Source organism: Belonocnema kinseyi, chromosome 10, assembly GCF_010883055.1.
Source record: "Belonocnema kinseyi isolate 2016_QV_RU_SX_M_011 chromosome 10, B_treatae_v1, whole genome shotgun sequence".
In the NCBI taxonomy this organism is placed as follows: domain Eukaryota; kingdom Metazoa; phylum Arthropoda; class Insecta; order Hymenoptera; family Cynipidae; genus Belonocnema; species Belonocnema kinseyi.
The window spans coordinates 13,431,167-13,500,436 of record NC_046666.1 but is presented as its reverse complement, the minus strand read 5'-3'; the positions used below and the strand labels follow the sequence as shown (position 1 = coordinate 13,500,436).

At 28.6% G+C, this 69,270-nt stretch overlaps 2 protein-coding genes across 2 annotated transcripts in view; both read left to right on the top strand.

Annotated features, from left to right (window-relative positions):
* Window positions 1-680, top strand: part of LOC117181033 (alkaline phosphatase-like) — a 501,469-nt gene extending 500,789 nt beyond the window's left edge. Inside the window, exon 9 of the mRNA XM_033373602.1 lies at window positions 306-680. Within this exon, the coding sequence (XP_033229493.1) occupies window positions 306-680 (375 nt within the window). The remainder of the gene's footprint in view (window positions 1-305) is intronic.
* A 15,261-nt stretch (window positions 681-15,941) lies between these two features.
* Window positions 15,942-63,231, top strand: LOC117181743 (interaptin-like). The gene is made up of 7 exons (XM_033374707.1): window positions 15,942-16,171; window positions 26,406-26,580; window positions 31,629-31,822; window positions 38,705-38,952; window positions 41,581-41,688; window positions 56,098-56,270; window positions 62,476-63,231. Exons 1-7 carry the CDS (start codon window positions 15,948-15,950, stop codon window positions 62,782-62,784), a joined length of 1,431 nt encoding a protein of 476 aa, XP_033230598.1. The 5' UTR covers window positions 15,942-15,947; the 3' UTR covers window positions 62,785-63,231.
* Window positions 63,232-69,270: the final 6,039 nt, after the last annotated feature.

The window sequence follows — 69,270 nt, the reverse complement described above, 5'->3', positions numbered from 1 at the left end:
GAGAAAAGAGAGCACAGTAGGAGAGGAGAATTAGAAGAAGTATAGAAAGTGTAGGAAGGGAGAAAAAATAAGTGGTAGCTGCAGGTGGGCAGAAGGTTTTGAAAGTGAATGAAGTAGAAGAGGGAGTACTTAGAAGAAGTAGATGAGTAAGAGAAAGTTAAAGTAAGGTAGGGGTGGGAAAGTGAGAAAAGTGAAAGATTCTACACAATACATTTTTTTCTATTTTTTATGAGGAATTTCTAATTAAGATTGAGATCCACATTAAAATAAAAGGACAATAGAAAAATTTGTTTTGCAAATTTCAGACGTCCGGTGTCCCGAGGACTTGGGCAACCCACGGTGGAGAGGACGTACCAATTTTCGCAATTGGTCCACTGGCGACCGTCTTATTTTCCGGTAGTGTGGATCAGAGTTACATTCCACACGCTATTTCCTACGCTGCATGCCTGGACCAGCACGCCAGTCGCTGTTCCAGAGAATCCGCTTTGAACGACACGATTGCCCCAATCAGCTGTCCCTCTGCGGAACCTAATAGTGCCGCTATATCTAGTGACGTGATGAACGACCAAGCTCGCAATCTACCAACAAAATCGATTGCTGCTGCTAATCGCGATCAATCGATCGCCAACACGCTTCTCATGGAAGCTTTCTTATTACTACTTCTCCTAAGGGAAAGTTAATGTTTATTGAGGACCAAAGTGATCACTCAGTGATAACAAATCTTGTAAAAATTTCTTACTACGATAAAAAAAAGATACCGCTGACGCAGAGGCGCCCTTTCTAAAAGATTGTTATATCGCAAAAAAATTTTATCCTAGGGTAGGTCTCTTTTCATTTGTATATCTATTCTTTTATTTCTTGGAAAGCGTTTTAGAATTGTTTGCAAAGAGGTGGTCAGTATATTACCTAACGCTTTTAGAAAAGAGCTTTCGAGAAAAGTTACAAAATCTTTTTTTTTTAATTTATTATAAAAAATTCTTTGACGCGAAGTTGTTTTCCTTGAAGAAATGCTGTCTCATCGATTCTTGAATTTTACCCCCTACTTTATGGCGCATGCGTCGCCATGACAGACTAATTGGACGTAAATGGCGCGCTTATTTAAATTAATCAATGTGTAAATCAATTTATTATAATAAATCATCATTATAGAATTAATTAAATTAATTTTCAGATTATAATATAGTCTTTTATTACAAAAGGTGAATTAAATATTTGATTTTAGTCTTCACAAATAAATAATTTATTTTAAGTTCAAAGGAAGGAATACCTTTTTTCTTCAAGGTAAATTTTAAATAATTTATCTCTTTTTTTGACGTAATAATAATTACAAATTTTTAAACAATTTATTTGAAAATTTATTCATTTCTAAAAAGCACGCGATCAATGGTGCGAACAACAAAAATGTTTTTATTTATTTTTATTTGAGTTTCCTTACAACTCTTGTTTGATACAAAATGCTATTTTTGAAAGAAAAAAAAATGCATTTTTAACTTAAAAAAATTAAAATACCTGGTTTTGTATGACAAGACAAGATACAAAAAAAAGTTAAAAGAGCAGAATTGTCTATTTTTTCAATTTAAACATGTATTTTTCACTAATAATTATATCAAGAAGAAGAAATAAGAAAAAAAATTTTAACAGTATCGACAAATCAAGTTTTTAAAGCAAACGAAATGACATTTCGTACACTTGAATTTTTTTAAGCAAAAATTTATTTAAATTAAAGTTATTGAATTTTTAAATTCATGACACACAATTTGAAAATTAATTATTATGAATAGTTTAAAATTTTCAAATATAATTGAAATGATAGTATTTCTGAACAATCTAAAATGAAGTTTGGATTCGTTATTTTTTAAAGTTCAGTAGTAGATTTTTTTATTTTGAATGGTGAAATCAATGGTGCATTAATTTTCAGAAAAATTTGTCTATTTCATTTTAATGTTAATTTTTTTGTATATAATAACAATTAAAGTTTCTAAAACTTTAGAACATTTTATTTGGTTTTCAATTTTAAATTTTCGAATTTCCATCCTTCCAAATTAAATGTTATTAAAAATTAAAAGTTACAAATTTTTAATCATTCGATTAAAAAATTTTATGTCAGAAATAAGATTTTAATTCCTTTGAATTTTGCATTATCAAAACTGTAAAATCTTAATCTCAAAATATTGAATTTCGAGATTCTCAATTTGAATTTATTCCATTTTATATGCTTTTATCCAGAAATTATACAAGTTCAATTCCTTTTTATTCCATTCCAAATATAGTCCTTTTCTCAAAATTGTATTTGATTTAAAAAACTATAGTTTTTTTAAATAGTTAAATTGTTGAAGTATTGAAAGTTTTTGTAATTTTTCATTTGAAAAAAGTTAAAATGAGTTTCTCGAAACGAATCGAGGAAAAATTAAACAAAAAGGCATTTTCTTAAATTTTGAAATAGTTGTTTCATTAAACAAATTCAAAAATCGTTATTTTGTTGTAGCTATTTTAAGGAATTCTAACATTATCCAGAATAATTTAGTCCAAAATATAATTTTATTTTTTATCTTATTTGGTATTATTATAGTCTCTTGTTACGACATCGTAAAAGGTGGTGGGGAGGGGTGGGGTAAAAATCGTACAAAAAAGCTTTAGGTATTATACTGACGACCCAAAATTGTCTGTTATTGAAAATGACGAAAATTTATTATTGTCGAATTTATAAAATCACTCATTACAAGTTCTATAAATGAAAAAATAGGTGACTTCCTCAAAGCGAGGATTTTTTAGTTACATTTTTTGATTGAATCAGTTGAGAAATTAATTTGAATAATTCAAAATTGAATTTAAATTTTTCTATGTGAATTCAAAAGAATTAAATAAATAGAGCATATTTAATTTATAGTTACTAAATAATATGTATAGGGTAAATGTTTTTAAAAGTGTCTGATATAGTTTCCTAAGATATAATCAAAGTTTCAGAAATTGTCAGATTTTTCAAAAGTTTCTAAATGTTTGTTAATTCATAAATTTTCCATAATTTCGAATTTTTTGGTAATTTATCAATTCACCATAAATTACCGAGGATTTCCGATACTTGCGAATATTTTCGTATATTCTCAATTTCGGAATTTTCTAAAATTTTTTAAAATGTGATAATGTGCAAAATTTTGGATACTCAAAAATTTATAATAAATTTCCAGCATTTGAGAATTTTGTTAATTGATTGATCATTTATAAACTCAACACAAATTACCAGAAATTTACGAAAATATACAGTTTCAAAAATTATCAAAATATAGAATATTATCAGTTACGAAAATCATCAAAATTTTCAAAAAATTTGTCAAAATGTTTGCTAATTCATAAATTTACCGTAAATTTACAAGATATAAATTACCGATAATTTTCGTAAATTATGAATGCTTTTTATATTTTTAATTTCCTTAATTTTCCAAAAATTTCAAACATTGTCCAACAGTTGTGTATTTATAAATTTAAAAGTTTCCGGATTTTCATACATTTTTTCATTTATTTTTAATTTATAAACTAAGCACGAGTTGCCATAAATGACTGAAAATTTTAAGTTTTATCAAAATTTCAAAAAAATTTGGAAAAGTCTAAATATTTTTATATTTTATGAATTTCCGTAATTCTTCAAAATTTTGCGAATTTTTCAAAAAATAATTCATAATGTTTGTTAAATCCTAAATTTATCATAAATTTACAACATTTTAAATTTGTTGATGGTTTTAAATTCACCATAAATTGCCAACAATTTCCGGAAATTTATGAAATATTTGGATACTTTGAGATTCCGCGAATTTTCAAAACTTTATTAATTCTAAACATGATTGGTAATATATAAATTTACCATGAGTTTCCAGAAATGTATGAATTTTCAAATGGTTTGTTGATATATAAATTTACTAAAAATTTTTATTGTTTTGTTCGTTCGGAAATGTAACATAAATTCCTATAAATTACTGACAATTTCCGGAAATTTTTGATAGACTATATTTCCGAAAATTTCCGGATTTTTGTTAACATTTTTAAATTATTGGTCATTCATAAATTAACCCTTAGTTTTTAGAATTTCATCAAGTTAAACATTTTTTGGTCATTTCTAAATTTCCGTCAATTTTCAAAAATTTTAAATAAATTAAAAAAAATATAGATTCTTTATGAATTTAATATAAATTTCAAAAATTTTGAAAAATTAAAAATTTGTTGATAAAATATACAATTATCATCTTTCCAGAATTTCATGAATTTTCTAGTTCTTTACTAATTTGTAAAATAACTATTGTTAACTGATAATTTTCCGCAATTCTGGAAATTTTTTAATGCTCTGAATTTCCAAAAATTTAAAAAATTTCATACATTTTAAAATTGTTTGAAAATTTATAAAGGCACTATAAGTTTCCAGAATTTCATGAATTTTAGAATTTTTGGTGATTTATAAATTACCGTAAAAATTATAACAAATTTTATTTTTTGATGCTCTGAATTTTCCGAAAATTTCCAAAATTTCATACATTCTTTAAATGTTTTGAAAATTTATAAAGGCACTATAAGTTTCCAGAATTTTATGAATTTTCGAATTTTTTGTGATTTATAAATTATCATAAAAATTATGAAAATATTCAAAGTTTCAAAATATTTGTCCATTCATAAATTTACAAGAAAATACAGAAATCTTGAATTTTTCGAATTTTTTGTTAATTTAAAAATTCAACATTAATTTCCGACAATTTTGCAGATTTTTGAATATTTTTGGATACTTTCAATTTCTGTAATTTTTCGAAATTTCTTAAAAATTCGTAAAATTACAGAATTTTTCTATTAAAAAATGTTTCATAAATTTTCAAAATATGAAAAAAAAATTGATTAATTTTTAATTCATAAACTCACAAAAAATCATGAGAAATTACCGGAAAGTTCCGGAAATTTACAGTTTTAAAAGTTATCCAAATTTAAACAATTATGAGTGTAAATAATGATCACATTTTGAAAAAAACATTTAAAATGTTTGTTATTTCACAAATTTACCAAAAATTTTGAAATTTTCAAAATTTTAGTAATTTTTTTAATTGATCATTTTATAGACAATTTTCGAAAATTATGAATATTTTTGTATATTCACAATTTCCATAATTTTCCAAAATTTCTGACAAATGCAAAATTTTTGGTATTTACGATTTTGTTACAAGTTTCCAGAATTCCATACGTTTTTTAATTTATTAGTATTTTATAAATTCACCACAAATTACCATAAATGATCAAAAATGTTCAGAAATTTACAATATTAAAAATTCAGAAATTGATTATACATTTACAAAATTTCTAAAATTGCATGCATTTTTTCAAACTAAATTTCCACCAGTTTTCACCGAAATTAAAAAAAAATCAGGATCTCGAAGATTTCTACAGGTTTGAAAAATTATCAAAATTTTCAGTTTTAAAAAATTTCAACAAATTTTTTAACTTTTTGGTAATTTATAAATTTGCGATAAATTTAAAACATTTCATAAATTGCCAAATTTTTTGTTCATTTTTCATTCATTTCCAAAATTATCAAAATGGATGTAATTTTCACAAATTTCGTGAATCATTATTAATATAAAAATAAAGTTTCTAAAATAACTCTGTATAAGCAGAAACCGTGCCTGTGTTCCAATGGTGTCTGAAATCATGTATTTGTTATAAAAAATATCGTATGCGCCAAAAAAGCGGGAATTCTGAGGGTTTCATTTTTTCAGTATGAGTCGTAGGCGAGCATTTTCGCACTCGCCTTCGACTGATGCCACCAAGCCTACAACTCGTACTAAATTGGTACGCTTGTTAAAAAAGTTTCACTTTTCCCCCTTGGTGCATAATATATTATTAAACTTTTTTGGATTAACCCTCAAAATCAACTTTAAAATGATCTATTATTGATTTATTTTAAATTCCATAATTAATTTTATTTATGTGAATATTATTTTTCCTTACTTTATTTTAATTACATACATTCTACAAAATTTATTTTAACCTCTCCTCAGTTTCAACAGTTTCCGTGTCTGAATCTAAAGTCTGTAAAGGGACTGTAGACCATAAAAAAGTACTGATAAAGACTCAGAGACTTTTTTTCATTGGGCACCCTGAGAGTGATTAAATCCCACAAAGGGAAGAAAGTAAGATAGAGATGAAGATACTTTGTATAAAAGAAGAATTTGTAAAAGACCTCCATAGAATTGAGGACTTTACTCGTGAGTGCATTAAACGGTAGAAAGGGAGCGATAACGAGCGTATCGAAAAAACGAGAAAGCCCAATTTTTTGTCTTTCAAGTGATTGAAAAGAAATACCATTTGTGAAAATGTATTTAATTTTTTATTTTGTAAATAAAGTTTTTGTAGGTACATTAATTTCAAAAAGGCCAGCGAAACTTGACTGACTTGACTACTTAATTTAATAAATTAAATAAAAATTTAACGGAACCATTTCCTTTCTCCACTTCAGTAAGAAAATAGTGAAAATGTTTAAGTTAGAGAGCAGAATTATTTATTTTACTTATTTTAACTACAAACGTTCCATACATTCAAAACATTCAAACTGCTTTTAAATAATTTATTTCCTTTTAAGGGTTTCGTAGCCTCGGATGGGAAGAAGGGGAAGTGAGGGTGGGAAAGTAAAGGGAAAATAGAGTAGGAGGAATGAGGGGCAGGAAAGTAGGAGAAGTGAGGGGAATAAGGGTAACCATGTAACTATGAAAGTGTAGTTCAGTTTGGAGAAGTAGGAGAAGTCATGCTTGAGAAGTTAAGGGAAGTTAGAGTAAAAGGAACAGGGGATAGGAAAATAGAAGAAGTGAGAGTAACTAAGTAACTATGGAAGTGTAGTTCAGTGAGGCCAAGAATAGTCGAAAAATAGGATGAGGGAAGTGGGGCAGTGAGTAAAGGGGAATTAGTGGAGAGAAAAGTAGAGGAAGCGAGGAATAGTAGGAAAGGGTGAAAAAGTGTAGGAAAGTCTGTGTACGAGACGTGAGGCGTGGGAAAGTAGGACAAATAAAAGGAAGAGATGGTGACTAGGTATCTGTGGAAGTATGGGTAAGGTAGGGGAGGTGTAGTTATAAACTGGAGAAGAGTAGGGAAAAAGAAGTTAGGGGTGAGAATTGGGGGGAGTGAGAATAGGGTTAATAGAAGAGCGTGGGGGGAAGTGAGAGTAGAGAATCTTCAGGAGAGATAAGTAGAGGAAGGAAAGAACAGTAGGGAAAGAGTAAAGAAGTGTAGTGAAGTTATGTGTGGAGCATTGAGAGATGGAAACTCGGATAAATTAGAGAAACTGGGTAACTGTGAGAGTGTTGGTAAGGGAAAGATGAGGCTTTCGGCAAGTCGGAATGAGTTGAAGCAAAAGTGAGGGGTGGGAAGCAGTGGAAGTAAGAATAGGGGAAGCAGAGAAGAGGTGTATAAAAGAAGGAAGATATAGTAAAGAATGAGTAGGGAATGAAGGGTAGGATAAACAAGGATTGGAAAAATAGAAGAAGTGTGGAGAAGTGAGGGGAACTAAGCAACTGCATAAGTGTCGGCAGGGACTGACAGGGGCAGTCGAGAAGTGAGGAAAAGTAAGAAGACTAAGTAACTGTGAAAGTGTAAGATAAGAGAAATTTAGTCGGAAGTGAGGGTGATTTGGGGCGAAAGTGAGGCGTATTAAGTAGTGGAAGTGGGAATAAGGGAACTAGAAAAGAGCTAAGTAGGAGAAGCAAGGGACGGTAGAGGGATACTTTGGTATCCCTCTACCGCGCAGTCGAGAACTGAGGGAGAGTATTGGCGAAGGAATTATGGATGGGAAGTAGGTGAGTGGAAATAAGGATAGTAGAATAGTGATACGTAATAGTAGGCAAAGGGTGGGAAAGCTTAGAAAATTAAGGGTAAAAGAAGTCAAGGATGAGAAAGTAGGAGGATTAAGCGGATGTAGGGGAAGTGAGAGTACAAAAAATATAGGAGATATAATTAAAGCAAGAAAGAAATAGTATAAAAGGGTGGGGAAGTGCGGTCATATTATTTATGGAGGAGTGAGGGATAGGAAAGTAGGACACAAGAAGAAAACTAGGTAACTGTGCAGAAGTGATATGAAGTAGATGACATGAGGGAGAGTAGAGGCAGAGGAATTAGGGGTAAGAAGTAGGAAAGCGAAAGTGGGAACAGTAGTCAGAAAAGGATGTGTAAGGGAAAGTAGGAGCTATCAGGAAATAACGATGATTTGAGGCGAAAGTGAGGTCTTAGAAGTAGTGGAAGTGAGGATACGGGAAGCTTAGCAAAAATAAGTCGGTAAAGGAACGTATAGTAGAGAAAGATTGGAGAAATTTGAGTAATAGAAGTAAGGGATGGGAAAGTAGAAGATGTGTGAAGAAGTGAGGGAAACTAGATAACTGTAGAAGTGTGGGTAAGGAAGGAGGGGGGTAGTCAAGAAGTGTAGAAGAATAGGGCGAGAATTTAAGGGGCGGGGAATGCGGGAAGTGAGTAGAGGAAAAGTAGAGGAGAGATGATTAGGGAATGAAATTGGCGGAAGTGAGGAGAAAGCTAGGGTATTGTGAAAGTATGTGTTAGTAGGAGTGGGGATGTGAGAGGTGGGAAGTAGAGAATTTATAAGAAAGAGTAGGAAGTGGAAGTGAAGTGCAGAGGACAGTAATGGGAAGGATTGTATGGAAAGGAATGTGAAGTAGAAAAAGTAGACGGAAGTTTGGCGTGAAGAAGGGAGGTAAAGGATGGAAGTAGTCATAAGAAAGTGAGGAAATAGAGAAAATAAGAAATAGAGAAAATAGGAAATAGAGAAAACATAAGTAGAAGAAGGGGGAATGGATAGAAAGTAGATAATGGAAATGAAATATTTGAACAACTTAATCAAATATGTGGGAAAAGAAGGGGAGTAGGGGTGAGAAAGTGAGAAGATAGGAAATAAAGAAGGAATTAGTAGGGTAAGGAGGGAATAGAGGGGAATTAGGGAATCGAAACAGAAAATTTTAACGAATAAGTAACATAATAATAGGCTATGAAACCCTTTATTTATTTTTAATATTTAACGCGACTATAATTGTTCCTGTTTATTAGTCTAATTATATGAATTTAACTCAAACGAACGTGATATGAACAAAGGGAAGATTTTGCTTTCCCAATGTAGTAATAATTCAAATCGCATGATAATTGAAATTGTACACGAATTTTAGTATCCGCATAAAGTTATTTTGAACCGCCTATCCATTTCCCAATTATGTTGTATTCAACTAAATGAAATGAAAATTTTTGCTTTATTTGTTTAACAATACATTTTTTCTTCTATCTCCACCTTTTTAAAATAGAATCTTAAAATACTGGAAAAATTGCAGCTAAAGTTTTGTAAATACTACAATAATTGTCGAAAAATATTTGAATAATAAACAAAATTTGTAAAGAAATTAATTTAAAGATCGTTGAAAGTTAATGTTGGCGATGCGAGATTAAAATGTTAGATTTCAAATATTTCTATAATGGATGTTTTATCACTTTTTTATGTTTTCTTTCTAATTGTTATTAAGCTCTTTCATGCTTACTTAACATTAATTTCATATCTTAAATTAAAGTATAAGGCATTTTTAATCTTTTTTTGTAAGAAAATACTATAATTAAATAGATATCTATACCTTCAAAATTGTCAACGAAAAAATTTAAAAATAAATGTGACTGGTTTTTTTACTTCTAATTGCAATATTCAAATCCCTGCACAAATATCTATTCCCAATGTAACAAACAAATTAATATTAGACTCTTCTTTGGAAAAATCATTTCATTTTATACAAATCAAAAATTCCGTAAAAATTTTTTTATACTCTATAAATATAAGAAAATTTTGTTAATTGTATTGAGACAAAAAATCTTTTTGATATGGATATTTTATTTTTGACTTTTGAGGTACGATGGTATTATGTATTAATGTTATAAATAATTAGGTAAGTAGCAAAAATGAAAAAAATTTCAGTTTATTTATCCTTTAATGAAAATTCCTGTGAATCGATATAATAATAATAATCAATTTTTTTACATTTTTAAGTAATCTTCTATAATTATTTCCGTAGACTATAATTAAGATCCGTAATTAAGGTCAGTGATTAGAATAAATTTGCTTTTTTGACTGATTGTTGAATTTGAAATTAATGTTTTAAATTTTGATTTAGGGCGATAGCATTTTTAAAAAATATTTATCACTTTGCGTAATTTATTCAATTTATGATACAAATTGAAATTCTATTAATAATATTTTATTTTACATTTTATTTCGACTTTAATCAAATAACAATCAGTTTATAGAAGGCTAAATCAAAAATATGTAAAAGACGCAAAAAGAGCTCACGATACACTTATGTACACATATTATAATACTACTGTAAATAATGTATTCACTAATTTTATTATACACAGTTATATGTACCATATATTGTTTCCTAAAAAGAGCGATATTTAAGAACCTAATCTTTTCTATTTATTTCGAGCCCTTCCCTTTAAATTTATTCAATTTAAATTAATTTAAATTGATAAATTCAATAATTATTATTATTAAATTATTAATTATAATTAATTGAAATTTAACTTTAAATTAAATTTAAAAACTTTGCTTCATAATTGAACAAAACTATTTTTTATTAATTATAATAATTAATAAAACTTTATTGTTTTCAAATATATAGTTTCAAAATTCTAATTTAAGAATGCTTCACTTTTTAATCATTTGAAGTTGTTTAATTTTTGAGGCTTGAAGTTTGAATAATTTAATTTTGTAAGTTTTTAATTCGGAAACAAATAGTTTTTAAAGTTTTTAGAATAAGTAGGCAATTTTTAGCGCTACGCACAATAATTTTCTTTAAAAAAAAAAACTCGAATTTTGTCTAACATTTTCTTATTGATTTTACAGAAAATCGTATATACTATGAGAAATATTTGATTAAATTTTCTTCAATTATTTTAATTTAATTTAATTGAATTTACATTTTTTCGTTCCAAACTTGAACTACTTAATTAATTAATTAATTAATTTTTAATGCATGATTCATCATTTTAGTAAAAAAAAGATTCTTTTTATTCAAAATTAATTTAATTTGTCAACACTTTTTAAAAATATTCTTTATTTTTTAAACTGAAAATTAAACCATTACAGATTCGGTTGAACATTAATCTTCCTCAGTTGAAAATTCAAGTAATTTTTTGAAAGATTCTTAATTTTTTTGAAATTTTATTTTATGCGGCAAGAAATTAACCTCCTTGGCGAATAACTCCCCTTTTTGGTGAAAATTTAATGAATTTTGTTCAAGATTAATGTTTTTTTGTTATTGTTTTCAATTCAAAATTCTTGGTTCAAAATTCATGTCTTTAACTTGAACTTTAGTTTTTTTCGGGAAAATTATTTTTTTAGACAAAAAATTGTTCTATTTCCTGTTTAAACTTTGTAATTTGTGGTGAAATTATCTTTTTTTTTTGAGTAACTGATTCACCTTTTTGTTTCAAATTGCACTATTTAAAAATCACGTGTTTAGTAAAAAAATATTCTTTTTCAGAAGGAAATTAATCTTCTGGTTGAAATTTTATTTATTTGTTTAAAATAATTTTTTTATCGAAAATAATTTTTTGTTAATCAAATTTAATTATTCCATTTTTGGTCGATTTTTTTGTTGACAAAACATTGTGTTAATATTTTTGTATAAAAAAAATGTTTGTTTGAACAAATTATTTTAGTTTTTTAATGAAAATTTAACTATTCTATTTGTTTGAATTTTCCTGTATTTTGTTGAAGGTAATTTTTAAAACAAGAAGATTCATTTTTTATTAAGGATGAGGATATTGAAAAAAAAATGCGAGAATTTTCAACTAAAAAAGACAAACCACCAACCAAATAATTGAAGTTTTAACAAAAAATTATCAATATATAACTGAAAATGGAATAATTAAGTTTACAGTTTACAAAATTAATTTATCATTTAAAAAAAAGATGAATTTTTAACAAAATATAAGATTTTTTTACCAAAATAAGATTAATTTTTATTCGAAAAGTGAATGGTTAAATTTTTAATTCAGAAAATTAATCTTTAATCATAGAGATAAATTTACAACTAAAATAATGGAATACATTAGAAGTGAAATTTTTATGGATTAATTAAAAAATTTATTAAGAGGAATCAGCATGAGTTTCAAGGAGATCGCATAATAAGAGATTTTATAGAGTGTGGCAGTAGTGGGGATTCCAAAGAGTAATCTTTAGAGCAATTGCGAATCGCCGAACAAAAGGGAGACGCGATTACTGAGAGTGTATAGACAGTATGTAAGAGAAAGATGAATTTGTAATGAAAAATATGCATTATCAACAAAAAAGTTTAATTTTAAACCAAGTAGTTTTATTTTTAACAAAAAAATGGATTTTAACCAAAATTATGAATATTTAACTGGAATACTTGAATTTTTAATCAAAAAGACGAGTTTTTAAACAAGAAACTTAATTTCCAAACAAAAAGATTAATTTTTTACCAACAATGAAATAATTAAATTATCAGTGACATCATTAATTTTCAATCAAATTAATTAATTTTGTAATCAAATTATAAATGTCCTCCTGGAACAGTTAAATTTTACAAAAAAGATTAATTTTTAAGAAAAATGATTTAAAATAACTTTTTTTACATTTGGAAGCTCTAAATTAGAAATGTTACAATTTCAACTACTTTGTAACGAAATTATTAAATTTAAAAAATAAAAATCTGAAAATACTTAATTTTTAACGGTTTGAAATTATCCTATTTTTGATAAATAAATCTGCACTAGTCACATTTCGAGACTCTTGAATTCGAGATTCATCAATTAAAAATGAAATATTTCAATTTTTTACGTTCTTAATTAGAAATAATAATATGAAAATTAAATTTGTTTAAATTGTCCTCTCTTCGAAATATTAATATTAAAATAATCCAATGTCCATAATCTTTAATCAAAAATAAAATTTTTTATTTTTGTACTATCTAAATTATAAATAATATAATTTCAACTGTTTTCTAATGAAGTTGTAGCATTTAAAAATTCTTATCTGAAAATATTTAATTTCGCACTTTTTTATATTCTATTTTTCAAAGTTTTAATCTTAAATCTTCCAATTTCAATATTCTTTATTTTAAAATAATATTTGTTAATTTTTTACGCTCTGAAAATGTCCTATTTTCGAAATTTGCATATATAATCATAAATTTTCGAGATTCTTCTGATAAAAAAAATTTAATTTTGTACGCTCTGCATTAAACATAATACAATTTTAACTGATTTCTAATGAAATCTTCCACCTTAAAAATTTTAATCTATAAACGTTTAATTTTAACGGCTTGAAATTGTACTATTTTCGAACCTTAATTCCGAAATTATCCATTTTCGAGATTATTGAATTAAAAATTTAATTTTTGAAGGCTCTGATATTCTCCTTTTTCGGAATTTTAATCTGAAATCATCAAATTTGAGATTCTTAAATGAAAAATAAACAAAGTTTAATTTTTAAGCACTAAATTAGAAATAATATAATTTCAACTTCTTTCCTATACACTTGAAAAATTTTGATAATTTAAGTATGGAATTTTTTGAGGGCTTTTGACTTAAGAATAAAAAATTGTTTAATTTGAAACGCTTGAGTGTACAGAATCGGAATTTTTATTTTCAATCATTTTTATTAAAAATGGATCTTTTTATTTTAAAATTCAAATATTCCAGGTGACAATTTATCATTTTAATTAAAAATTCATCAGTGTGAGTAAAAATTAATTTTTCAATAGGAGATTTAATTATTTTATTTTTGGTAAATAATTACTCTTTTTGTTTGGAAATTTATTTTCCTGTTTAAAATATCATCTTTTCGATTGAAAATTCGAGCATTCCAGTTCAATATTCTATTCTAATATTCTTACACTCGTGATAATTCCTCGAGAAAAATGTTTAAGTTAATCCAGCAAAGCTTCACTTCCGCCATGTGGCCCCACTGTCACACACTGACTTTTTTTGTGAAAAATTAATTTTTTTATATTGAGCAATGATACAGACTTAATACCTTTTCATTAGAGACGCCTAAAAAATCCCGAAAAAGAAAAATTCCGACAATGTAAAATTCCCGAAATTCCAGAATAATAAAGTTGCCGAAAAATGAAAATTTCGAATTGGAAAATTCTCGAGTATTAAAATTCGCAAATAATAAAATTGCCGAAAAATACCGAATTTGAAAATTCTCGAATGATAAAATTCTCGAATAATAAAATTCCCGAATTATAAACTTCCAGAAATGGAAAACTCCCGAATTAGAAGATTCCAGAATAATAAAGTTGCCGAAAAATGAAAATTCCGAATTGGAAAATTCTCGAGTATTAAAATTCGCAAATAATAAAATTGCCGAAAAATAAAAATACCAAATTGGAAAATTCTCGAATGATAAAATTCTCGAATAATAAAATTCCCGAATTATAAACTTCTAGAAATGGAAAGTTCCCGAATTAGAAGATTCCAGAATAATAAAGTTGCCGAAAAGTGAAAATTCCGATTTGGAAAATTCTCGAGTATTAAAATTCGCAAATAATAAAATTGCCGAAACATAAAAATACCGAATTGGAAAATTCTCGAATAATAAAATTCACGACAGTTTATAAAAATATCGAATTAGAAAATTACGGAATAAAAAAATTCTCGAATAATAAAACTCCCCAATAATAAAATTCACGACAGTTTATAATATTACCGAATTCGAAAATTAGCCTATAAAAAAATTCTCGGCAGTTAATAATATTACAGAATTGTAAAATTCCTGAATAATAAAATTGTCGAAAAATAAAAATACTGAATTTGAAAATTCGGCAATATTGAAATTCGCGAATAATAAATTTGCCAAAAAATAAAAATACCGAATCGGGAATTTTCCGAATAATAAAATACTCGAATAATAAAATTCCTGAATTATAATCTTCCCGAAAATGAAAATTCTCTAATAGTAAAATTCACGACAGTTTATAAAAATACCAAATTGGAAAGTTCCTGATTAATAAAATTCTCGAATAATAAAATTCGCGATTTAGAAACTTGCTAAAATGGAAAATTCCCGAATAATAAAATTCACGACAGTTTATAAAAATACCGAATTGGAAAATTCCCGAATTATGAACTTCCCGAAATGGAAAATTCCCGAAAAGAAAAATTCACAAGAGTTTATAATATTAACGAATTAAGAAGTTTCCAAATAATAAAATTCCTGGCAGTTAATAATATTCCCGAATAATAAAATTGCCAAAAAATAAAAATACCGAATTGGAAAATCCCCTAATATTAAAATTCGCAAATAATAAAATTTTAAAAAACACTGAATTGAAAAATTCCCGAATATTAAAGTTCACAACAGTTTATAATATTACCGAATTAAAAAATTCCCGAATAATAAAAATCCCGGTAGCTAATAATATTACTGAATTGGAAAACTTATAAAATTTCTAAATGGAAAAATTCCCGAGATTAAACAATTGCAATTTTTTATAAATATATTTTATTGACTAAAAATACAATAATTAAATATTATTTTTACAAATTATTTTTTATTTTTAATTTCCGGAATTTTAATTTTAATTTTACAATTCGGGAATTTTATTATTCGCGAATTTTCCAAATCCACTAAAAATATTATTCATTTTTCCCCATTTTACCTGATCCAAATTTTTTTTATTTTAAACTTTTTCAATTCCAAATCATTCACTATAGTTTTTTTTTAATCCAAACGCTTTCAGTTCCAAATTATTACCTTCAAAAACTCAACATTCCAAAAATTTTCGAAATTATTTACGTTTTTATTATTAGAAAATAAAAATCGATATCGATTATCAAAAGGATTCTGAAGTTATCTCTGAAATCAGTCAATCAACCTAAAAGTGAATAAAACAACTTATTGAAAAAAATCAATTATGCCAAGATTAAATACTCCCATCGTGTTATCTATAATTAATGATATTAAAGAATTAGTATTTGTAAGCAATGAATTGTATTCTTGGATTGGCGATATAGAACACCAGTCGTGGAAATTTCCAACAAAAAGTGGCAGAAACATTAATGTCCTGGAAATTGTAGAACTTCACAGAGGATCTGCAGGAGAAATGTACATTCTGCTTCTTGAGCTTGCTTACGACAGGTGCTTTACACCTCTATTTTATGGCTTCTTTCATTCCATATTTTTTATTTTCTCATCCACTTAACTTGAATCCCGCATAAAGTTTTCAATTTTTAGAGCTAAAAAATTTAAAAATTAAAATACAAAATTTACTGCGAGGGTTTAATTACTCCTGCAATCTAACAAGACGAATTAAATTTTTCCAAAGATTTTTAAGAATTTAAGAATATTTTAAAAGATTCTAAAGTATTTTTAATATATTTCAATAATTAGGAGGGATTTTAAAATAATTTTTCCAGATTTTTTAATCTTTTAGGGTCCTTAAAAATATTACAAGGAATTTCTAGTAAATTTTAATAATTTTAAGAGATGTCAAGGGATTTTTATCAATTGAAAATATTTTAGGGCATTTTAAAAGATACTAAGTAATTTGTAATATATTTCAATCATTTGAAGGGATTTATAAGAATTTTAATTTTTTTAATGTTTTAGTGTATTTTAAAAGATTCTAAGACATTTTTAATAAATTACAACAATTTGAAGGAATTTCCAAACGCTTGAAAAACTTTTAAATATTTAAGGATATTTTAAAAAATTCCATGGAATTTAAAATATATTTTAGAATTGGACGGTATTTGAAAGGATTTTAAATATTTGAGGGTAATTCCAAATATTTCAAGACCTTAACAAATTTTAAAAACTTCAAGGGATTTCAAAGAATTTTAAAAATTTTCAAATATTGTAGGGTTTTTTAAAATATTCCAAGGAATTTTTAATACGTTTCAATAATGTGAAAGAATTTTAAAGTATTTCAAAGGTTTTTATAAATTTGAAGTATTTCAAAAGATTCCTAGACATTTTTAATAAATTCCAACAATTTGAAGGAATTTCCAAGGACTTTTAAAACTTTCGAATATTTAAGGATATTTTAAAAGATTCTAATGAGTTTTTAATTCATTTTTAAATTTGAGGTTATTTGAAAGGATTTTAAATATTTGGAAGCTGATCAAAATATTTCGAGACTATTTTTAAAAGTTTTAATCATATGAAAGGATTTTAAAAAATGTTAAAGGTTTTCATAAATTTAAGGTATTTTAAGAGAATAAAAAATATTTTTAATATATTTAAATAATTTGAAGGTATTCTGAAAGAATTTTAAATATTTTGAAATATCTTAGGGTTATTTAAAAGATTTCAAGAAATTTTGAATAGATTTTAAAATTCGAAAGAATTCGAAAGAATTTCAAAGATTGGCGGTATATTTAAAAGTTTTTCAGAAATTGTTTATAAATTTCAATTATTTGAAGGGATTTTAAAAATTCCAATAATTTGAAGGAATTTCCAAAGGCTTTGAAAACTTTCAAATATTTAAGAATATTTTAAAAGATTTCAAGAAATTTATAATATATATTGTTAAATTTGAGGGTATTTGAAAGGATTTAAAATATTTGACGGTTATACCAAATATTTCAAGACGATTTTCATAAAATTCAATAATTTGAAGGGATTTAAATTTTTTTTTCAAATATTGTAGGGTGTTAAAAATATTTCAAGGAATTTTGAATAAATTTGAATAATTTTAAGGGATTTCAAAGAGTTTTAAAGATTGTTGTAAATTAAGGTATTTTGAAAGGTTAAAAGATATTTTTAACATATTTAAATAATTTAAAGGAATTTTGAAAGAATTCTAAATGTTTTTAAATATTTTTGGGTTATTTAAAAGATCTTAAGAAATTTTTAATAGATTTTAAGATTCGAAAGAATTTCAAAGATTTGCAGTATATTTAAAAGTTTTTTAGAAATTGTTTATAAATTTCAATTATTTGAAGGAATTCCGAATGATTTTATAGATTAAAAGAGTATTTTTAAAACTTTAAAGGAATCTTAAAGAGCTTTAAAAAAATTTTAACGGAATTTAAAATATTGCAATGTGTTTGAAATATTTCAGGTTGATTTTAAAAATTCCAAGAAATTTTTAATAAATTCCAACAATTTAAAGGAATTTCCAAAGGCTTCGAAAACTTTTAAATACTCAAGGATATTAAAAAAAATTCCAAGGAATTTATAATATATTTTTAAATTTGAGGGTATTTAAAAGGATTTAAAATATTTGACGGTTATACCAAATATTTGAAGACGATTTTAATAAAATTCAATAATTTAAAGGGATTTTTAGGGATTTAAAAATTTTTCAAATATTGTAGGGTTATTTAAAAGATCTCAAGAAATTTTTAATAGATTCTAAAATTGAAAGGTATTCAAAAGGATTTCAAAGATTTATGGAACATTAGAAAGATTTTCATTTTTTTATAAATTCCAAGAATTTGAAGAAATTTCCAAGGACTTCGAAAACTATCAAACATTTAAGGATATTTTAAAAGATTTATTTAAAAAATTTTATTTTTTATAAATTTGAAAAAGTCATTTTAAAAGATTCTTACCTTTAAAATTAGAGGGCATTTAAAATGATCTTAAATATTTGAAGATAATTTAAAATACTTCTAAACTTGAATAAATTTCAATAATTTTAAAGGATTAAAATTTTTTTTTAATATTTGAGGGTATTTTAAAAGATTCCAAGGAATTTTTTATAGTTTTCAATAATTTAAAAGAATTTCAAAGTATTTCAAAGGTTTTGATAAATTTCAATAATTTTAAAACATTCCAAAACATTTCTAATAAATTCGAACAATTTAAAAGAATTTCCAAGAACTTTGAAGACTTTCAATAATTTGAAGGGATTACAAAGTATTTTAAAGATTTTTATGAATTTAAGGTATTTCAAAAGATTCAAAAATATTTTTTATTATATTTATATTATTTGAAGGTATCTTAAAAGAATTTTTAAAAATTTTAGGATTATTTAGAAGATCTCCAGAAATTTGGAATAGATTTTAACATTGAAAGGTATTCGAAAGAATTTCAAAGATTTGCGGTATATTTAAAAGTTTTCCTGTAATTGTTTATAAATTTTAATTATTTTAAGGGATTCCAAAGGATTTCAAAGATTAAAAAATTTTTTTTTAAACTTTGAAGGACTCTTAAAGAGCTTTATAAAAAGTCCAAGGGAATTAAAAATATTGCAAAGTGTTAGAAACATTTCAGGTTGATTTTAAAAATTCCAAGAAATTTTTAATAAATTCCAACAATTTAAAGGAATTTCTTATAGATTTATTATTCTTTATTAATTAAGGATTTATTATTCTTTAATAATTCTTAAGGAGTTATTTAAGGATATTTTGAAAGATTCGAAGGAATTTATAATATATTTGGAAATTTGAGGGTATTTGAAAGGACTTGAAATATTTGACGGTTATTCAAAACATTTTAAGACGATTTTTATAAATTTCAATAAGTTAAAAGGATTTTAAAGGATTTGAAATTTTTTTAAATATTGTAGTGTGTTAAAAATATTTGAAGGAATTTTTAATATATTTGAATAATTTCAAGGGATTTCAAAGGGTTTTGAAGATTGTTGTAAATTAAGGTATTTCGAATGGTTAAAAGATATTTTTAATATATTTAAATAATTTTGAAAACATTTGAAAAAATTCTAAATGTTTTTAAATATTTTAGAGTTATTTAAAAGATCTCTAGAAATTTTTAATAGATTTTAAAATTCATAGATATTCGAAAGGATTTCAAAGATTTGCGGAATATTTAAAAGTTTTCCAGAAAGTGTTTATAAATTTGAATTATTTGAAGGGATTCCAAAGGATGTTAAAAATTAATAAATTATTTTTTAAACTTTAAAGGAATCTTAAACAGTCTTTAAAAATTTCAAGAGACTTCAAAGTATTACAAGGAATTTTAAGTATTTCAGGATCATTTGAAAGATTCCCAGACATTTTTAACAAATTCCAACAATTTAGAGGAATTTTCAAGGACTTCGAGAAATTTCAAATTCTCAAGGATATTTTAAAAGATTCCAAGGAATTTTTAATATATTTTTAAATTAGAGGCTATTTGAAAGAATTTTAAATATTTAAGGGTAATTCCAAATATTTCAATACTTTAATACATTTCAATAACTTCAAGGGATTTCAGAAGATGTTTAAATTTTTTTAATATTTCAGGGTTTTTAAAAGATTCCAAGGGATTTTTAATAGGTTTCAATAATGTGAAATAATTTAAAAGTATTTAAAAGATTTCAAGAACTTTTTAATAAATTTCAATTATTTGAAGGGATTCCAAAAAAAATTTTAATTTTTAAGGATATTTTAAAAGATTTTAAAGAATTTTTAATATATTTTTTAATTGGAGGGTATTTAAAAGAATTTCAAATATTTGCGGGTATTTCAAAGATTGATATATTTAAGGTATTTTAAAATATTTTAAAAAATTGTAAATATTTTCGAGTCATCAAAAGATTTCAAAGAATTTTGAATATATTTCAATAATTTGAAGGTATTTGAAGGGATTTAAAAAATTTGAGGGTATAATTGAAACCGCCAAAGAATCTTCAAAAGCCTTTAAAAGTGCGAAAGTATTTCAAAATTTTTAATAGATTTTAATATATTTTAATCAATTAAAGAATTTGAAAGGAGTTTCATGATTTTTAAACATTTAAGGACATTCTAAATGATACCAAGAAATTTATTATGAATTTCAATAATCTGATAAGAATTTAAAAGATGTTAAATTTTTTTTAATATTCTAAGGTATTTTAAAAGATTCTAAGGAATTTTTACACGATTTTAATAATTGTAAGGGATTTTAAGTGAGATTTTAAAAGATGTTGAAAATGTTTAAATATTTTATCGTATTTCAAAAAATCCCAAAGAATGTTGAATAAATTTCAATAATTTGGAGGAATTTTAAAGTATGTCAAAGATTTTAGTCTTTAGAGTATTTTTAAAACTCCCAAGTAATTTTTAAGAGCCTTAACAATTTTCGAGGGATTTGAAAAGATCGCAAAGGATTTTAAATATTTGAGAGTTATTTATAAGATTCCATGATATTAATAATAATTAATTAATAATAACTTTAAGGGATTTCATAGCATGCTCATGATTTTGAAATATTTTAGAACATTTTAAATGATACCAAGAAATTCTTTAAAAAATTTCATAATTTGATATGATATTAAAATATTTTCTAACATTTCATGGTATTTTAAAAGATTGCAAGAAATTTTAAAAAGCCTGAAAAAGTTTCGAGCGGTTTAAAATATTGCATAGGATTTGAAATATTTTACAGTTATTTAAAAAATACCAAAAATTTGAATGGATTAAAAAAATCAAATCATTCAGAGTATTTTGAAATATAAGATCGATTTTTTAATAGATTATATTAATTTTAAGGGATTTCAAAGAATTTTTATGATTTTGAAATATTTTAGGGAATTTTAAATTACCTAAGAAGTTTTTAATAAATTTCAATACTATGATGATATTTTACAAGATTTTCAAACGTTTTGTTGTATTTTATAATATTCCATTGTTTTTCCATAATTTGAGGAGATTTTTTATGATCTAAAATATTTTCAAGTTTTTTATGGCATTTTAAAATTATTTCAAGGGATTGTTAATATATTTAAATAATTTGAAGGTATTTAAAAGTATTTCACAAATCTTCGATTTTAAGATATTTTTAAGGCTTCCAAAGAATTTTTAAGAGCCTTAAAAATTTTCGAAAGATTACAAAGGATTGCATAAGATTTGAAATATTTCAAAGTTATCTAAAAGATTACGAATCATTGTTTATATATTTCAATAATTTGAAGGGATTTTCAAAGAATCATTGTGATTTTCAAATTTTTAGGATTTTAAAAAAAATTCCAAGGAATTTCAAAAGATTTAAAAGATTTTGAAATATTTTCAAGTATTTTAAAAGATTCCAAGGAATTTTTGATATATTTTAAAATCAAAGGGTATTCGAAAGGATTTTAAAAAGATTTAAAGTTTTTTATAAATTTAAGGTTTTTATAGAGGATTACTAAATATTTTTAATAGATTTCAATAATTTAAACCAATTTCTAAGGACTTTTAATATTTACAAAAAAATTAGGATGTTTTCAAAGATTCAAAGGAATTTTTTATAGATTTGAAAATTCTTAAGGGGTTTCAAGGGATTATTATGATTTTAAAATATTTTAGGGCATTTGAAAAAAATTCGTCGAAATTTTTAGTATATTTTATTAATTGAAGGGTATTCGAAAGGAATTTGAAGATTATAGGGTATTTTTAAAACAGGCAAGAATTTTTAATGAGCATTTTAAAATTACAATAGATTTCAAAAGATTGTAAAAAATTTGAAATATTTCAAGGATATTCAAAATTTCCCTACACATTTTTAATGGATTTCAATAATTTGAAGGAAATTCCCAGGACTTTTAGAATTTTCAAATATTTTATGGTATTTTAAAAGCCTCCAAATTTTTAAAAATTAATTTCGAGGCATCGGAAAGGATTTTAAAGATTATAGGGTATTTTTAAAATTGCCAAGAAATTTTGAAGAGCCTTTTGAAGTTACAAGGGATTTCAAAATATTGCGAAGAATTTACAATATTTTCGGATTTTGTTAATGATTCTAACAAATTTTTCAATAGATTTCTATCATTTGAAGGGATTTAAAAATTCTTCAGGGCTTTTTTATTATTGAAGGGTATTTCAAAACATTCCAATGGATTTCAAAAGATTGCAAAGAATTTGAAATATTTTAAGTTGCCTGTTCGACTCTCACTGCCTACATTTTCGTATTTATTATTTATTCCAAAGTTTATTAATATAATTTCTTTCAATAATCGTTCAAAATTCTGCTAAAAATAATTTTTTTCAATAAAAAATAAATACAAAAAAAAAGTACAGCTGGCGAGACTTGAACACGCAACTTTGATTCACGCAAGTTCATTTTCATCACAAGTTATTCCTAAAGAGCTAAAAAAATTTGTTTTCTCATGAGCACAAAAATAATATTTAACAAAATTGGTATATTAAAACATAGTTATTCCATGCATAATAATATTTAAAAATTTTGAAAAAATTCAAAAGACTCTAGGAGCTCCCAAAAATGTAAAGTAAAAAAAAATGTAACCAAAATAGCTTAAAAACTCTGCAGATAATAAATTTTTTTAAGTTTGATTTCTAAAACTATTTTTTGCATCCATTCTTTCGCCTATAGTTTATAATACATTTTCACGTTTTAGATAAAAATTTTTTTTTTGGAAACTTAAAAAAAAGGGTTCGGGTGCAAAAATCTCAAAACATTTGCTTTTCTGGATCACCTGTATGTAGAGATCACCTAGATGCATAATTTATAAACAAAAAATAATGAAAAAGAAAGTAACTCCAGCTGAACCTTTAAGCATCGCCGTGCGGTCTCACAGACCGCACGGCCATACGCTTTTGTAAAAGATTGCTAATAATAAAAGTTGATGAAATTTCTTAATGTCTTACTTATTTGAATGTCCCTACGTATATTTGTATAAGTTATATAACAAAAACCTATTTACTTATTTAATTAGATATAATTATGTTATGGTGGTACAAAAAATAAATTAATTTTTTTTCGAATTTTTATCCATATCGCCCGGAAATTTGTTTGAATTTGCACCAAAATAAGTCCATTTTTGTTTTGTTTTGAAAAGAATATATATTTCGAGGTGACTGAAGCCCCATGAAGTTTAACACATATTTCCCATAAAAAAGAAGTTTTTTTAAATTTTATTCAGAATCTTCAATATTAGCTGAATCAAATTTACACTTAAAATTCCTCTTGAAAATTAGCCATAGAATACGAATGATATATTACTTTTTGAATATCACCCCCATAAGGCTATTTTATAAGGTCCTAAAAAAACCCATTAATGAAAAATTAGGGTTTTGGAAATTTTTGGCGAAAATTATATTTTCTTTCTATTTTACACTAATGACTAAATTTTTGCGTCGCGGTTTTTTTTTTAATTTTCCACTTTTTGTCCAATTTTTATTTATTACGAGGTAAAAATAAGTTTATTTTAACAAAAATAATTGTTTAAACAATTTATTATTATTGTTAATAATATTCTCTTTGAATAATGTTAGAAATTGAGTCTTTTTTTAATGCTTAACTTTTCTTTCACTTTTCGCTTGAAGTGAATAAGTATTTTATTTCATTTAACAAAAATAATTGTTTAAAAAATTATTATTGTTTATAGCTATCTTTTTCTATATTAATACTAGATATTCCTGGATTTTTTCTGAAATTTCTACTTTATTCCACTTTTTAATCAGAGTAAAGTAAAATTTAGTTCGAATTAACAAATATAATTATTTAAACAATTCATTATTGTCAACAATAATCTCTTTGCTTGGTGGTTGTGGTTTTTTTTCTGAAATTAGTCTATTCTTTACTTAGTGTGAGTTAATAATTATTTCAATTTAGCAAAAATAATTATTTACACAAATTGTTATTGTTTATAACTATCTCCTTCTTTACTTATTTTAGATAGTAATATTTATGATTTTTAATAATAACAAATCAATAATTAATGAAATTTGTACAAAAATAGTTGTTTAAACAATTTATTATTGTTTTTAGCATTTTTCTCTTAGAGTAGAGTAAGGAAGTTGCGGTTTTTTCCGAAATTGTTAACTTTTTGTTTACTTTTCAATTAGAGTAAGGTAATAACTATTGCAAGTCAACAAACATAATTGTTTAAATAATTTATTATTGTTTAAAATTTTATTTTCATGGAGTAATGCTAGAAAGTTGGGGGTTTTTCTGAAATTTTCAGGTTTGAAGTTTTAGTTGGGAACAGATAATAAGTATTCATAATGATTTAAACATAAAGTCTCTCAGTAACTACTTTAATGAAAAAAGTTATATTATGATCCATATTGAAAGTTGAAAGTTTATTTCAAATATCTGTTTTATTCCAGAAAAATATATTCGTAAACAAGAAAAAATTTTTTTAAAATGATTCTCTATTGTTTATGTATTACTAAATAAATAAAAAGCTAACGCAAAGTTTAAAATTTTAGAAAAAAACAGCAACTTTTAAAATATAATCTAAGATAAGATATTTGAAAACAATAATAAATTATTGAAACAATTATGTTCGTTTACTTAAATTATTTATTGCCTCACTGAGTGGAAAGAGGAGAAAAAGTTGAAAAGTTTTAAAAAACCGCAACTTTTTATTATTATTCAAATTGAATATTGTTAACGATAATGATAAAATATTTACATTAGTTTAATTAAAAATTGAACAAAAAGTCGAAAATGAAAAAACCACGAATCTAACTCTATTCTAAAAGAAAATTTCTGAAAACAATAAGAAATTATTTTAAAAATTTATTTGAACATATAATTATCAGCATAAAATAGTATTTTATGTACCAGAATTAGTTTTCATTTTATAAACCGCAAAAAATCAGAACTAGCGCTAAAAAATCGCTAAATTCATTTGTCCACATTTGGGCCTTCTTTAGGAACCTATAAAATAGACTTCAAATAATTTTCAGAATTTTAAATTTAGTTTTATATTATATTACTTATCATGAGAATTTTTATTTTATTTTTTATTTACAATTTTTCATTAAATATTTCTAACTACTACAACTACAATTTTAAATTCGTTCTTATTAAAATAATAAAAATATTTAATTTTCTTTATTTATTATTATATAATTTAATTAAATATTTATGGACCCGGTTCACTAAAAAATATTTTTAACAATAGTCGGTCACATTAGAAAAAATGTTTAGAAATTTTATGGAGCGCTATTCCCCCTCTAAATATGATATTTAAAAGAAAAAGCTTCCGGGCGATATGCATAAAAATTCGAGAAAAAAATTTGGACCATCCTTTGAGACTTCAGGTACATATTAGTGTAAAAATGAAATCACGTTCATGCTTGAAGCATAAAAAAATAACTAAAAAGACAATCAAAAGAATTTCCTAAAGGAATTTCATTAATTTATTAATTTATAAAAAGTGCAATTTATTATTAAACCTTCATACTCTTACCAGTAATGTAACATTTCCATTCCTCCAGAGAGTAATCGTTTATTTTATGTAAAAATTTTACTTATCTGATTCCTGTACTTTCAAGCTCATTTCAATACAACATAAATTATTCGCAAAATAAATTTAAAAATATTAATAGATTTCGTTTAGTTATTATTCGTATTGTATGTATTAAATTTATTCACTGATGCGTTTATTCGATATTTTATTTAAATAATAATCATTATCATCACTAATTATTGCATAGTTTATAATTTTAATGAAATAAATAATATAATTTTAAATAATTCGTTTTATCAACAGAATTAATTTTGTTTTGCGGCTTATTATTGAATTTATGGATATTTACCCATCAGTGGAGGATTTTACGAAAGAAATGAAAAATGTGAAGAGGCCGAAGTACATGTCAATTGCGGCTCTTATCAGATTGATTTGGGATCGATTGAAACGATTTCCGGACTCTATATCTAAAAAAATGGTACGTTTCAAATTATAAATTGTAGGGGAATCCGGGATTAAGAACACACAGTTTTTGCATCTTCGAATTTTAATAACAAAATAAAGTTAAAAAACAATCACTAATGCAACTTTAAGAAGTAATATTTAAACTGCAATTTTATTCACAGACGCGATAGTCTATGAGCAAAAGTTTAGTTGTTATTTGATACAATTTACGCAAACTCCAAAGACGTGCGAAAAAGGCGTGGGGCTTAGCGCGCACTCTGTCGCTTTCAGGTTTGGGGCCCAGTGCGCGCAGTTTTTGTATCGTCAATTTTTAGTAGCAAAAATAAGTTCAGAGAAAAATCACTGATGCAACTTGAAGGAGTAATATTACAACTAGAATTTTCTTTGCAGACGCGATTGTCTACAAGAAAAAATTTAGTTGTTATTTGATAAAATTTATGCAAACTCCAAAGACGCGAGAAAAAGGCGTGGGGCTTAGCGCGCACTCTGTCGCTTTCAGTTTTGGGACTCAGTGCGCGCAGTTTTTGTATCGTCAATTTTTAGTAGCAAAATAAAGTTCAGAGAAAAATCACTGAAGCAACTTGAAGGAGTAATATTACAACTAGAATTTTCTTTTCAGACGCGATTGTCTACAAGAAAAAATTAAGTTGTTATTTGATCAAATTTACACAAACTCCAAACACTTGCAAAAAAGGCGTGGGGCTTAGCGCGGACTCTATCGCTTTCAGGCTTGGGGCTCAGCGCGCACAGTTTTTACATCATCAATTTTTAATAGCAAAATGAAGTTAAGAAAAAAATCAGTGATTCAACTTGAAGGAGTGATATTTAAACTACAATTTTCTTTGCAGACGCGATCGTCTATGAGCAAAAGTTTAGTTTTTATTTGATACAATTTACGCCCACTCCAAAGGCGCCCGGAAAAAATCGTGCGGATAAGCGCGCACTTCAACGCTTTAAGGCTTGGGACTCAGCGCGCACAGTTTTCGCATTTTCAATTTAAAAAAAAATTAAGTTTAAAAAAGGCAATTATACAGCTTGAGGGAGTGATATTTCAACAAGAATTTTGTCCATGGACGCAATTTTTATTAAGAAAAAGGTTAGTTGATATTGGATCTCATTGACGCTAACTCTTAAGACGCCTGAAAAAGGCGTTGGGCTTAGCGCGCACTTCATCGATTTCAGGCTTAGGGCTTAGTGCGCACAATTTTTGCATGATCAATTTTTAATAACAAAATAAAGTTAAGAAAAAAGCTCCGATGCAATGTGAAGGAGTGATATTTCAACTATAATTTTGTCCATAGAAGCGATAATCTATGAAAAAAAGTTGAGCTAATATTCGATAAAATTGAGGCTTACTCCAAAGACGCTCCAAAAAAGGCATGTGGCTAAGTGCGCATTCTATCATTTTCACGCTTGGGGCTAAGCACACGCCTATCGATTTCTCAATCAAAATTTTTTAATTTAATAAACACATTTAATTTCTCTCTCATACCCGTGTTTTGAGGGCTTGCGAGACGGGCGAGGTATAAAGATTTTTTAATATTTTTTCGTCCTCATGCACACAACCTTCACTTTTTTCGGTCCTAGGAAAGACAAACTTTTTTCGCCCGCCGCGCATGAACGAAAAATCCGAATTTCTAATTCAGTCGGGTACAAAACGTTTTTTCAAAGTCTCGTTGCACCCATACGAGGAGCGCGCTGAGCCCTTGCGGGAAAGTGTGCGCTCAGTCCCCAGCGTCATTTTTGTTTATTTTTTTCACATGTGCAGGAATACAAGGAACTTAAGGCTATTTCACTCGCCATTATGCAAGTTTTTTGCGAGAAACCTTTTTTTAATCTAATAAAGCGCGCGCTTAGCCTCGAAGCGCGCTTAGCCCCGGACTCCCTAAATTGTTTTTAGCACAATTTGGTCACATTTTATTTTTTCTAGATAATTATTTATTTTTTATATACAAGACAAGTCAAATTAATTTGCAAACTTTTCAAAAATAAATAAAATGCATTATTTTTTTTAACACTTTTGAGAAGAAATTGATTTATTTAATTTTAATTTTAATTAATTTAGAGTAACTAAATTTAATTGAAAGGTGCTTTCTTATGAAATTTTATGGTTGATAATTATATCCTGGTTTCCGATAAAAGATTTAAGCCCAATTTCAAATCATTAAATGAGGCATTTCTAAAAAATATTTTTTTGTTTCTTGAATATAATAAAATTAAAATTTCCATACAAATTATTGGTAAACCATGCTTTGAGGATTTTTTTTCATCGTTAATTAATTTTATAATTTCGTACATTCTAGAGTAAGATAGAGATCATACTTAAATTTGTAAGCAATTTCTATAAGTATGTTATTAACTTTTCAAATATTGACAAAATGCCTTTTAAAAGAAACATATTTTTATGAAAAATATCACAACTTACAAATGACAGAAAAAAATTTGGTAAAATTTTTTTAAATTAGTCAAATAGTACTTCGAAGCTTATATATCACATATGGAATAAAAATAACTCATATCGAAAACAATTTAAGGAATATCATTTTCAGCATAAATTTAACATAAAACTGTTTTTCTGCAAAATGCGTTGTAATTTTTATACTCTTAACCCCCCCCCCCTCCCTGAATTTTTTCAAATAAAAAAATACATATTTTCTTGTTTTTAAACAATTTCATATTTAGGCTCTCCGTAAACCCCAAAAAGCTTAACACATGTTTGCCATAAAAAATAAGTTTTTGTAAATTTGGGACAGAATCATGAATATTAATCATATCGAGACGTACCTTGATTTATTTTTACAATTAGTGATAAAATACCAATCAAGAATTACGTTCTTAACATTATCCCCATAAGTCTTTTTTAAATGGTCCCGAAAAACCCCCATAAGTGAAACATTGGTTTTGCGAATTCTTGGCTCTAATTCTAATTTTTTGTTTTGTTTTAGCAAAAATTGTTTGTAATACATAATGTACCAGACTATACTAATAATCAGATTTTGAAAAAACATGTTTGAACAGTTTATTATTGTTTATAAAAAATTTTCTTAGAATAGAGTTGAAAAGTCGCAGCTTTTTCTTAATTTTTGAAAATAGTTTTCAACTTTGCAGTTAGGGAGAGGAAAAAATCAATTAAAGATAACAATAATTATTTTGTCGAACAATTTAGTATTTTTTATGCGAATATTCTTTTTAAGAATGCTAGAAAGCTGCTATCTTGCTTAAAATTTCTAAACCTTTTCCAGATTTTCGGTTAAAGTAAGGCAATAATTAATTAAAAGTCACAAAATTTTTTGATAATTCAATTTATTGTTGATTAAAACTATTTTGTTTAATAGGTTAGCAAAAAAACAGGTCAAAATATTGTTTTGGATTACAAAAAGAGGTTTAGTACAGGGCCCTAAATCTAAATTTGTCACTTTACATTTTTTACTATCTGAATCCGCTCCTTTCCATTCCAATTCTTTTTAAGTTTTTTACTTAAGGAAAAAAATGTAAGAAAGTGTAATAATTATTTATTCATAACTAAAAAGCTAAAAAAAATTGAAAATTTCAGAAAAATAAACCGCAACTTTCTAGTATTGTTTTAAAAGAATATTGTTATAAATATTTTAATAGATATTCTAAACAATTATTTTTATTGAATTTTATTAAATATTTTCTAACTCTACGTAAAAAGTTCAAAAAGGTTGAAAATTGTCGATAAACGCTACTTTCTATCAATAATGTACTAAAAAATAGTTATAAACAACCATTACATATTTAATTAAATAATTTTTTATTTTATATTAATTATTATCTTAATGTAACCGAAAATCTTACAAAAACTTAAAAAGTTCAGGAAAAAACAGAAACATTCTAATATTATTCTAAGAAAAGGTAGGTATGAACAAAAATATATTGTTTAAACAAATAATTTGTTAAGTTTGATCAATTATTATTACTGATTATCATTACTTTACGTTATGTAAAAAGTTTAAAAAAATGGGAAATTTCTGAAAAGCCCGCAATTTTCTAGCATCACTTTAAAGTGTCATAGTTATAAACAATTAGAAATTGTTTAAACAATTAATTCAACTACTTAGAATAATTTTTACCTCACTCTAAGTAGAAATTTTTTAAAAATTGGTATTTTCATTTTAAAAGCCCGCTAATATGCAGTACTTATCTAAGATAATATTGTTATAAACAATAAAAAATTGTTTGAAAAATATTTTTGTTAATTTTAAATCATTAGTTCCTCACCATAAATAAAATTTTGGAACAAGTGCAAAAATGCATAAAATATCGCGAATTGCTTCCTAAAATCTAAAGTAAAATTGCTATAAACAATCATAAATTGTTTGAACAATTTTCTAAAATATCTGATTATCAGTAAAAGTAATATTATTTTTCAGAAACAATATGTACTAATATAAACCGCAAAAAATAAGAATTAGCGGCAGAAACTCACAAAACCCAATTTTTCACTTATGGGGCTTTTTGAGACCCTATGAAATAAGTTTAGGGGGATAAAATTAAAAAATTAATTCAATTCTTCTATTTTGTAGCTATTTTTGCAGATGAATTAAAAGGGACAACTCGTCTCGCCTAAAATTTGCCATTATCTCTCAAATTTACAATAAGGCTTGCTTTTTCTCATGGGGAATACGTGGTAAACTTTATAGGGTTTGCGCAAGCTCGAAATAACACTTTTTTTAACCAAAAATACATTTCTTTTAATTCAAAAAATTTTTTTGGGCAGGGAGGGGGTGAAAGTATGAAAATGACAACAACAAATTTCAATGCGTTTTTTGGACCACTCTAATGTACATTGTTAAATGTTTTTTCATCTGAAGGTTCGTTGAAATGTTGAAAGAAATATTCAATTATTCAAGTTCTCCCTCGAATTTAAAATTCCAATATTCTTTTTGATGAAATATCTCTGACACATTTTTACGACCGACTGGAGAAGTGTGAAGAGGCAGAAAATTTGAAATCTTGAGTCTTTCTCAACGAGGGACGAACCGACCACTTAGCCTAGCTCTTATGCTGTGCATTTATTCGAGTGGAATGCATATCTAGGCGAAGATGAAAGGCGTGGACTCGGAATCTTTCGTGGAAAAAATCTCGCGAAGTACGCAAGCTGTCGGTGACCGTGGTTGTTTCAAACATTGCCGAAGTTGCTCACTTGCTGCTAGCACGATTCTCGACCTGATAAACGGAATCGAGGCGACATTTCTCGAATACAAACTGCACTCAGCCGCAGCAGAGCAGAGGTACCATCAATTTTAACCTACTTTATCCCCATTAATTTTTTCCACTCAAGATTTATGCTGTAGAAAAAATAATTCCAATATTTTACTTTTAGGAATCGTTATCAGCAAATAAGGAATAAAAAGTCCTCAGCCACTTTATCAGTTGACTTGGTTCTTCAGTTTTATAAATCAGTCTATTTTAATTACTCACCAATTTACTTACCACGTCACTTTCCCTCCCATCATCAACTGCTCCTGCCTCTACTTCCTCTCTTCAAACTTCTCCTGCAACCCCATCCATCACCACCCATAAGTATCCACCCCTCCTCTTCCTACTTCTCCTCCACTTATCACCCTCACTTACATAATACGCCTTCCATCGATTTTCCTAATTCCCAATCCCTCTCTACCCCTACTTCCTTAATTTCACTTCCATTCCCTTCCCTTACTTAAAATTTCTTCACTTCCCCTCTCCTCACGTGAACCCTATCATGCCTTCTACTTCCTTTACTTTTTATCACTCTCTCTTCAAGTCCCACATCTTCCTATACTCCTCCTACCTTAACTTCTCCTTTTCTAACTTCTTATCCTCAACTCACCCTAACTTAGCTCAAAACTAAATTCCTCTCACTTCTTCTCCATCTTTTTGCTTCCCTTTTTACTCTTCCTTTTCTTACTTTCTCTTTTACCTCTCAAATCATTTCCTCTACTTCCAATTTCTAGCACACTTGTCCCTTTTTCTAGTTTTCTTCTCATAAGTGCCCCTCGTTTCCCCTACATGTCACTTCTTTACTTCCTCTCACTCCACCTTTAGTTTTTCTCACTTCTCCACTTTTCGGTCCATAGCTTCCTTTTCACTTGTCTTCCCATACCCTAAATCTGCCACCTCTGCCTAACTAGAACCTTAAACCTCTGCCTAAATCTCTGCCTCTAAATCTAACAGCACTCCTTTAACTACTCCTACTTTCCATTTTCATTCCTCCCTTCCCTGCTTCTCCTTCCCTACTCATGCCTGCTCACCTATTCCCCCTCATATCACTTTTCGTAACTACGACCCGTTAGTACCCTTCACTTTCCCTACTTCTGATTTCTTTACACCTTGTCTTACTTTTTCTCTCCTCACACCATCCCCCTCACTTCTACTATCCCTCCCTCTCCTTAATTCCCATTCAACTAACCTTATGTTCCTCTCCTCACCCACCCCTACTACCATTCTTATTACCTCTCTACCTTTCATGTCCACCCTTCCTTTTACTTTCATCCCATCCTTGCTTCCTTTCTTCTACCTCCCTTCCCACGCTGCCGATTGCTTTTCCTACTTCTATAACTCACACTTCCTCTACTCCCTATTCCTTCAGTTCTTTATGCTTCTCTTGCAAAAAAGTACTATATTCGAACACACGAACGAAACTAGGCTGGGGCTACGAACCCCTAAAAAGTAGTTCATAACCTATTAAGACGATAATTAATTCATTCAATTTATCCCGCCCATACTATGACTTATTTGCTCTTACTTCCCATCTCCTCGCTTCTCCTACTTTCTATTCCTTAACTTCTTATTTTTCCTTCCGGAAAAAAGCACAACGAACTGACTGTCATCCAACCAAATTTTTTAGGGTTTCGTAGCCTATTAAGTCGTTAATTAAGTCCTTCAAATTCTTCTCTATCTCATCTTACTCCTCTCTATCTCTCCTATTCTCTCCTATCTTATCCTATCCCATCTAGAATTAGGAAATAATATAAAATTTGATATTTAGGGTTTTCTGTGCTTCATATCTGTTTTGTCTTATACACCTCTGTACTATCATATCTGGTCTTATCTGGTCCCATCCGATCCTATCCGATCCTATTCAATCCTTCCCGATCCTATCCAATCCTCGTATATATAAAATTCTATCATATCTGATTCCATCCAATCCTATATGATTCTATCTAATCTTATCCTCTCCTATCCTCTTCAACCCCATCCTATTCTCTTTCAAATGATTCTATCGTATCCAAGCAGATTTTATCCTATTGTTGCGATCCTATCCGCGGGAAAAAGTACGAGAGACGATGAGACGCTCATTGCGGCAAAATGAGAAACAGAGTTCCAAAAATTTTAAGAGCCCACATTTCTTTGTCGATTGCGCTATTTTCACATAAGGTCATGTGATGAGTGGGTCCCGTGACCAGATTCCTACCTTACCCACACTTTTTTTTATTTCCTAGCTTATTTTCACACGAAGCGCCACATCGAGTTAAGAATTCAAGATCATAAATAAGAATATTCAAAATTCAGGAGCGGACCCACCTTTCTCAATACTTCTTATTTATTATCCCAAATTTACAACTAGATGTTGCGCTTCGTGTAAAAATAAGTTTGGAAATAAAAAACGTTTCGGTAAGCTAGGAAATTAGTCACGTGACACACTCGGCACATGGGCTTCAAGCTTATTAAATTAAAAAAAAACTTTTTCTAGCGATTTTTTAAAAATAAAGTTTAAAAAAATTTTTTTTAAAGTTTAAAAATTAACAAATTTTTTTTTGTTAATCAACCTGCTTTACCTTATTCATGAACATTTTCCCAAAAAGATATAAGGTTAGTGAACTTACATTCGCTAAAAACATTTTTATATCGTGCATAAAGTTTCTTTACTGTCTTAATTGTTATAAATTAATTGAAAACAAAATTGATTTTTTTTGTATTTTAAAACCTAAAAACATTTTTTATCTCGATCTTCCCTGTGGAATCTTATACAATCAATGTTTGATTACAACCAAATACCAACAAAATTATCAGTTCACAATTAACATAAAAAATTTATTTAATAGGCTGTTTAAAATAAAGAAACTTTCTTTTTGTACTAATTTTTATAAAATCAAAGCTTATAAGATTTTAAAAATACTTAATTTTATATTTAAAGCAATTTTTGGATGAAAAAAATTTTAATGATTAATGTTATTACATCTTCCCTCTTGAAGAGATAAAAATCAGTACTTAACGTACCACCGAATTTTCAGGTAACGTCCTTTTGTAAAAGAAACGCAAATTGTTCGCGAAGCGGCGGTGTAATATTTGTTTAAGAGAATCTCAATTCTTTAAAGAAAAAACTAAACAGTTATCTTGAGGCGATAAGAATTTTTAAGCAAGGGACGTCCCCACAAACCTCTCATTATACTTTTTAGTGCAATAAATCAGAATGCCTTCAAATCATTAAGACGTCTGAATTTATAAAAGGAATAAAAGTATGTTAAGAGAAAAACTTAAATAGACTTGTGTTATATGCAAACTCTAAAGTCAAACTAACATTTTAAAATGTTATTATATATTTTTATTATATTCTTATTTTAGTTCTCCTACTTCCCCACCCTTTGATGATCTTTACTTCGCGTACTTCTTACTCTCTTACATCCTCTCACTTTCCTCACTCCTTGCGCCCCCTCACTTTCCCCATCCCTTATACTGTTCTACCTCGCGTCTTCTTCTTCTCAACCCACCCTCTACTTTCCCTTAACTTACATGCCCTTCCAGTACTTCAATCACCTCTACTTCCCCTTTCTTTAATTATCCAAATATCCCATCACAATTCCTACTTCCCCTCTCCTCGACAAGCTTCTCTTCTGCTGTTTAACCACCACTCATTGTCCCTACTGACCATCCCATCACTTTTCATCACTCTCTCTGTTTTTTTTCCTTTACTTCGTTTCACTTCCTCTCACTAACCATCCCTCCCGTAATTTTACTTTTCTCAATTCTTTCATTCACACTTCCCATAGTCACTTTCCTTTTCCTACCTAAATTCATCAAGACGTAAGAATTTTTAAAAGGAATAAAATTATGGTAAGAAAAAGAATTGAATACGCTTGTGCTAAATGCAAACTCTAAAGTCGAACCAAGATGTTTGAATATATTTATATTGTTATTGTAATATATGTCTCCTTGCCTTCCCCCACTTAAGCCTACTTGCCTACTTCCCCTCCCATCACACCCGCTACTTTCCCACCCCCCACTACACTTTACTTGTTCTACTAACATTCCTTCACTTTCTCTCACCCGCTTAACCTTCTCACCATCCCCCTCGCTTCCATCAATTAATCCACCTCTATTTCCTCCCTTTTCGCTTATTCTACTACCCATTTCATCACAACCACAAATTTCCATATCGACTTCTTCCTTCTCTATTTATTTTTACCTCATCGCTCTTACTCACTACCCCTACCACCACATTCCCTACTTTCCCTCCCATTGCTAAACTTTATTTCCTCTATATACCCACCTTATACATACTTTCCCTTCTTTCCATCTCCTCATTTCCCTTTCCTTACCCTTACTTATTTTTACTTCTTCTGACTTCCCCATTCATCCCGTTATTATCCTTCTCTTAATTCTTTTACTTACCCCCCCCCCTTACTTCCCTCTTTACTTTTTCTCTCATCACTTACCCTACTACCCCTACCATAACTTTATATACTTTAAATATTCATCCCTTCATGCCCTACTTCCTTATCCTCACTTCCCTTCCCCTACTTAAATTCATAAGGATGTAAGATTTGTTACAAAGAATAAAAGTATGCTAATAAAAAAACGTGAATATGCTAAAATCAATCAATGGAATATTTTTTACTTTTTTAAAATTCAGTTGAATTCATTTAGACTTCATACGGAATTCATCTAAATTCTTTTTAATTCTTTAGAATTCTTGTAAACTTTTTTAATTTACCCTGAAATTTTTTAATTTAATTTTTGTATTCTGCTAAATTCTTTCAATTCTACTCGATTCAATGGACTTTCAAACGATTTTTTAATTCACTTTTAATGCACTTTTAATTATTTTTAAATTTAATTTGAATTCTTAGACGTTTCTTAATTTCTTTCAAATTGAATGAATATTTTTTAAATCACCTTGAAATTTTATGTATTTAATCGACTTTTTTCACTTTTCCTAAATTTGTTCGAATTTTATTTTACTCGCAGATTTTCCTAAACTTTCATTTCAATTCTATTAAATTGCATAAATATCTTAAATTTTCTTAACTTATTGTAAATTTTCTCCAATTGTACTGAAATCAGTGGAATATTTTGTTATTTATTCAAGTTAATAATTTGAATTTATTTCGGTTTATAGTTTTCTTCATTTTTTAACTCTTTCTAAATTTTTTTGAATTTACTTAAGTTCTTTTAAAATAATTCAATTCTCAAATAAACAGATTTAAACAAAAAATTAATTTCTACTAAATTCATCCTGTAGTCTTCAACTTACTTTTACTATTTTGAATTTTTTGCTATTTTGAATTCTCTTTAATTCTTATAAATGCTTTTAAATTTTACAGAACTAATTAGAATATTTTGGACTTTTTACCATGTTTTCAATGAATTTGAATTCATTTGATATTCACTCTTAATTATTACTAATTAATTTTGAATCCCTTATATTCTTTCGAATTATCTTGCATCTTTATTATTCTTCCTTAATTTTTTTGAATTTTCTTGAATTTTTTCAAATTTACTACCATTTTTCTGTAATATGATATATTAAAGATTTCTTTTTAAATGCATTTAAATTAATTTGGAATTCACCCTAAATTCTATTTAATTCTTTGGAATTCTTTATAATTTTGTTTAATTCCACCTAAATTCTTTCGAATTCAGTTTAATTCTTCCAAATTTACTCAATTCTACTCAATTCCAAGGATAAAATTTCTTTTTCAATTCAGCCTGAAGTATTTTAAGCTCGGCTGGATTTTTTCGGCACGCCGAGAAATGCTTTACAATTCCCTTGAATTTTTCTAAATTTACTGCAAATTTAATGGATTAAATGAATATTTTTAAATCCTTTTAAATGTTTTTAGTTCCAATAATTTTTTCTAAATTTGTTCGAATTTTATTTAATTCGTAGATTTTTTTAAATTTAATCTTTGTTTCAATTCCCTTAAATTCTTTTGAATTCTCTCTGAATTTTGTTTACCCACATTTCACTCAATTCAATGGAAATTTTTATAATTAATAAGTTTTGTTAAATTATATAATTTTAAATTCTTACGAATTTCGTTAAAGTTTCTTGAATTTCCTTAGAGTTCTCTTGATTTTTTAAACTCCAGATCAACTTTTCTGAATTCACTTGAATTCTTCTAGATTAATTCAATTCTACTCAATTAGAGTCCTTTAAACTCACCTTGAATTCTTAGGAATATTTTCCATTTCTTTTTAATTTCCTTGAATTCTTATAAATTCATTTTAATTTTACTTAAATGAGTGAAATATTTGGAAATGTTCTACCATATCCCACTCAGCCCTGGGTTATTCTATTCTACCCTATTCTATTATATCCGGTCCTATCTTATCATAACTTATCCTGTCCTATTCTAACCCTACCCTATTTTATCCTATTCTATAATATCCTATCATGTTCTATCCTATAATATAATACCCAATCTAGCCCTCTCCTACCCTATCCTACCCTATCCTATCCTACCCTATCCTGACATATCCTGCCCTTTCTTGTGCTACCCTATAATGTCATATCCTATCTTATCATATCCTCTTATGTAACGTACTGTCCTATCCTATCCTAAGCCATCCTATCCTACCTATCCTATCCTATCCATTCTATCCTATCCTATCCTATCCTATCCTATCCTATCCTATCCTATCCTATCCTATCCTATCCTATCCTATCCTATCCTATCCTATCCTATCCTATCCTATTTAAATAAAGAAAATTTGCTTACTGACGTATGAAAAAGTTATTTGACCACCTTAGTGTTTATTATTTCCAAAACTTTATATTTATTGCAACTAAAATTTTTGCTGAAGTGGATCTTTTACATTCTAGTCACGTCTTTTTTTATTGTTTCATTGCACAAGAGTCTAGAAAGCAGTAAATCAAAATCTACTTGTGATCTGATGAAAATCCGTTTCAGAGAACTTAGCAAGTTTGGTCTCTGGGATAAGAGCCAATGGGCTGTAATGAGCAAACTGGCGGAAGCAATAAACCAGGACGTGAGGATCATCCTCGAGCTCGTGCGAGATAACGCGCGAATCAACGAATCGGTGAAAAGAGATCGCGATAACACAGTCAAGAGGATACAAGTAGATATGAAGAACAAGATTTCCGAGTTTGATAAGCTGAAAGTGAAGAACGTTGAACTCAAGAAGGAGATAAAAAGTGGCAAGCCTCTATTTTTATAAATATTTATTTCTCCGAAAGTTTTTTTTTTGCAAAAACTTAACAAAATACTATCAATTTGAAAGTGTATTTTCGAAAAGAATCATTCGGGTCAACGGACCACCGCAAAGTGGGGTGAAATGAAAAAACGGGGCGCAAAATAACTTGTAGGGCGCAAATCATTACCAATTTTGAATTTTTTTTGATAAATTCAGCAATCTTTTTTGAACAGAATTATAAGAGTCGATTTTTAAGTTTTTTTTTTATTTAAACTGTTGTTTTAATGCAAAAAAAGGAAAAAATATCGATTTTGACGGTTTTATTTTTAATTATCTTGAACAAATTTTCCCCTGCTCAATTTCGCTTGAATTTAATGCACAGGGGTGCTTAAATGAAAAAAAATTTTGACTTATTAAGTTAATTGTTTAAAAAAAATTATACTAACAAATAGCCAAAACCATGGATTGGCCGCTCGCAAAGTATAATTCTGCGTTAAAATTGCTTGTCTTTACCGTAAAAATGACACTTAATGATAAAAATTTGTCACTTAATATTTGCTTATATTTGTTAAACAAATGCCTATTATCGGCATTTATGGGCAAAAAGAATCGTTTTTTCTTCTTGTTCTACGCAAACTATTATGTCAGTGATTTTAATTAAAGAAAATTGGTCAGCCGATATTTTTTTATAATTTTGATTAACAAATTATATAAACAAATGTCTATTATCGGCAGTTGTGGGCAAAAAAGAATCTTTTTTTCTTTCTAATTTGTACAAACTATCTTGTCAGTGATTTTATTTGAAGAAAATTTGTCGACAGTTTTTTTGTTAATAATTTTTTTCAACAAATTCTAAAAACAAATTCCTAATATCGGCATTTATGGGCGAAAAAGAATCTTTTCTTCTTCTTATTCTGTCTTCAAATATAGTTGGCCATGTTGTTGAGTGATGCAAATTTATCATTCAATAATTTTTTAAATATTATTTGAGGCTTTTATATAAATTAATATTTTTTATCAGCGTTTATAAACAAACAAAGTTTTTTTTATCTTTAAATTGTCTACAAAAGATATCTTGCCAGTGAAGTGTGGTAATAAAAATTTATCTTCTCATTTTTTTTTCTAATTTTTAAACAAATGATGATTATAGATATTTACTGAAAAAAATAGTTTTTATGCTAATCGTATTTTAATTAATTAACTTAACATCATTTGCGGCACTTAGCAAAAAAAACGACATTTTTGTCAGCAAATTCTAATAATGAACATTTTTTATATTATTTATTTAAAAAATTATAAATAAATATTGGGTGACAAATTTTCTTTAACTAAAATTACTGAACAGGTATTTTGTACAGATTAAGAAGAAAAAACTATCCCTTTTTGCTCATAAATGTCGATAATAGGCATTTGTTTATACAATTCGTTGAGAAAAATTATAAAAAAATATCAGTTGACAAATTTTTTTAAATTAAACTCACTGACAAGATAGTTTGTACAGAGTATAAAGAAAAAACGATTCTTTTTTGCCCATAAATATCGTTAATAGGCATTTGTTTATGCAATTTGTCGAGCAAAATTATAAACAAATATCGGTTAACAAATTGTTTTAATTAAAATACCTGACAAGATAGTTTGTACAGAATAAGAAGAAAAAACGATTCTTTTTTGCCAATGAAAACCGATGATAAACATTTGTTTATATAACTTGTTAAACAAAATTATAAAAAAATATCAGGTGACAAATTTTTTTCAATTAAAATCACTAACAAGATAGTTTGTACAGAAAAAGAAGAAAAAACGATTCTTTTTTGCCAATAAATGCCGATAATAGGCATATGTTTATATAATTTGTTTAAAAAATATAAACAAATAGCAAGTGACAAATTTTCATCATTAAGTGTCAATTTTATGGTGATGGTAAGCAATTCTAACGCACAATTATACCTTGCGAGCGACCAATCCATAATTTTGGCTATTTGTTAATATAATTTGTTTAAAACAATTAACTTAACAAGTCAATATTTTTTTTATTTATGCACTCCTGTGCATAAAATTCAAGCAATATTAAGCAGGGGGAAATTTTTTCAAGAAGATTAAAAATAAAACCGTCAAAATCGAGATTTTTTCCTCTTTTTCCATTAACATAAAAAATTAAATAAAGAAGGACTGAAAAATCGGCTCTTATAATTCTGTTCAAAATTAAATTCTGAATTTATCTAAACAAAAAATCCAAAGTCGGTAATGAATTAAATTGGTCAACGGGGCGAAATTCATTCAACTATTGTATAGTCTTTAGCGTAAACAAATATTATTGTAAAAAAGTGATTCAAAATTAGCAATATGTTCAAAAAAATTTTCAGTCAAAACTAGGGCCTTTTTCAAAAAATTTTAACTCCAGTTTTGACAAGTATGAAAAAACTGCAAGATAAAAAACTGTGCTAGCTGAAGTAGACTTTAAATTTTATAAATTTTTTGTTTGATTCCATCATTATTCTAGAGCTGAAAATATAAATAAATTATTATTTTTAAACAAACAATGCAAAAATGTCACGTCTTTTTGATAATTTTTTTATTAGCAATCACAATATACATTTTTTAAATCCTCAATAGGTATAACATATTTATACAGTTACAGCTGAGCTGGAAGAAATGCAGAAAAATAAGCTGGAAATGAACCAAAAAAACTTGGAGTTAACCTCAGCTTTACAGGAAGCAAGAAAAAATATGTCTGTTCTTGGTTTGTAAAATTTTATTATATTATCGGACATAATTCATTATTCTTACAATTAGGGGAATTAAGGGAATTCACATGTCTTATTTTTAGCATTTTTAGTTTTAAAATGAAAATCTTATGTTGGAAAATACAATAATTTCTTCAATTCCTTTCAAAGTTTACGGCCAAATTAAAAAAAAAATATTTAGGGTTTCCCAAAGTCATTTTTTGTACATAAAATGTTTATTTTATTTAAATAATCGCTGCAAATATATTTTATTATTTTTATTTTTCAGACAGAATTTAATAAAAGTATTTAGGGGTCCCCTAACTCGGTGTTTGAAAATGTATTGCCTATTATATCCTATTATATGCTATTTCATCCTATCATGTCCTATCATATTTTATATACATATATGGTGTATGTTATATATAGTCCAATCATATTCTATCCTATCTCATTCTATCATATCCTATCCTATCATAGCCCATGATATTCTATCCGATCCAATCATATTCTATCCTAACTTATTTTATTACACCATTTCCTATCCTTTTGTATCCTAACGTATCGTATCGTAGCCCATGATATCCTATCCTTTTGAATCATATTATATCCTATCTTATATTATCCTACACAATCCTATTCTCTCCTATCCCCTTCTAATATATATCATCCTACTCTACTATATGGGCTGCAATACAAATTTTTGGGCTCCTTTACTTTTTTCAAAAAATCAATTTTCTTGTGGAGGTGCCAAGCTTACGTTAACCCAGCACCTCCACTTCTTTAAATCACTAAATAATAAAAATTCAATTACACCAGACTTTTGGGCTTTTTTGAGCTCTTAAAATTAGCAAAAAAAATTTTCCGCAAACCAACCCTTAACTTCCCAAATCAATCCCCTTCAACAAATTAAAAATTTTCAGTAATTCAATAACGGGATATTTTTGGACCTTTTTTGGGCTCCCAGAAAATACCCACTTTGATTTTCGGGTTCCAACCCTTACAGCAAACAATTAACCCCTTTGTAACACGCAGATACGAAATTGTCAAAAAATAACTTTTATAAAATTTTAGAGCTTGAATAGAGTCACTTATTTTTGGGCTCCTTGAAAATACCTACTACGATTTTTGGGCTTTAACCCTTAACGTCAAAAATCAACCCCTCTCTACCACGTAAATACAACTTTGTCTGCAAATAAATTTATGTGGAGTTTTTTAATGGAAATAGAGTCCCTGATTTTTGGGATCCTCGAAAATACACGCTACAATTTTTAGGCTTCAACCCTTAACGTCAAAAATCAACCCACGTAGATACTACTTTGTCAAAAAATCAATTTTTCCTGAATTTTTCAATGGAAATAGAGTTTCTGATTTTTATGTTCCTCGAAAATACACGTTGCGATTTTTGGGATTTAACCCTTGACGTCAAAAAATTTATTTTTTGACAACGTTGTATCTGCGTGGTAGAGAGGGGTTGATTGTTGACGTTAAGGGTTAAAACCCAAAAATCGCAACGTGTATTTTCGAGGAGCCCAAAAATCAGAGACTTTATTTCTATTGAAAAATTCTACAAAAATTTATTTTTTGACAAAGTGGTATCTACGTGGTAGAGAGGGTTTGATTTTTGACGTTGAGGGTTGAAGCCCAAAAATCGTAGCGGGTATTTTTGAGGAGCCCAAAAATAACAGACGTTATTTTCATTGAAAAATTCTACAAAAATATTTTTTTTTGAGAAAGTTGTATCTACTTGGTAGAGAGGGGTGGATTTTTGACATTAAGGGTTAAAGCCCAAAAATCGTAGCAGGTATTTTCAAGGAACCCAAAAATAACAGACGTTATTTTCATTGAAAAATTCTACAAAAATATTTTTTTTTTGAGAAAGTTGTATCTGCTTGGTAGAGAGGGGTGAATTTTTGACATTAAGGGTTAAATCCCAAAAATTGTAGCAGGTATTTTCGAGGAGCCCAAAAATAACAGACGTTATTTTCATTGAAAAATTCTACAAAAATATTTTTTTTTGAGAAAGTTGTATCTACTTGGTAGAGAGGGGTGGATTTTTGACATTAAGGGTTAAAGCCCAAAAATCGTAGCGGGTATTTTCGAGGAACCCAAAAACTAGGGACACCATTTCCATTTGAAAATTCTAGAAAAATTTATTTTTTGACAAAGTGGTGTCTACGTGGCAAAGAGGGGTTGATTTTTGACGTTGAGGGTTAAAGCCCAAACATCGTAGCGGGTATTTTCGAGGAGCCCAAAAATCAGGGAATTTATTTCTATTGAAAAATTCTACAAAAATTTATTTTTTGACAAAGTGGTATCTACGTGGTAGAGAGGGTTTGATTTTTGACGTTGAGGGTTGAAGCCCAAAAATCGTAGCGGGTATTTTTGAGGAGCCCAAAAATTAGAGACTTTATTTTCATTGAAAAATTCTTCAAAAATATTTTTTTTGACAAAGTAGTATTTACGTGGCAGAGCAGGGTTAATTTTTGACATTAAGGGTTAAGGCCCAAAAATCGTAGCAGGTATTTTCGAGGAACCCAAAAATCAGGGACCCTATTTCCATTTCAAAATTCTATAAAAATTTATTTTTTGACAAAGTGGTTTCTACGTGGCAGAGAAGGGTTCATTTTTGCCACTGAACGTTGAAGGCCAAAAATCTTAGCGGGTATTTTCGAGGAGCCCAAAAATCAGAGACTCTATTTCCATCGTAAAATTCTGAACAAAGTTATTTAAAAAAATTGTATCTATTTGGCAGAGAGGGGTTCATCTTCGACGTTAAGGGTTGAAACCCAAAAATCGTAGCGGGTATTTTCGAGGAACCCAAAAACTAGGGACTCCATTTCCATTTGAAAATTCTAGAAAAATTTATTTTTTGATAAAGTGGTGTCTACGTGGCAAAGAGGGGTTGATTTTTGACGTTGAGGGTTAAAGCCCAAACATCGTAGCGGGTATTTTCGAGGAGCCCAAAAATCAGAGACTTTATTTCTATTGAAAAATTCTAGAAAAATTTATTTTTTGACAAAGTGATATCTACGTGGTAGAGAGGGTTTGATTTTTGACGTTGAGGGTTGAAGCCCAAAAATCGTAGCGGGTATTTTTGAGGAGCCCAAAAATTAGGGACTTTATTTTCATTGAAAAATTCTACAAAAATATTTTTTTGACAAGGTTGTATCTACGTGGTAGAAAGAGGTTGATTTTTGACATTAAGGGTTGTAGCCCAAAAATCGTAGCGAGTTTTTCCGAGGAGCCCAAAAATCAGAGACTTTATTTCGATTCAAAAATTCTAGAAAAATTGATTTTTTGACAAAGTAGTATCTACGTGGCAGAGCAGGGTTGATTTTTAACGTTAAGAGTTAAAAGCCTAAAAATCGTAGTGGGTATTTTCTGGGAGCCCTAAAAAGGCCCAAAAATATCCCGTTATTGAATTACTGAAAATTTTCAATTTTTCGAAGGGGATTGATTTGGGAAGTTAAGGGTTGGTTTGGGGAAAAATTTTTTTTGCTAATTTTAAGAGCCCAAAAAAAACCGAAATTCTGGTGTAATTGTATTTTTTATTATTTAGCGATTTAAAGAAGTGGAGGTGCTAGGTTAACGTAAACCTGGCATCTCCATAAGAAAATCGATTTTTTGAAAAAAGTAAAGGAGCCCAAAAATTTGTATTGCAGCCAAAAAAAAACCCAAAATTCTGAGCTATGAAAAATTCAAAAATTCGATTGTGGAGATACTAGGTTAATGTACCTTGTTAAATTTTGCTTGATAATGACGAAAACATTAAAAAAGACAGATAAAAATGAGTTAATATCTTCAAAAGTTATTGCACTTTTGTTATGCTGCAAAGTGGTCCAACAATCGATTTTCGCCGACAAATTAAGCTAGAGGTTGATGTTGATTTTCAAGTAAAAAAAAAAACTCTTTATAAAATTTTACATCAGTCCCTTGAGGCCGAATATCAATTTGCATTTTGTGTTAAATGTTATGTTATTAAACAAATACAACAGAAAGCGATAGAAATTGATACGCAAACACAAATATTATAAGAATAAGTTGAAGTAAAAATGTAACTCTTAAAACAAATTTTATAAAGAAATTTGTAATAATAGAAATTATATAGAACCAAATATTTTCTCTTCATGAAAAATCGTCTTGAAATACACCACAATATTATTTCACATTATGATTTTTCACCGGAATAAATATTAATAACTGTTATCAACAAATTATATAAAAAATTGCATTATATTCGTGCTTTTATAAAAAAAATGATTTTTTAAAGAAGACTAGATGCTGAAAAATATATTTTTTTTTGGTAAAAACACCAATCGGATGCAATTCTTCTTATAATTTATTAACAATAATGGCAAATACTATTGACTAACAAGATTTTTAATGTGAAATAACACTTTGTTGTGTTGAAAGTTGATTTTTCATGATAAAAAAAAACCATTTTGATCCTTTAAAAGTTCCATAAATGTATTTTAGTTTAAAAAATTTGTTTATAACAGTGAAATGTTTTCTGCAATAATTTATTATTATGATATATGTGTCTTTGCATCAATTTCTATTGATATCCGTTGTACTTTGCCGGTTTACACAATGATAAAAAATACATTACATTGATGAATATTTTACCAAATTTTCCATTTTTCTCAATCGGCTCTAATTCTCTAACAATGGGAAGGTCAAGCGCAGCCAGCCAGCACTACGATTCGAAACGTTAGGACATTGTTCTCTTAAATTTTTAATAATTTCCCAAATAATGAACATTGCTAAATGGTTTTGGGCTCATTTTAAGACTATTTTCACGCGGTATTGTAATATTATAATACTGTCTAAAAAAGCCTTTACAATGAGCCAAAAACATTCAAAAATGTGCATTATTTTTGAAGTTAATAAATATTTCACAAATATATGAAATGTGTGTGTGTTATAAATTTCTTGTCATATTACAAAAATTGAAATTTGTAACCAAAAAGTTGTAAAATTTGAACAAGATTCTGCGACTCCAAGGGTAGAACCTGTCTGATTCGAGACGGATTACTTTTCCTATTTAAATATGGGACACCGAAATGACATGGACATAGGATGTCGTAAAGATGTCGTAAAGGTGTCGTAAAGATGTCGTAACGATCTCGTAAAAACGTCGCCAAATTTTGTGCCCACTGTGTTATGCAGGTCGGCAAAATGCAAATTTCCGACTGTTATTCCAAAGATGCTTCAAGCTTGAAGGAGGTTTAAGAATTTATGATCTGACGACCCGTCGAAACTGGAAAGTCTCACTCCTACTTTGCAGAAAATTTGTCAGTTTTCCTCAGAGAGTCAAGACAGAGGGATCTACCTTTCTGCTCTAAGTTCTATGAGAAATAGCTAAATAAGTTTCGGTCAAAACATTGCATAAGTAACGGAAATTGTACAAGTGAATGTGGACAATTTTAAATTAATATTTGAAATTCTGTGAATGCTGTGCCCGTTGAAACGAGACATGAGTGATTATCTGGTATACGGTTTCCGGTTGGAGGAAAACCAACCTCAGTGTGTTTTGTGTCTCGCAAAATTGTCTCCATTCTCGAAGGCACCTTCGAGATTAAAAAGGCATTTGGACATCTCACACCCAAAAGATGCAGATAAGCCGCTGCACTACTTTCAAGGGAAATTGGAAGCTCGACTCCTTGAGGAGGGCAGACAAAAAATCTTGGGACAAGATGCTGCTAGGAAAATTGTAGAAATGCCTCATTCAAACAACACGGTTCACCGAAGAATTGAAAAGATGTCGAGTGATGTTAAAGAACAATTGAAATTTGCTGTGAGAAAAACTCCATTTTTCTCTCTGCATTTCGACGAATCAGTAGATGTTTCCGGTGCTGCTCAGCTACCCAGTATGCACAAAATTTGGCGACGTCTTTACGACATCGTTACGACATCTTTACGACATCGTTACGACAGCTTTACGACATCCTATGTCCATGTCGTTTCGGTGTCTTTGCGATATCGTAAAGAGATCGTCAGATCATACGACTTATTTACGATATCGTAAAGACACCTTAACGACATGGACATAGGATGTCGTAAAGTTGTCGTAAAAATGTCGTAACGATGTCGTAAAGACGTCGCCAAACTTTGTGTCCACTGGGTACTGTGCTTCGTGAATTACGTGGAAGAGGAAGACATAGATGAGAGAATGTTGTTTTGTTTAGCGTTGCCGGGAAGAACCACAGGAGCATGCCTTTTCGCTGCGATGATACAAAAAGTTGATTTCTTCGACTTCAATTTTTACAAATGTGTTGCCATTTTCACAGGCGGAGTCGCTGCGATGATAGGAAAGAATTTGGGGTTTGTCACACGAATTTTAGAAATAGCGCCAAATGCGCAATGGACACATTGCATGATTCATAGATATGCACTGCCTGTGAAACCTCTACGAGGTGATTTGAAGTTTGTGATGGACAACTGTGTCAGTATTGTAAATTACGTAAAAACTTTGTCTTTAAAGTAGCGTTTATTCGAAGAACTGTGTTTGAAATTGAAAGCAGATTTTTTACACTAACTGTATCATACAGAAGTAAGGTGGCTATCCCGGAGAAAAGTTCTGAATAGATGAGTGTTATTAAAAGACGAAGTTTATTTGTTCTTATGCAACAATAACAGTCCTCTGGCGCGTAAAAATGATATGATCACTCTCCAGTATGAAATGGAAGGGTACTTGTTAAAAATTGATTATTGGGTTCATCAACTAAGAATGCACCAATTTGACGTATTTCCTCTACTGAAAGCCTATTCTGCAAGCTATGCACCAGGTGCATATACTTTAAATTTGTTTACAACTCACTTAACTGAAATGAAAGTTTTAATCAGAGAATATTTTCCCCCTCTTTGGGAGTACGAAAATAAGTGGGCAATCAGCCCTTTCAATGCAGTTGTTGTTCAAAATGTTCAAATCTAAACAAATTTACAACATCAATTGTTTGATATGAGTTTCAACCTGCGAATGAAAGCTGAATACGCAACTCGCCCAGTTTCTCAGTTTTGGGTATTTCTTCAAGATAAATACCCACAACTTTCATAGTAAGCTTTGCAAATTTTAATGCCCTTTCCGACTTCCTATCTGTGCGAGTTAGGATTTTCAATGGTAACGTTTTAGAAAAATAAATACAAAATAAATAATTACAAAATAAATTATATATAATTAATTAATAATTAATTAATAATTAATAATTGCAAAAAAATAAATAAATACAAAATAAATAAATATAAATCTGATGCTTTCAATTAACTCGATTATTAACTCGAGTATTCAGCCTAATATCGAACGACTTGTTATCCAGAAACAAGCTCATCCAGCGCATTAAGTTGAATATGCGATCTCATTGTGATTTAATTTCAGTGTGTAGACAGTAAACATTTTTTCTCACGTCATATTCATGCATGTTTCCTATTTCCTGTCATTTATTCTGAATAGTTCTGAACGATATGTTCTGAATGATAATATTCTGAACGATATTCTGTATGATAGGATATGACATTATAGGATATGATATGATAGGATAGGATGTGACGCAATAGGATAGGATAGAATATGATATGATAGTATATTAAAGGATATGGTAGAATAGAATAGGTTACAATACGACAGGATAGGATATGATAAAATAGAATATGATAAGATATGATATGATAGCGCACGGTATGATAAGATAAGAGATTATAGGATTGGATATGATAGGGTACGATATTAGAGGATATAATACGGTAGGATATTATATGATTTTGTAATATAGGATATGATAGGATACAATAGGCTACGATGAAATACGATAGGAAAGGATATAGTATGATAGTCTAGGCATATTATAAGATATAATATTATAGTATAGTATATGGTATTATAGAATATGTTATGATAGGATATGGCATGATAGGATAGAATATGACATAATAGGATATGGTTTGATAGGATATGATAGGATAGGATAGGATAGGATAGGATAGGCCATTCTACGATAGGATACGATATAATAGGACATCGTATGATAGAATTGGATACAGCATAGTAGGATATGATATTACAGGATATAATAGGATAGTATCGTATATTATAGGATATGATTTGATAAAAAATGATATCATAGGATAATATGGGGTAGGATACAATAGACTAGTATACAATAGGATAGAATATAGTAAAATGGGATAGAATATGATAGTCAACGATAGGCTAGGATTGGATACGTATGATAGGATACGGTAGGATAAGTTATGATAGGGTATGGTGATACAGGGCAGGATAAAATAAAAGGATTTGGCACTCGAAAAGAGTGTTATTGTCAAAGATAGAGAAGGTATGCAATTTACCATTTTTTATTTAAGAAACATATTTAAATATCTTCTCAATAAAAATATTAATTGATTTTTATTTATAATTTTAAATTACTAAATATCTATAAAATATCTACTAAATAGTTTAAATATCTCAATTTTCCGTCTTTCTCTTTCTTTAAATTTTTTAACCATTGATATTAAAAGAACAAGACTATATGTTGTTGAATATTTAATTTCTTATGACTATTCCACATATGATACAATATGATAGGATATGATATGATAAGAAATTTTTCTTTATCAAGAAATTCCGATCTAAAGTTTTTAATGGATCTGTATGTCTGAACACTCACAAAGTCAGAAAAATTTGTCGACAACTGTCTGTATTTTGGCATGTGTGCATTTATAGTTACCAGAATATTGTGGCCACGCTAAGTTTTAAAGGTAAAGTCCATGAGAAAGATATTTCCAACAAAAATGAAAGAATGTAGAACAATTTTGAAATTTGAAAACAAATTTTTCTTCAAGTTTTAGAAATCTTTGTCAATGTTTATTATAGATAAATAAAAGACTTGAATAATATCCAAATAAACTTTGTAGTTTAAATAAAAAGTAGAAAAGTTATATGCTGTTCAATATTTTGAAAATCTTCCAAAAATATGAACTGTTATTTTTCTGATACATTAGGAAACTGAATTAAAAATGTTCACCCGGTATGAAATATACCTTTAAATATTCCTTATTAAATTTTTCGTTTAAACTAAAATTTAAAGTTAGAGATTTTTCAAAATTTGAAACAAGGTTTTATTATCAGTTTTGGAAATTTTTAACGATTTTTATAACGATGTTTAAAAAATATTTCAAATCCTCCTCACCCTATTTTTAAATCCGATTAAAATTACATAATTTACATACATCCCGTCATTTTGAAAATTTTTCAAATTTTCAAAAAAATGTAAATTTGCATTTGTTTGCTAGATTGAGAAATGTCAATCTAAACTTCTGCTAGATATAAATATATTTCGAAATTATTTCCATGAAGTTCGTATCCTATAATATCTTATAATATACTATCATATCATATCCGATCTTATCCTATTATATCCTATTATATCCTATCATATCTCATCATATCCTATAATATACTATTATATCGTTATATCCTATAATATACTATCCTATATTCATATCCTATAATGTGCCATCTTATCATATCATGTCCTATCATATTGTATCATATGTGGAATAGTCATTAGAAATGAAATATTCAACGGCATATAGTCTTGTTCTTTTAATATCAATGGTTAAATAATTTAAAGAAACAGAAATACGGAAAATTTAGATATTCAAACTATTTGGTAGATATTTTATAGATGTTTAGTAATTTAAAATCATAAAAAAAATCATTTAATATTTTTCGGAGAAGATATTTAAATATGTTTAGTAAATAACAAAATTGTAAATCTAAGCTAAACATTCTTGGGTCCCGTTTATACCTTCTCTATATTTTATATTACCTTTATATTACTTTCTCTAAATTGCATACCTTCTCTATCTTAGACAATAACACTTTTTTCGAGTGCCAAATCCTGCTAATTTATCCTGCCCTGTATCATCATATCCTATCATAACTTATCCTACCATATCCTATCGTACGTAACCAATCCTAGCCTATCGTAGACTGTCAGATTCTATCCAATTCTACCACATTCTATCCTATTATATACTAGTCTATTCTATCCTACCCCATACTATCCTATGATATCCTAACCTAGCTTCTCATGTCCTAGCATATCATTTTATATCAAATCATATCCTATAATATACTATTCTATCGTATCATATCCTGTTATATCATATCCTACTATACTATATCCAATCGTATCATATCCTGTAATATCATATCCTACTATACTCTATCAAATCCTATCATACGATGTCCTATTATATCGTATCCTATCGTCGCATGGCCTATCCTATCCTAGCATAGCATATCATATCCTATACTACAATATCCTACAATATTATATCCTCTAATATCGTACCCTATCATTTCCAATCCTATAATCTCCTATCCTATCATACCGTGCGCTATCATATCATGTCTTATGATACTATATCCTATCTTATTATATTCTATTTTATCATATCCTATCCTGTCGTATTGTAGCCTATTTTATTCTATTATATCCTATAATATACTATCCTAGCATATCATATTCTATCCTATACTATCCTATCGCGTCGCATACTATGTCACATTCTATCATATCATATCCTATAATGTCATATTCTATCATATCATATTCTATAATGTCATATCCTATCATATAATATTCTATCATGTCATATCCCATATCATCTCCTATAATATCCTATCCTATCAAACCATACCCTATCCTACCATACAATACCCTATCATAACATATTCTATGATATCATATCCGATAATTTTCCATCATATCATATTCTATAAGATCCTATCCTATCATATCACATCCGAAATATAATATACTAGCCTGTCATATCATATCCTACAATATCCTATCCTTACATATCCTATCTTAACAGGTCCTATCCTATCTTATCCTTTCCTATCATATCCCATCATATCCTATCCTATACTATCCTATGTAGAATAGTGAAAAAATTGGCTATGTTGTGTTTTTTTTCTCAATATCAGTGGTTGAAAAATATGGAAAATAAGAGAAATACCAAAAATTTTGATATTTAACCAACAATCCTGGAAGCTTTTCCCTTATTTCAATTGTTATCGGTGATGGTTAAAATTAAAGCTCTCAGCATCTAGAATTCAAATTAAAAAATCAAATTTGCTATTTTTTTAATAAAGCAAATTTTGTTATTGGAGTTTGATGAGAAATTATCAGTAGGTTAGTGATCATCCGACACGCAATTCGAAATTATAAAATAAAGTCATTTAATTTATTTATTTAGAAGATATGTTAATTTGTATATAAAATACAAAATTTTAAACCTGAACAAAACATACGTGGTGAATCCCATTTGTACCTTCGACGAAGTCAAAGCTTTAAGACTAATGCTTCAAGTGGGCTATGGTACGGAATAAGGTTGGGTGGGGTACGAGGTAAAGTCAACTAGAGTACGGGGAAAATCAGACGAGAGTACGGGGTAAAATCAGCTCTAGAGAATGGGCAAAAATTGACTTTCTTACACTCCCATTTTTTACAGAATTTTCTTACAACTACCTCTTAAGAATTAACATCCATCCACACCATATATCTAATCCGCTCGTTTTTATAGCCTAGCTTTCCTCGCTTTGCCTCGCCTCGCCTCCCACGCATGTCGCTATTTTCTCGCTATGCCTCGCATTGCCAACCTCTGCCTCCACGGCTTATCCCTAATACTTACCTACCATTTACAATAATTACAGTTTTCTTAGACTCCTTTCCACCTTTTCACACTCCTCAAATCAGTACTCAACTTTTGCATCCCCCTTCCCGCACAATTCACACATTCTCTTCTCTCTGGAAAGCTAGAACCTATTAAAATCCTCCATGCAACCACATTTCGTTCTCGCTATAAGTTGCTGACTTCCTTGCTCTCATTTCTTACACAAATATTGCGATCTCTTTCTCTCTCTCTCTTGGCGTAATCCACACATAGTTCCCATTAAACCTTGACTCTCTTATTTTCTCCTCTCCTTCTGCCTTCTCTTTCTTCATTCCATTCTTTTAAACCAACTCATATGCCTTTCATCCTCGTGCATCCTTCTCACTTTATTCATCTGCAATCCATTCGTTCTATAATACCTTTCCACTTCCACTTCCATCTTCGCACCCCTACGTCTGTTTTCCTTCTTCCACCAACACTACTAAACCAGCTTACTGTCCCCTCTTTCAAAATTTCTTTCTCACATTTACACCCTCGACTTCCCGTTATAATCCCTAACTCGTTCTTCCTGTCTCCCTCCTGACAATATAGTTTAGCGTATTCCTTGCCAATCCCAGTGTCCACTTTACATACCTTTCCTGTATCTTATTTACCTCCTCACTTACCTTTCACCTCCGCACCGTCACTCCGTAAAATAAGACACTCATCACTAGCGAATGAAACAGTTTTATTCTCCTTTTCAAAATCAACTGCGAACAACCTCTTCCCCAGCCCCGACACCTGCCTCATCACCAGATTTGCCCTTCTCACTTTCTCTTCCATATGACCATCCACTCCCCTATTCCTTCGAAACAGGAAACCCAGGTACACAAACTCTTTTACTTCCTGTACCGCTTTTCTCTTCCACTTTCACCCCCTCCCTTATCTCTCCCACCTCCTATCCTGAACACCATAACCTTCGACTTATCTGCATTTAACTCTACAATATTTTTGTCCAAGTATCTTCTCAACCTTTTCATCATCTCTTTTGAAGCCTCTTCGCTCTTTGCTAGGAGCACTATGTCATCTGCATATGCGAGTGGCCATATCCTGACTCCTCCTACCCTAACTCCTCCTACCACTCCGGCCGCTAGGTTACTTTCTATATCTGCAATTAAAATTGCAAAAAGCATTGAGCTAAGCGGTCACCATGGCCTCAACCCCCTATCCATCCAGAAAATCTTCGAGATTCCCTCCCCTCCTCTCACCCTATCTTTCGTCTCCTCATATACATCCCTTAACCTCTCGATCAGCCCTCTCTCTATCCCTCTCTTTTCCATTGCCTGCCACAACCTACCCCTATCCACCGAAGAAAACGCGCCTTTTAGATCTACAAAAACGCGTACACTTTGGCATTCTTTTTGGTTTGTTCTCTATCCTCCACGTGCTGCAAGACATATATTTTAAATAGTACTCCTTTCCTCACTAAAGCCCGCCTGAGTCTCCGGCAATATTCTTTTCCCCTCAACATCCTTCCGCAGCCTATCTGGCAACACCATCGCCTATATTTTTTACGCCGTATTCATTAGCGTAATTACTCCATAATTTTCCTGCCTCTCCCTATCCCCTTTTTGTACAGTAGTACGATCAATCCCTCCCTCAAACCTATTGGGAATCCCTTTCCCCTTCATACTTTTTTGACTACCCCCTTTAGCCTCTCCTCTATCTCTTGTAAGCCAAACAGCCAAACTTCATTCTCTACCATCTCCAGCCCTGCTGTCTTAAATTTTTTCAACTTCCTTATCTTCTTCTCTATCTCCTCGTCATTCAACTCCTCTGCATCTACCTCCCTCATTCTTTTAATCCCATCATCTCTCTTTCGTGTATCTGCTCGCTGAAATGAATCTTTGACAAATTTTTTCCATTCTTCACTCCCTATCTTCTCACTAATCCCCACCCTACGATTCCTGAACTTATTAATAATCTTCCAGACGTCACCTTCTGTCTTAACACTTCTCAACTCCTCTTCCAGCATTTTTCCTTTTCCTGCTCTTTCTTCTTACATATCACCCTAAACTCCTTCCTCATTTCTAAGAACTCCTCCCTTCTCGCGGTTCCTTCCGTTTCCTGTACTTCTTTTTCACCTTTCTTTTCATTATTTTACATTCCCTATCCCACCACGGCTTCACCATTCCTGTTTTCTTTTTCCTAAATACCCCCTTATGCGGGGCAAAGTCAGTTAGAATACTGGGTAAAAATTCTTCAGGTTCGGGGTAAAGTTGGTTAGGTTGCGGGATAAAGTCGGCTAGGGACTTCTTCTATCCTACTTACAAAAGCCGACTTGGAAGATTCCTAATTTTTTTTTCAAACCACCCCTATTGTTTATACAATTCAAAATGGAAATTTCAAAGGGTATATAAGCTTCATTTGTTATGAAATTGAAACTATATCGCATATAAAATATATGAAATGATTTATGTTGGGAACCGCGATCAAATCCTTTTACGATTATACGTAATGCTTGTTCACTGTTTATATGCAGGATAACCTACAACCTCTTTAACGAAAGTGGTTTATGGTAGAGTGTTACTATAATATACTAAATGGGATTATGTAGACATAAATTTCATCAAGTTCTTATACGGAAATAGTTTTTAAATTTGTCCTCATAAATTGTATGTTGAAAAAGTTTAAAAAAAATTTTAAACAATAATTTTACAGTTTTTTGTTAACAATGCTCTTATTGATTTATTTATTCACAGCCGACTGTAATCAGCTAGTACAAAATCAGCTAGTGGAAATTTCTGACACTAAAATTGCTCTTGAAAGAACTATTCAGGCACTTAAGACAGAATTGGATCTTAAAGAAGAAAAATGTGTTGAAATTGAAAAATTGCAAGGTTCTATAATGGAATTAGAAAAGGAGAATAAGTTTGTAAGTTGCAAATTGAATTCTTTTATACTTGAGATAAATGAAACATTTTTAAAAATAATTTATTATACTTAGAGGACAGCCGTCCTAAGTCGGCACCCGCGCGTTTCTCAGAGACGACATTAATTTTCAGTCATTATTTTTTACTTGACAACGTTAGCGGCGTATAATTTTTTGGTTCAAACGAAATTCCATTTTCTTCTATCCTTGTGAAGCAGCTACAGGTGTGTTAATATTTTGAAAAGTTAAATCGATTAAGTGCGTTGGTTTCTGTGTTTTGTGTGCTTTTGCCTGTTAAAGTCGACTTTTCATTCGGATTTGTTTCGTTTGCATAATAGCATCCCACTGGGCACAAAATTTGGCGACGTCTTTACGACATCGTTACGACATCGTTACGTCAACTTTACGACATCCTACGTCCATGGCGTTACAGTGTATTTGCGATATCGTAAACACATCATCAGATCATACGACATATTTGCAATATCGTAAAGATGACTTAACGACATGAACATAGAATGTCGTAAAGTTGTCGTGAAGATGTCGTAACGATGTCTTAAAGACGTCTCCAAATTTTGTGCCCACTGGGATGAAACGTGTAAACATTCTTAGAGATCCTGAGTCGGCACCAAACCGTTAGCCCTGAGTCGGCACTTTTTTGCTTCAGTTGTTATTTGTGTTATTTTAGTTTGTTGTGTTTCAATTCCAGATCACTCGTCTAAAATTTTAAATCTGTATTGATATCTAACGACTTCTATTTAAAATTACAAATTTCCTATAAAGACCTTTAATATAACCTGAAACTATTTTAAAAATTTTTATCTTGTTCGAACTGTAATTATTTGTTATTATAAATACAAATTTTTGGGTAATACCTGCTCTTTATTTGAATCAATAAAAATTAACTAAAGACCAATGATTATTAACTGAAATTTCGGTAACATTTCCTACTGAAATACTAATTTAAAATGGCTGACATTTCGAGAAATAATCTCTGTTTCTCAATAAAATATCACTAATTTAAGAAGCTAGATTCGCAGTGGGCACAAAGTTTGGCGACGTCTTTACGACATCGCTACGACATCTTTACGACAACTTTATGATATACTATGTCCATGTCGTTAAGGTGTCTTTACGATATCGTAAACAAGTCGTATGATCTGACGATGTCTTTACGATATCACAAAGACATCGAAACGACATGGACATAGGATGTCGTAACGATGTCGTAAAGACGTCGCCAAATTTTGTGCCCACTGGGTTAAGAGAGCGCTTATGTAAACTCAAATTGTATAAAAATTATCACTCTAATATTACATTTTTTGGTTAAAAACTATCAATTTTCAGTAAAAAGCGATAACAAAACTGAAAAATGTATCTTGTTGGAAATTTTTATCCTGTAGAATGTAATATTTTTTTATTTAAAAAAACCTTTCCCGTGTGTAATGCTAATATAACCTCGAATTGTAAAAGAAAGTTATGAAATTCCTTTGAAATCTAATTTCTTATTTTTTCTATAAAATAACTGATTTTATATGAAAGACGTTAATATAACCTAAAACTGTAAAAAATTGCAAAGCTGGTTCAAATTATAACGATTTTTCTTAGAAAATATCAACTGTTATTGTAAAGTGCTAACATAAAATAAATTGTTCAAAAATTATGAACACTTTACGTCCAAGAATTTATTCGAAAAAATTTAATTTCCTATAGAAGACGTTAAAAACCAGAGAAAATTAATTGTTTAAAAAATTATTCTTTGAAATCTAATAATTTCTTATTGAGAATATCTATAAATGAAGACGCATACATAACCTAAAATTTATCATATTTGGGAATTCTGATGATGAATTTAGTTTAAAAATACCCATTTTCAGTATAAAATGCTAAAATAAACTAAAATTGGTGAAAATTGATCATTTTAGAGATGGCTTTTTTTTAAAATACCAATTCTTTTTTTTTAAGAACCGGTTTTCTTTCAAAAATTTAATATAACCTGAAACCATAAAAAATTACAAATCATGTTCTAATTCCCCTTTCTAGTTGAAGATTTATTTCTTTGATTGAAAATTTAACTTTTTGTTTTAAATTCTTTTCAAAATTCCAAAATTGGCTAAAACTGCATATATTTTATTAAAATTAATCTTCTTGATTGAAAAGTTATCCCTTTCATTCAAAATTTTTTTATTGAAAATTAATTTTTTTCCACCAAAAATTAAACTTTTCCTCTTTTTTTGAAAATTTACTTATTGGGTTAAAAATTGATTTTTTTGTTAAAGATTCAGTATTTTAGTTAAAATATAATTTCTTTGCTTAAAAATTTAACTATTTAATTGGAAATTTATTTCCTTTTTGTTGAAAATGAATTATTACATTCTCATCAGAGTAGGGATTAGATTTGTGGAAAATTTGACCTCCAAGTTTTTTTTAATTTCCAAGTTTTGAGAACCCCTGAATCTGAAAGTAGCTTTTTACGAATATGTTTGCCTGTCAGTCTGTCGGTCTGTCTGTTCGTGGATGGCTTTTTTAAAATTTTTTGTACGGATTTTCATAATATTCAGAAAGACAAACAATTTATTTTAATGACTTTTTTGATAAAACAAAATTTACCATAGTTATAGCATTTCCAAAATTTAAACAAAACACGAAAATGAACATTTTGAGCCAAATAACGCACGATATGAAAAAATTAAAGAAAAGAAAAGTTGTTAATTTTTGAAGGCCCTAAAAGATTTTAATAACAACTTTTTGAATTTTCTTTAAAAATCAAACTTTCTAATTTTGACAACATAAAAAAATAATAGAAAATGAAAAATTACATTTTGCTGTCAAACTATGCAAAATAAGTGAAAAGAAAAGTGGAGAAAAATTGTGCATTTGAAAAATATCTAAAAAATTGTTTTTAATCAGTTTTTGATAGGATTCGTAGTTTTTGTTTTAATAGCGAAAATCATTCTTAACAGTAAAAAAAATCTGCCCGCTGCGTGGGCACATTCTTATCACAATTTTTGTGTTTTAATTTTTTTTCGACTTGTACGTGCGTTTTCAAAAAATTTAATTGTTGATGTTCTCAATGCTATTTTTTGCTATTGAAACAAAAAACAGGACTATCAAAGCATTATTCATGACAAATTATTTAATTTTTACATTCTCATCAGAGAAGGTATTAGATTTGTTTTTGAGAATGTGTCTGTCTCTCCTTCTGTCTGTCTGTCTGTCTGCCTGTTCGTATGTCTGTCTGTCTGCTTGTCTGTCCGTGTGTCTGGCTGTCTATGAATCTATTTGTCTGTATGTCTGTCTGTCTGTCTGTCTGTCTGTCTGTCTGTCTGTCTGTCTGTCTGTCCGTCCGTCCGTCTGTCTGTAAGGCTGATCTGTAAACAGTATGTGTAACTTTTAAATCCCAAAAAAACAAAAGTGCAAATGAGCAAATTCAGTTTTTGAAAAAACGGCAAAAGTTGCAATAAAATGTTTATTAATAAAAAATTTTAAGAATGCGCATTTTTGTTTAACGAGACAATGAAACTCCATCTGTTTTAATACCAATGTATGTTAGGAATTGTAATAATATATATTTCTGAAAATAATATACTATTTGCGCCTTATGCGCGCTGAAACTAGCGAGCCGCGTTTAAAAATTTATCTTCGCTAGCTGAAAATTCAACTTTCCCGTTAAAAATGTCTGTATTTTATTGAAATTTTGTTTTTTGATAGAATATTAATCTTCTTGGTGACTAATTCACCTTTTGAGTTCAAATTTAATTTCTTTGTTTAAAAATTCCACTTTTAGATTAATAAATCATTTCAATTTAAAATTTTTGTTGAAAATTCATGTATTTCGTTTAAAATAATCTTTTTTTATGGAAAATTAATCTTTTTCATTGAAAATTAATCTTTTTGTTTGAAAATTCATTTCCTTGATTAAAATTGCTTTGAATGAAAGTTAGTTAAACGATTTAGCTAATTCAGAAATGTAACCACTTCGTTTAAATTTGTTTAATTAATTTTTTACAGAAAATTTAACTACTCCATGTTTAGTTTAACAAGTATCTTCAGTTGAAAGTTCTGTCATTTGGTAGAAAATGTCTGTATTTTTTTTAATTTGTATTTTTGATGCAATATTAGTCTTTTTGGGGATCAATTCACCTTTTTAGTATAAAATTAATTTTTTTCGTGGAAAATTTAGCAATTAGTTTGTAAATTCCGTTAAAAATTCCATAATTTAGTTCAAAATTCATATAATTTGTTAAAAAATCATTTATTTGATTGAAAATTTGTTGTTTTTTTTATTGATAATTAATTTTTTTAATTTATAATTTGACTGTTCCATTTTTTCTTAAAAAATTATCTTATTTAATTTAATTTTGTTTGTTTAATTTAATTTTTTGGTGGAAAATTCATCTGTTTGGTTAAAAATTGAACTATTCTGTTGGAAAATCATGAATTTTGAAGAATATTTGTCTTTTTTTTGTAGTAAATTCATCGTTTGAGTTGAATATTCAATTGTTAGGTCAAAACTTCATTTTTTTGGTTGATGGTTAATTATTTTATTTAAAAATTAATTTCCTCACTTCAAAATTTAACTACTATGTTGGAAATAGACTTTTTTTAGTTGAAAATTAATTATCTTTCGTTCAAATTTGATCTTTTTGAGGAAGTTTTGATTTTTTTTAATAACTTTTAATTTAAATAATACAATGGAACTATTGAAAAAAGTAATTATCACCTGTTAAAAAGCACATCTTTTGATTGATATTGGACCATATAAGCTTTTGCTTTTTTCTAAATTTAATTTAACTTTTGCACATGTCGAATACAAATTTTAATTCTGCGAAATAGGTCGGGCTTTAGTAACATAATGGTCTATAATCAATATTTTTTTAATATTGATTATTATTTTTATAAGTTGTGAAAACAAATTGTCTCTAGCTCCCCTGGGATCCGAACCCAGAGCTTTTAGATTTCCAGTCTAATCTTCTTACCCACTAAGCTACAAGGAGACAAGAATATTTTCTTCGCATCCCATTTGAATGTATGAAAAATGAATCTTAAAACTGTTAGGAATTATGTCAAAATTCAACTTGTAAGGGCTGTAAAGAAAATATTCTCGTCTCCCGTAGCTTAGTGGGTCAATCTGAAAAACCTGAGTTTAGATTCTAGTGGAGCTACAGAATTTTTTTCACAACTTATAAAAATAATAATCAATACGAAAATATATTTTTAGAATATGTAGACAAAAAAATATCGACATCAAATTATTTAATACAATTTATCAGGTTAAAACCATAAAATCAAAAGTATAAAACTTTTGAATGTTTGAAACTTTGAAAAATGAATCTTACAAGTATTAAGAATTACGTCGGAATTCAACTTGTCAACGGTTCAGATCCCAGTGCAGCTACAGAAATTTTTTCACCGCCTAATCAATTAATTATCAATCTAAAAAAATATTTTCAGACCATGTAGACGAAAAACATTAACACCAAATTATTTAATACAATTTGTCGGATCAAAACCATAACATAAAAAATATAAAACATTTGAATGTTTGAAAAATGAATCTTAGCTGTTATAAGAAATTACATCAGAATTCAACTTGCGAGGGTTGTAAATGAAATATTTTCGTCGTCCCGTAGCTTAGTGGACAAGAGCATCAGACCAGCAATCTGAAAGACCTAGGTTCAGATCCCAGTGCAGCTACAGAATTTTTTCATTACTCAATCAATTATCAATTTAAAAAAATATTTTCAGACTATGTAGACAAAAAACATTAACATCAAATTATTTAATACAATTTGTTGGGTCAAAACTATAACATAAAAAATATAAAACATTTGAATGTTTGAAAAATGAATCTTAGCTGTTATAAGGAATTACGTCGGAATTCAACTTGCGAGAGTTGTAAATGAAATATTTTCGTCGCCCCGTAGCTTAGTGGACAAGAGCAGCAGACCAGCAATCTGAAAGACCTAGGTTCGGATCCCAGCGGAACTACATAAATTTGTTTTACGAATCATAAAATTAATAATCAATATTAGGAAAATATTTATTTTAGAGAATGTAGACAAAAAAGCATTAACATAAAATTATTTAAGACAACCGTAAAAATCATAACATCAAAAATAAAGAAAATTATTATTATACTAAAAAACTATTTTTAACTTGCGTAGTACAATTAAAGGATTTGATGAATATTACCTTTCTTTCCTAGATAAAAACTGAATTTGAATGTAAGATTGAACAACTGGCGACGAACTGCTTGACTAGCAGGAATAATCAGAATTGCAGATGCACAGCAAGCGACGAAAAGTTGATAAAAAGCAATTCTAGCAGTTATTCTCAGGTGAAGAAAGCCGTAAAATCCGATGATAACCCAGAGGCTGACATGACGCAGCAGTTTAATTCAAATCAACAGAAAATCAAAGAACTCGTACGCCAAAACGAAAGACTCTCAAAAACACTCGATCGACTCCGGGAACATCGTCTTCGAGAAATCGTGAGGAGTGACGAGGGTCATTGAAAAACCAATTCAGAGCTTGCAAGCCTTCCATCAACATATGGAGGTTTTAAGGTTTAAGAATATCTTGAAATTTATTTTTAAAAAGATTTAAGGGGCTTGAAATGCACGGGGTTTCCCTAAAATACGTGATACGTCTACAAGGATGCATTGTTTAATTTAATATTTCAACCACATAATGCAAAAGTAATTTTAGTTGCATGAGAAAAGCGATTTTTTCAAAAAGTGTTCTTTTTTTTGGCTATTGAAAATTAAATGGTTTTTCCCCTGCAAAATGCAACGCGCCAGCTAACACAGTATGCCGGGTTGCAGTCACCCTGATAGTTTCAAATTGCATAAAATCTTGAAAGACTGATTTTTTGTCACTGAGAATAATACATAATATAATAACATAATATAATATTAGAAATAAATTATAATAACAAATAATAATAATTTTTCAATTGGTTCGATGGTAAGAAAAAAATAACTTCCTTACCGACAAAGAGGAGTATATTATATATTTTTTTCGAAAAATTACCATTATATGTTATAATTTATTTTTATTATTGTACTATATTACATTATTATCTTATATATTAATATGAGAGACAGAGTTAGTACTTGCAGATTTATTCCATTTGAAAATAGATCGGATGACTGCAGCCCGACAAACAATTTAGCTGGCGGGTTAAATTTTTCAGACGCAAAAGAACGCTCAATTTTCAATTACGAAAAAAACAACAATAAGAACATTTTTCTAAAAATCACTTCACTCCAGCGAATAAAATTATCTTTAGATTATGTGGTTCAAATAATACATTAAACAATACGTCCTCTTAAACGTATTATTATGTATTCTAAGAAACCCCCAGGCATTTTAATCCCCTTAGGGGAAGTAAAAATTTATTGTATAGTGTACTTTTAAAGGATATAATAAAAACATCATGCATACTGGGGTGGAAAAAAACGGTTTGTTTGCTGGAGCAGTGATTTTTAAAGTATTGCCGGCGGCAGGGTCGCCTGCCGCAGGCAAGGACGGGCTACCCTAGCCGTGGCAGTCAAGGCAGGTACCACGATCCGAGTGGATGACCCTTTCTGAATCAATTTCCTTATATGATCGAAAAAAAATTAAAAGATAAAAATTTGTTAATCGGTTCTGCGGTGAAACCCTCCAATTGCATTTTTATTTAAACCTAAGTTATTAATTCCATATGAATAAATCTAGAGTAATCTCTAATAATCTTTTATACTTCTCCAATAATTCTTTTTTTTTTATTAATTCTTTTGGCTGCAAATATAACTTTTCCTTTTTTTTTTTTTTTTGATAAAAATTGGTATTTTTAGTTGAAAATTCGCGTTTTGTTTAAAAATTTTAATTATTTCAGATAAACTCCTTCTTTTCTTGACTGAAAAATCTTTATATTATAAACATTTGTCATTTTGGTTGGAAAATTCATCATTTCAATTAAAAGTTTATCTCGCTGTTTGAAAATTTTACGATTTTGTTAAAAATTCTTTTTTTGGCAGTTTATTTTTTTTTACTGAAAATTTAACATTTAGATTTTTGATTAAAAATTTATCTTACGGGTTGAAAATTTGCTTTTTGGCTGAAAATTTAAACAATTTGGATGAATTCCTTTCTTTTCTTTACTAAAAAATTTTTTATTTTTTGAAAATTCATCTTTTTCATTGGAAAATGCATCATTTCAGTTAAAAATTCATATTTTTGTTTCAAAATTTATATATTTTTTTTAAATTCGTTTTTATTGCAGCTTAATTTTTTTTACTGAAAATTAAACTTTTCCATTTTTGGTTGAAAATTTATCTTTTTTCAGTTAAATGTTCGGATTTTGGCTTCGAACTTGAACAATTTGCATGAACTCGTCTTTTTCTTTGCTCAAAAATCTTTATTTGTTGAAAATTCGTCATTTTTGTCGGAAAATTCATGATTTTACGTGAAATTTTTTATTTCATAGTTTGGAAATTCGTTTTTTTCGGTTTATTTTTTTGCTAAAAATTGAACTTTTAGATTTTTTATTAACAATTTATCTTTTTGGATTGAAAATTCGCCTTTAGAATGGAAAGTTTAACAATTTGGAGGAATTCCTTTCTTTTCTTTACTGAAAAACATTTATTTGTTGTGAATTCGCCTTTTTCGTTTCAAATTCATCATTTCAGTTGAAAATTAATATTTTAGTTTCAAAAATTAACTACTTTGTTAAAAATTCGTTTTTATTGCAGTTTACTCTTTTTACTAAAAGTTGAGCTTTTCCATTTTTGGTTAAAAATTGATCTCTTTTAGTTAAATATTCGATTTTTGCCTTGAAACTTTAAAAATTTGGATGAAATCCTTTTTTTTACTGAAAAATTCATCATTTTAGTTGAATATTAATCTCTTTGAATGAAATTGTTACTGTTTTATTGAAATTTAATTTTTTTAGTTTGCTGAAAAACAAGATTTTTAACTGAAAATTTAACTTTTAATTGCTGATTGAAATTTTATTTTTTTTAGTTGAAGTTCAACTTTTTGTATAAAAACTCGTATAATTATTTGACAACTCGCCTTTCTTGGTAGGAAATTAATCTTCCTGGATGAAAATTAAACTATCTGTTCAAAAGTTTAACAATTTTGTTCAATATTCGTCTTTTTTTCATTTGTAAATGCAACTGTTTAGTTTAAAAATTAATTATTTTGTTAAAGATTCAATTATTTGGTGAAAAATTCATCTTTTTAGGTAGTAAATTCAAGTGTTGGATTAAAAATTAAATTAACTTGCTTATCTCTGTTGGTTGATGTTTATTCTTTTTTCTAAAATTCGATCAAAACTCGACTACTTTCTTGAAAATTTAACTATTTTATTAAAAAGTCATACTTTTTGGTTGAAAATTCAACAGTTTTGTTAAAAATTTTTAGTTTTAGATTAAAAATTCATCTTTTTTGTTTAAAATTCAAATGTGTTTTAAAAACTACAAATGTTTGGCTGGAAATGCAACTCTTTTTAGTTGAAATTTAACTTTTGTTTGTTAAAAATTTGAGCAATTGGTTTAAAATTTACATGTGTAGGTTAAAGCTTACAAATTTTTATTAAAATTCAACTATCTTGTCAAATTTTTGAACATTTGGTTAAAAGGCAAGTTTGTTCAAAATTGAACTGTTTCGTTAAAAAATTGTCCTTTTAAATCGCAACTTCATTTTTTTTCATTCAAACGTCTTCTAAAAAAATTTGATTTTTTTGTTTGGAAAAGCAAATGTTTTTCTTTGTGTTTAATCTTTTTTTTATTTGACCTTCGATTAAAATTTCATCTTCAGAGGTTGAAAATTCAACAATTTGGTTAAAAATTAAAATATTTTTTTATTCAAAATTCAACCTTTTTTATTTGAAAATTCATCTTCCTGTCTAAAAATGCAATTGTTTGGTTGGAACTGAAATTTTTTCATCGACGTTTAATCTTCCTTTTTGTTGAAATTGAAAGTTTGGTTGAAAATGTATCTGTGTAGATTAAAACCTAAAAAGTTTTATCATAATTTATTTATTTTATTTTTTTTAATATTGTAATTTCAGTGTAATTTCATTTTTTAAGTGAACCGTCTTCGAAACAATCCGATTATTTTATTCTGAATGCAACTGATTTTTTAAAAAGTTTAATCTCTTTGTATTTGAAAATTCATCTTCATTTGTTAAAAATTCAACAATTGATTCAAGTTTCAATCGTTTTTCGAAAACGCCTTTTTTGTTGAAAATACAAATGTTTTGTTGAAAATTGGTCTTTTTGGATTAAAAATTTATCTGTTTTTGTTGAAAATTAAACAGTCTTTTACAAAATGAAATTATTTGGTTGGAAATGTTATTACTTTTCTTTTAGTTTAATCTTTTTTTTGAAAATTTGACTTTTTGGATTGAAAATTCATCTTTTTTTGTTGAAAATTAAACAGTCTGTTACAAAATGCAATTATTTGGTTGGAAATTAAAAATGTATTTTTTTATGGCAGGGGAGTCATTTGAATAAATAAATAGACAAAAAATTTTATTTTAATCTGAAATTGTTTTATTCCGTTTATAAAATAAATTCAGCTTTTCATCAGTAATTAATTTATCAAATATTTTTATATTTGGCTAATTGATACCTATATAAATTTGACATGCAATAAAAATTTTATTTTAACTTTTCACAGTAATGAATATTAAATGGCCAGTAATATTGTAACAAGTAGTTACATAAAACATTTCAAATAATTTCTGACACACGTTGATGTTATTTAAATTACGAAAAATACTTTATCCGATCTTATAGAATGCTAAGATTAAAATTACAAAAATCGTAACTTTTTTAATGTGAAAAATATGACCCAGGTAGAAATTTACTACTGAAAAATATCCTAATTATTAATCTCTATTAGCAAACTACTGTTGACATTTTTTGGCATGTTGTGGCATGCTGTAACATGTGGTGGAATTTGTTGTGGCACATGCTGTAACATGTTTTGTGGCATGATGTAACATGTGGTGGCATGTTTTGGGACATTTTTTGGCGTGCTGTAACATGCAATGGTATTTGTTGTGGCACATAATGTAGCACATGTTGTAGCACATGTTGTGGCACATATTGTGGCATGCTCTAACATGTGGTGGCATTTGTTGTGGCACATGCTGTGATTAATGTTGTAGCATGCTTTAACATGCAGCGACATATTTTTGCATGCTGTAACATGTAGTGGCATTTGTTGTGGCATTTGTTGTGGCAAATTCTGTGGAACATATTGTGACATGCTGTAACATGTAGCGGCATGATGTAATATGTAGTGGCATGTTTTGGCATGTGTGGCATGCTGTAACATGGGGTGGTATTTGTTGTGGCACATATTTTGGCTAACTGTAATATGGTGTGGAACATATGGGAACATGTTGTTAAATGCTATAGCATAATGTGGAAGGTTGTGCCATGTTATAGCATATTGTAGCATGTTGTGTCACGTTGACATGTGACATGTTGTGGCACTAAGTTCATCTGCAATGCCACCTGTTGCAGCTCATAGAACATGTTTCCTCACCACTAGAGATAACATTAACTTCTAGACATTTTTCGAGTAGTGGATAGAATTTCTACCTGGGGTAAAAAAAAGATTACGTCACAATGCTGACTAGGTCGAGAGAGCGATGATAATAATCGTACCGATAATATTAATATTAAGAGAGTAGTAATAGAGTGCAGTAGAAAGAATATTTGTACCGCATATAACAACGTCGTATACACTTTTATACTGGCTTGGTTTAAAATATATTTTCCTTTCTACCATCACATAATATAATAATATGTATATTATTTACAATAAGTTTATTTCGTACAAGGTTTGTCATAGCTTTTAAGGTTAAACCTTGAATCTAATTAGTAATTTAACAATATACCACTTGATCTTGATCCTGAAGGAAACCCGGGTGCTTAGGTTCCACATTAAAATTTGCAGGTCTTTTCCAGCGTAGATCACATGCACCCATCCAGCAATTATTAATTTAAATATCACTAAATTTGGAGATTACCATTTGTCATCATCCTTACACCGTAGAGAAGACCTTCCTCGTCTCCGAGACCATTTGCGTCGTCCCTAGTAAAAAGGAGGAGGGACAGGGGATGGAAAAAATATTAGACGCGGGAATCGAACCTAGAATGTCGCAGGTAGGATGTAACGTCTGCGAACCCAGTGGGCACAAAATTTTAGCAACGTATTTACGACATTGTTACGACATCTTCACGACAACTTTACGACAACTTTACGACATCTTTTTTCCATGTTGTTTCGGTGTCTTTGCGATATCGTAAAGACATCGTCAGACCATACGACTTATTCAAGATATCGTAAAGACACTTTAACGACATGAACATAAGATGTCGTGAAGTTGTCGTAAAGATGTCATGACGATGTCGTAAAGACGTCGCCAAATTTTCTGCCCACTGGGAAGATATTCTCAATTTCCAGTAGCCCCAGTTATTCACCGAATTTAATTAGTTTCCAAAGGCAAAAAATTATTGGCAACTAGTTAAGTTTTAAAAAATATTTTTCTCAAATATCTCACAAAATAATCCAGAGCAAGGAACAATGGACGTTGGCAATATTCACAGAGGCCACTGAGAAATATAGAAGACTTTAAAAAAATAGATCTGTTAAAAAATGAAGTGACTTCAAAAATAAATTAAGACTAGGAACTTCGTAAAATCCAGAACTGGCTTCGTTGTTAAGAGACAAAAAGTGGTCGACCAGGGCTCAAAAATCAGAATAATAAAAGTGGAAAAGCTATGGTGTTTTGGTGTAGAAAGATTAGCGATAGACAACAAATAAAAATTAGGTTAAAGTAAAAGATAGTGGAATGAACATAAGTCAATGCGTTTTCTCACGTGGTCGATGGGTAAATTTTTATAAGACCCGGGATTCGAACCCAGAAAATCGTAGGAAGTTCGTAACGTCTACAAAGAGATAATAAGTTCCTAATAGCCCCAGTTAGTCACCAAATT

Excerpts from the sequence above, each read along its gene's own strand:
- LOC117181743 (XM_033374707.1), top strand. The coding sequence starts at position 15,948 with ATGCCAAGATTAAATACTCCCATCGTGTTATCTATAATTAATGATATT. Across the intron at positions 38,953-41,580 it reads CAAGAAGGAGATAAAAAGTG|TTACAGCTGAGCTGGAAGAA; the intron begins GCAAGCCTCTAT and ends ATATTTATACAG. Across the intron at positions 41,689-56,097 it reads AAAAAATATGTCTGTTCTTG|CCGACTGTAATCAGCTAGTA; the intron begins GTTTGTAAAATT and ends ATTTATTCACAG.